At 56.6% G+C, this 59,427-nt stretch overlaps 2 protein-coding genes and 1 pseudogene across 2 annotated transcripts; all 3 read left to right on the top strand.

Annotated features, from left to right (window-relative positions):
- The first annotated feature begins 929 nt into the window (after positions 1–929).
- On the top strand, positions 930–17,152 carry LOC105498343 (ATPase family AAA domain-containing protein 3C-like). Its single transcript, XM_071068014.1, has 12 exons — positions 930–1,019; positions 1,878–1,957; positions 2,192–2,261; positions 4,031–4,189; positions 4,814–4,870; positions 5,138–5,263; positions 5,614–5,738; positions 6,595–6,646; positions 8,737–8,810; positions 10,037–10,204; positions 11,709–11,817; positions 16,891–17,152. Exons 1-12 carry the CDS (start codon positions 945–947, stop codon positions 17,029–17,031), a joined length of 1,236 nt encoding a protein of 411 aa, XP_070924115.1. The 5' UTR covers positions 930–944; the 3' UTR covers positions 17,032–17,152.
- A 6,653-nt stretch (positions 17,153–23,805) lies between these two features.
- LOC139355390 (ATPase family AAA domain-containing protein 3C-like) lies at positions 23,806–40,229 on the top strand. The gene is made up of 12 exons (XM_071068007.1): positions 23,806–23,895; positions 24,873–24,952; positions 25,187–25,256; positions 27,026–27,184; positions 27,810–27,866; positions 28,134–28,259; positions 28,610–28,734; positions 29,570–29,621; positions 31,698–31,771; positions 32,998–33,165; positions 34,670–34,778; positions 39,968–40,229. Exons 1-12 carry the CDS (start codon positions 23,821–23,823, stop codon positions 40,106–40,108), a joined length of 1,236 nt encoding a protein of 411 aa, XP_070924108.1. The 5' UTR covers positions 23,806–23,820; the 3' UTR covers positions 40,109–40,229.
- Positions 40,230–56,377: 16,148 nt separating this feature from the next.
- The window catches only part of LOC105498344 (ATPase family AAA domain-containing protein 3C-like), a 14,172-nt pseudogene continuing 11,122 nt past the window's right edge, over positions 56,378–59,427 (top strand).

Genomic DNA, 59,427 nt, shown 5'->3' with positions numbered 1-59,427 from the left:
GTGCATTCCAGCCTGGGCGACAGAGCGAGACTCCGTCTCAAAAAAAAAAAAAAAAAAAAGTCATCACCATTCTCTTAATCTCAAGTACCCAGGGACACATACACTGCCAAAGGTCGCAGGGACCTCTGCCTAGGAAAGCTAGGTATTGTCCAAGCTTTCTCCCCATGTGATAGTCTGAAATATGGCCTCGTGGGAAGGGAAAGACCTGATCGTCCCCCAGCCTGACACCTATGAAGGGTCTGTGCTGAGGAGGATTAGTATAAGAGGAAAGAAGGCCTCTTGGCAGTTGAGATAGAGAAAAGCATCTGTCTCCTGCCTGTCCCTGGGCAATGGAACATCTCGGTGTAAATCCCGATTGTATGTTCTGTTTACTGAGAAAGGAGAAAACCGCCTTAGGGCGAAAAATGGGACTTGCTAGTGCAATGCTGCTCTTTATGCACTAAAAACATTTATGGAGATGTTTGCATATGCATATCAAGGCACAGCACTTTTCCTTAAACTTATGTCACAGAGATCTTTATTCATATGTCTTACTACTGACCTTCTCCCTACTATGATCCTATTATCCTGCCACTTCCCTTTTTCTAAGATGGTAAAGATAATGATCAATAAATACTGAGGGAACTCAGAGACCCGTGCCAGTGTGGGTCCTCGGTATGCTGAGCGCCGGTACCCTGGGCCCACTTTCTCTTTCTCTATACTTTGCCTCTCTGTCTCATTTCTTTTCTCAAGTCTCTCGTTTGTCTCATTTCTTTTCTCAAGTCTCTCGATCCACCTACCGAGAAACGCCCACAGGTGTGGAGGGGCAGGCCACCCCTTCAGGCAGGGCTGGGGGCTTTGAGGTCCAGGTGTGGCTGTGTGAAAGCCCCCTGGCTGGTGTGCATGCCTGCCCAGTCCTCCGTGTATCCTAACACCTGCCCTCCGTGCCTCTGCGCCCGCAGGCCATGTCGAAGGACACCGTGAATCTGGTGCAGATGCAGGAGCCGACGTTGCAGCCGGAACAACAGTCCAAGCTCAAAGTGAGTGGAGCCGGTGTGTGTGGGGAGGCCGGGGTGCACATGGGGTTCGGGCGTGGAGGTTGGTGGGCTACTGCCGGTGGGTAGGGCCAGGGGCGTGTACATGGGCAGCAGTGGGGCCCAGGGCAGGGCTTGGGCGCCTCATTCCAAGGGGAGGTGAGAGACGCTGCTGCAGTGCCACCCGAGAGGGAGGACCAGTGTTGGTGAGGGTGTCTGGTCGTCTGGAGGTCCTGGGTCTTCTCGACATTCTCACCTCATTTCTTTGAGCTCAGCAGGCTTTTTTCTATTTTATTGATTTTGAAACGGAGTCTCGTTCTGTCACCCAGGCTGGAGTGCTGTGGTGCGATCTCAGCTCACTACAACCTCCGCCTCCCGGGTTCAAGTGATTCTCCTGCCTTAGCGTCCCTAGTAGCTGGAATTACAGGCACCTGCCACCATACTCAGCTACCTTTTGCCCGGCCCGTCGCCCTCAGTCCTGAGCTCACAGGCGGGGTTCACGCGTTGCCTGTTGTGGCCATTGTAGCTTTAACGTTTTCTTGGCAGAAGACAGAGGCTTCCTTCAGCACAGCGTGAATCAGGGCGGTGGTGTTGGGAGGTCGGCCGCGCAGTGGCCCTTCTCAGGGAAGCCGCAGTGGGGGCTGTTTCTGCCGCTGGGGAGTTTGGGCTCCTGAAAGCAGCCCCTCAGCGACTGCCGTCCCGGCCGATGTCACCTGTGTCTGTGTCCGGCTGTGGCATCTGCAGGGCCCCAGGTGCCCGAGACGCTTGGAGCCCCCAGTCCTGGGGCAGACACAATCTCTGGATTGGTGTTGAGTGTTTTTCTGGTTTTAAAAGCTTTTCTCTTTTTCTACGGCTTCTTCTCAGCAACTTGTCAATGAGGAGAACTTACGGAAGCAGGAGGAGTCCGTGCAGAAGCACCATCAGACCTTCTTGGCGTCCATCAGGTGAGCGCTGCCCAGGCCAGCCGCAGATGGGGCCCCGCAGGTGTGAGTCGCTGGTCCTAGGCGCTCTCCAGCTCTCCCAGGCCTGGCTGCTGTAGGCTGGCGCCTTGGTGGGGGCACTGCCCCTCTGTCCTGGCAGGATCGGGCCGCTGCGTCAGGGCCTCACCCTCAACCTGCTCTTGCTGTGTGGCTCGGATCTTCGTGTCCGTCCTGGTCACACCACTGCTTTCCCTGCAGGACGGCTGTCACCGTGTTTGGGGAAAGATTCCGGGCCTTTGTGACAGAGCGGGACTCAGTGACAGCCACGGTAAACACGCGTGTCCCGGGCAGGGCTGGCAGGTGGCTGTGGGGCAGCTTGTGGGGGCCTCCTGGAACCCCGGGTCCTATCCCCGGGGCCTGTCCCTGCTGGCTCTGCACAGGCCCTGGAGCTCTCCCAGCACGGAACAAGACCAAATTGGACCTGCTGGTGGGGGCTGCTCCTCGAGCTGGGAGAAGAAAACACAGTTGCCAGCCTGGGCCACACAGTGAGACCCCATCTCTACATGTGGCACGTGTATGTCGTCCCAGCTTCTCAGGAGGCAGAGGCAGGAGAATCACTTGAACCCACGAGGCGGAGGTTGTAGTGAGCCGAGATCCTGCCACTGCACTCCCACCTTGGGACAGAGCCAGGCTCCTTCTCAAAAAAAAAAAAGAAAACAGAAGGTGACCCTGACTCCATTTTGCAAAAACTTTATTCCTCAGAAAACCCTGAGAGTTTGAAGTTCACAGAAAGCTCTCTCGTTTACAGCTTCACTCTTTTGTGCGCAGGCGCCAGCCTAGTGTGGTGGCACACCACGTCGCACACAACTGCGTCCTCCTTCCCCCGCTGCCCAGCACACAGTAGGTGCCTGGCACGGAGTGGGCACTTGCTCCGCCGTGGTGCCGGCACCCTGAGCTGTGACTGCAGCGCCTGCCTGTGGCGTCGCCAGTGTGACGGTGAATGTCGCAGGTGGTGTTGCCGCCCGTGTTGGTGAGACGGTGTCCCGTGAGGACACGAGGGAGCTTAATGCACCGTTGACTTCTGTTTGTATTTAGAGACAGTGTCTCACTGTGTCCCCAGGCTGGAGTGCAGTGGCACCATCTCAGCTCACTGCAAGCTCCGCCTCCCGGGTTCACGCCATCCTCCTGCCTCAGCCTCTCCTGTTGCCAGGATTAGGTGCAGCTCGCCATGCCCGGGTAATTTTTCTGTTTTGGTGAAGATGGGTTTTCACCCTGTTGGCCAGGCTGGTCACGAACTCCTGACCTCAGGTGATCTGCCCATCTTGGTCTCCCAAAATGCTGGGATTACAGGAATGGGCCACCGGGTCTGGCATAAATGATTTTTCTTTTTTTTTTTTTTTTTTTTTAATTTGGGATGGAGTTTGGCTCTTCTGGCGCAGGCTTGAGTGCGATGACGCGGTCTGAGCTCACTGCAACCTCTGCCTCTCGGGTTCAAGCAATTCTCCTGCCTCAGCCTCCCAAGTAGCTGAGATTACAGTCATGTGGCATCATGCCCAGCTAACTTTTTGTATTTTTAGTAGAAATGGGGTTTCTCCGTGTGGGTTAGGCTGGTCTCCAACTCCCAACCTCAGGTGATCCGGCTGCCTCGACCTCCCAAAGTGCTGGGATTGCAGGCCTGAGCTACCATGCCCAGCCGGCGTAACTGATTTTTAAAACAAGTTAGCGATTTCGGGTCAGCCTTGTTTTCCAGGAATAAAGTACCATTTTAGTGGCCAAGAAAGTAGCAGAGGGTGTGGCCCTGTGACATACCCGCCTGGGTCTGCCCAGGGCCCTGCTCAGCGACTGGGACTTTGCAGGATTTATGCTGCCAGTTGCAGAGAAAATGGCCCTGAGTGAGGGCTCTGTGACGGCCCCGCCTGCCTCCTGTAACCGCGGGGCTGTGGGATTCGGGGCCGGGAATTCGGGTTCCTGTGCTGCCAGCACACAGCCCTGTGCTGCTCTCTTGGGCGGAGAGAGGGTGGGGCAGCCCCGAGCATTTCCTGCTCTAGGAGGGAGGGAGGGTGGGGCAGGCACACCAGTGCGGTGTCTCCGCTGCAGGTGGTTGGGCTGACGCTGCTGGCTGGCGGGGTCTACTCTGCCAAGAATGGGAGAGCCGCCGGGGCCCGCTTCATCGAGGCTGGGCTTTTCAAGCCATCCCTGGTGAGCGAGACGTCCCGCATCACGGTGCTGGAGGCGCTGCAGCACCCCTTCCAGGTAGCGGCGCAGGCCTGGCCCTCCCTGAGTGCGGTTCCTGGCTGAGTCCCCTCTGCTCCATGAGGAGAACCCGCCCGTGCACACCCTCCTGTCCCTTCCCCTTCCCCGCACGAGGGGCACCCGGACGCCGCTTAATGCCTGGGTTTTCGCTGTAGCTTAGGGGTCTGCATCAGTGAGACCCTTCCCCCGTCTGCCTCGGTCTCCCCTGCTCGGGGCTCTTGATGGGGCCTGGGAGCACATCGGGGTCCTTGCAAGTCCCGGGACTTGAGTGTGCTGGTGTGTGTCGGGGAAGCTGCTACGGGCCATGGAGTCTGGCGGCCTCCCTGGGGAACCGCGCCGCTGGCCAGCCCCCGAGGTGCCTGCCACTCTCTCCACACGGGGGTGGTGGGGTCTCCACAGGTCACTCGGTGGGTAATGAAATAAAAGCCAATAAGGAACTGGAAAATGCCCCCAGTCCCTGCAACAGTCACCCAGTCTCCCAGTGGGATGGGGTTCCAGCTGCTACCAGTCCTGGCTGTGCTTTGGGGCAGCTCCGTTTCGGTGTGTTACCGAGCGTGTCTGTGCGTTGGTGGCTGTGCCGTGGCTGTGGCAGGTGACCCAATGGCGCTTCCCCTTCCCCTCCGGCAGGTCAGCCGGCGGCTCCTCCGTCGGCCCCAGGACGTGCTGGAGGGTGTTGTGCTGCATGTAAGTCCGTGTGCCTGGGACCGGGGAGGTGCAGGGAGGGGTCCCGGGAGCTGGGCCGTGCTGTGGCCCTTGCTGGCACTCGAGGAGTCACCCAGGAGCTTTCGGCTTCTGAGATGCGACTGCTTTGCCCCTGTCGGGGATAGGCTGTCCGTGACCTGGGCGGCACCCCGAGGAGTGGAGTCCACAACAGGGCATTGCCGCAGCCCCTGCCCCTGAGACTTCCCTGGGCGCAGAGTGTGTCCCCCAAGCCCCCGTCTTCCCCGGCAGCCCAGTCTGGAAGCGCAGGTGCGCAACATGGCCATAGCAACAAGGAACACGCAGAAGAACCACGGCCTGTATAGGAACGTCCTGATGTACGGGCCGCCAGGCACCGGGAAGACGCTAGTTGCCAAGGTGAGAGCACCTGGCTGCGCAGGTGTTCCAGGGGCCGATGGGGTCTCACCCGCCTGCAGGTGTCTGGGGGGCTCAGTCACCTGGGGAATGGACTCCCCTTAGGCCTTTGCCCGCCCTCATGTAGGGTCAGCGTGCTGGTGTGGGTAAGAGCGCCTCCCATCTTCCAGGCAGGGGACGTCTCCTGTTTGGCAGGCTGTGGCTTCTAGGCTGTGGCTTCTAGGCTGTGGCTTCCAGGCTGTGGCTTCCAGGCAGGGAGGCCCGGCAGGGGCTCCACGCTCCAGGTGGAGTGTGCACACTTTGCCGAGGTGGAGGGAACATCTGTTCTGTCTCCCCTCACTCTTCCCGTCTAGAATCTCGCCCTAAACTTGGGCATGGACTACGCCATCATGACAGGCGAGGACCTGGCCCTCAGGGGGCGGGAAGGCGTGACCGCCATGCACAAGCTGTTTGACCGGGCCAATACCAGCCGGCGCGGGTGAGATGTCCCCACAGCATGCACACAGGCCCTTCTCTGCGGCCCAGCAGGCTGCCTTCGGGGAAGGGGGTCCAGGTGGCTTTCCGGGACCTCGTGGTGTTTCTGCAGCTCTGTCCTTGTGGCCATGCAGGAGGCCCGGCGGAGGGTCCCTCGGAGGGAAGGTCCCCTGAGTGTGGACCCTGGTGGCCACGAGGCCCCCAGCGTGCGGAGGCTGCCAGTGGGATACTTGGCTCAGGACAGAAGGGAGGTGGGTGGGTGTAAGGGCAGAGGGGTCTTCACAGCTGCAGGGGCGCCACCTCCACGGCCGCCCTCCCTCTGACACGCGTGCAGGTGGGCGTGGACACCGGCTCCTTTTGGTAGAACCATTTGGAAGTTAGCTGAAGACAGCATGGCACACAATAGGGTGTGTGCCTATTAAAGTCACACACCGTTTAATAGATTAATAGCTGGGACACGCTTGCGACTTCAGCTCTCCCCATTGGCACCACATTCCTCATGGCTGGCACCCTCCCCCCTGGCCTTTGACCTTTCACTTTAGAAGATCCTGCCCCTGGTGTGGACACTGAGCGGCCGCCAGCACTGCACTGGGCCGGGTGGGGGTGAAGCCTACGGGGCAGAGTCTGGCGCCCCTCTGTGCCGTTGGCTTCCCGAGGCCTTGTGACACTGGGCCGTGGTCAGCTGCCCAGAGGCCAGGCTGATGGGCTTCTGTCAGACCCAGGACTTAGGGCTCTTGGTGGGGCAGAGGCTACACCCCTTGGGCATCTGCCCACTCGGCCTGATCCCGCCACAGCCGGACGCTGCTGTGGGCCGCTCCGGGTGTCACTCTCGCTGTGCTTGGCCTCCCTCTCCTTCACAGCTTCCTGCTCTTCATGGACGACGCGGAGGCCTTCCTTCGGAAGCCAGCCACTGTGAGTGTCACTAAGCCTCTGTCTGACCCCGAGGGTGGTGGGGCGGGTGTGTCCGTCATCCTGGACCAGGCCACAGCCCACGGCTCAATTCCTTTTTCTCTAAGTTTTGAGTTCAAACCAGCATTTTTTTTTTTTTTTTTTTTTTTGGTCAGCTTAAAGTTAAGGTTTGGCTTTTGAGGGTTGTTTTGTTTTGTTTCGAGATGTTGTCTCCAGTCTCTTGTCGGAGTGAAGTTCAGTGGCACGATCTCAGCTCACTGCAACCTCTAGTTGAAGCTATTCTCCTGCTTCATCCTCCCAAGTAGCTGGGATTATAGGCACCTGCCACCATACCCGGCTAATTTTTGTATTTTTACTAGAGATGGGGTTTCACCATGTTGGCCATGATGGTCTAGATCTCTTGACCTCGTGATGCACCTGCCTCAGCCTCCCAAAGTGCTGGTATTACTGCACCGGTCTATTTTTATTTTTATTTGTTTGAGATAAAGTCACACTCTATCCCTTTAGCTGGCCTGCAGTGGCACGGTCTTGGCTCACTACAACCTCCACCTCCTGGGTTCAAGCTAGTCTCCTGCCTCAGCCCTCTGAGTAGCTGGGATTACAGGCATTTTTTGTATTTTTAGTACAGATGGGGTTTCACCATTTTGGTCAGGCTGGTGGAGGACTCCTGACCTCAAATGACCTCCCCACCTGGCCTCCCGAAATGCTGGGATTACATGCGTGATCCACCACGCCCAGCCATACAGTTCCTATGTTAAGGCAGGCTCTCTGTCGCCCAGGCTGGAGTGCAGTGGCGCGATCACAGCTCACTGTTTGCCTCGACCTTTCAAGCTCAAGCCGTCCTCCTACCTCAGCCGCCCGCGCAGCCAGAACTGCAGGGGCACAGTGCCATGCCCGGCTAATTTTTTTTTTTGTGATGGCGTTTTGCTCTTGTTGCCCAGGCTGGAGTGCGGTGGCGCAATCTTGGCTCACCGCAACCTCCTCCCCCTGGGTTCAAGCAATTCTCCTGCCTCAGCCTCCCAAGTAGCTGGGATTACAGTCATGTACCACCACGCCCGGTTCATTTTGTATTTTTTTTTAGTAGACAAGGGATTTCTCCATGTCAGTCAGGCTAGTCCTAAACTCCTGACCTCAGGTGACCTGCCCACCTCAGCCTCCCAAACTGCTGGGATTACAGGCGTGAGCCACTGTGCCTGGTCCTGGCTAATATTTTTTTTTTTTTTTTGAGACGGAGCCTCGCTCTGTCACCCAGACTAAAGTACAGCGGCGCAATCTCAGCTCACTGCAAGCTCCGCCTCCCGGGTTCATGGCATTCTCCTGCCTCAGCCTCCCAAGTAGCTGGGACTACAGGCTCCTGTCACCTCGCCCGGCTAATTTTTTGTATTTTTGTAGAGACGGGGTTTCACAGTGTTAGCCAGGATGGCCTCGATCTCCTGACCTCGTGATCCGCCCACCTCGGCCTCCCAAAGTGCTGGGATTATAGGCGTGAGCCACCGCGCCCAGCTGTTTTTTTGTAATGTTAGTAGACATGGACTTTCCCCTTGTTACCCAGGCTGGGCTCAAACTTCTGAGGTATAAGAGATGCTCCCGCCTTGACCTTGTGAAGTTCTGGGATTACAGACGTGAGCCCCCATGCCCAGTCAGGGGTTTGTTTGTTTTTGTTTTTGTTTTTGAGACAGAGTCTCACTCTGTCGCCCATGCTGGAGTGCAGCCGTGCAATTTTGGCTCGCTGCAACCTCTGCCTCCCGGGTTGAAGTGATTCTCCTGCTTCAGCCTCCCACGTAGCTGAGACCACAGGTGTGCCACCGCGCCTGGCTGATTTTTGTATTTTTAGTGGAGACGGGGTCTCACCATATTGGCCAGGATGGCCTCAAACTCCCTACCTCAGGTGATCTGCCCGCCTCGGCCTCCCAAAATACTACATTACATGCATGAGCCACCGTCCCTGGCTGTGGTCAGGCTTTTGAGTTTAGATCCATGAAAGTGTGGCCGCGTCCCTGCTCCCTGCAGGAGGGAGGCCTGTGGGACCTTCTGCTGTGGCTGTTTACAAGGCTTTGCTCCTGGTGCCTAAGGCTGGAACCTTCTCTCTGCAGGAGGAGATGAGCAATTACTACCTCAGAGTCGCCCAGAACGCCTTCCTAAACCACACGAGGCAACGCAGCAACAAGTGAGGGGGCCCCTCGGGTCCTGGGCCCCCGGGTAGGGCTGTGCAGCCATCGCCCTTGGTTCCCACAGAGGGACCTCAGAGGCCCTGGATCACAGTGCTGGGCAGCACCCGTGGCCTCAACGTGTCCACCTCGGATGTCCCCTAGGAACGTCCCAGCTCGGGACAGCATGGGGCGTCACTGAGGAACATGCGGGGGCCTCCTGGGCAGAGCCGGGGTCAGTCCCGTCCTCACGGCCCTGTGCGATGCCGCCCCAGCTTGCAGGTCCCTCTGCCCCTGGGTTTCCGCGGTCCTGTGCCGGCAAGGGAGGCGGTCTGATTGTCTGAGGCTCTGCTGGGGCCTCCATTGGAGGCTGTGGGTGCCCTGGGGTGGGAGATGGAGACACGTTTGCTCCCACGGGAAGCTGGGCACGAGCAGGTCATGTGTGTTTGGGCGGAGCCTGGGGCCTTGGCCCCCCCGCCCAGATGCTGGACAGGGTTGCTCCCTCCAGGCCTGGGGCCCTCCTCACATTGCGCGTCCTCCGTGAGCTGCTACCCAGAGGTCCCCAGTAGGTGGATAGCCCCATGGCCAGGCTCCCTAGCCCCTTTCAAATCCCCTTCTTTTGAGTTTTCTTGGTCTCCTGGGCCCCTCCAGCCCCAGTCACGTGTCACACGGAGAATCAAGTCCTGCCGGTCGGCCGTGGCCGAGTCTTCAGGCGTGTTGGGCTCGCTGGCTCAGCTGCTGCCGGTAGACGCTCCCTGGAGCCCTGGCTCAGGTCCTTCCCAGAGAGGCAGGGCTGGGGCCCTGGTGAGCCTCCGCTGCACCCGGGCCCCCAAGGTCCTGCTCCTGGCTCGTGTGGCCACTCTTGACATGGACTCTGGGTCCCGCATCCCTGCTCCCAGCACGGCAGGGCTCAGGCAGCAGGAGGAGTGGTGGTCCTGACGCTGCCTATCACGCTGGGTGAGGGTCAGCGGGGAAGCGCCACACGGGATGAGAACAGAGGCCCAGGTAGCCGGGCGGGGGGACAGCTGGGCGTGGTGGGGCCGGCGGTGACCAGGGGGACAGCTGGGCGTGGTGGGGCCGGCGGTGACCAAGGCTGTGCCACGTCCTCCCGATGTTTCCTGTGCTCACAAGTTGCCGCTTTAGATTCTCCGGGAAAGTCCCCCTGAAGGGACTAAGGAGCCCGCGTTCACCTCGGGACAGCTTGGCCGGCAGCCCCAGCATTTCCTTCCCCATCCCTGCTCCGCAGATTCATGCTGGTCCTGGCCAGCCGCGACCCCAAGCAGTTACACCGGGACATCCACGACCGCATCGACGTGATGTTTTACTTCGACCCGCCCGGGCCGGAGGAGCGGGAGCGCCTGCTGAGAATGTATCTTGACAAGTATGTTCTTATGCCGGCAACAGAAGGAAAGCAGTAAGTGTCTCCCCTCACCCACCCCTGTCCAGGGACCCTCGCTCTGGGCCCACCCCTGGCCCTGTTCTCAGGACGCACACAGCAGGCCCAGTCTCCGGGGTGGCACCGCCTCCCTGCTTTGGGGTTTCGCGCAGGAGCCCTGTGGGCCCCAAGGGTCCCAGAGGCTGCACCCAGGGATGTGCCACCACCCTTTCCTCATCCCCACCTGAGAACAGCCTGGTGGTGTCTCCTCGGGTTTGGGGGGCAGAGCCCATCATCACTTACAAACCTTCAACTTTTTGTTTTTGAGACAAAGTCTTGCTCTGTGCCCCAGGCTGGAGTGCAGTGGCACGATCTCAGCTGACTGCAAGCTCCGCCTCCTGGGTTCACGCGATTCTCCTGCCTCAGCCTCCTGAGTAGCTGCGATTATAGGTGCCTGCCACCACGCCCCACTGCTTTTCGCCTTTTTGTAGAGATGCAGTTTCACCATGTTGGCCAGGGTGGTCTCGAAACCCTGACCTCGGGTGATCTGCCCGCCTTGGCCTCCTACAGTGCAGGGATTACAGATGCCAGCCACTGTGCCCGACCACCCTCAGGCCCTGGCAGTGCGGGGAGGTGACGTGGAGTGTTGCTCTGAGACCCCCATGTTGGGATTTGAGGGAGACGCTCCTCATGAGAGCCCCGTGTTGGGACTGGAGAGGATCCTCATGGTCCGCTGCTGGCTGCTGGCCTGGCCTTCCTCCAGCTGCCACGCCTGGCCCTGGAGCCTCATGGTGTGGGGCGCGGCTCCGGCTGCACTTGTGCCCTGAGGCCTTCAGGCTCCCTGTCGCTGGCGGTGGGTGCAGCAGGCACGGCGGGCAGAGCCCTCCAGGTGATGACAGGCCCTGGGGCTGCACGCCGGCTGCCTCAGGAACACTCCAGATGAGCAGTGGCTGCTCCACCTCTTGGCGTCCCCAGGTCCCAGGTTTCTGAGTCCTTCTGTCCACCTGACCTAAATTCCTGCTCTCTCCAGTGACAGCAAAAGCCGCTCTGTTCCAGAGAGAGCCTGGTTCCCCCTGCCAACCGCTCCGTGGCTGCCTGCTTCATGCTAGCCCAGCTGTCCCGGCCTCAGTTTCCCTTTGGCCCTCCCCTGCCCTGGGCTCTCCCACTCCCACGGCTGCTCATAGACCTGGCACAGTGACTTGGCTTCTATGACCTCCAGGGAGATGCTTTTGCTGGAATTCAGGGCTCTGCCACTGCCACTGTAACGGCCATGAGCCCTGTGGGTGCTGAGTGGGCAGGTGAGGGCAAGGCTGGTGTGAAGAGGGGGTGCGGCCATCTCCAGGCCCCACAGCAGCCACCACCTCCCTGCTCAGCCCAGACCTGGTTTGCATCAGGGAGAGGGCGGAGTTTGGCTGTCACAGGAAGAGTCCCTCCCAAGGGGGCATCTGGCATGGGTGCCCGCCTGGCTGCCTGTCTTCCAGCCCCCACCTCGTGGTGTGGGAGCCGCTGCCTTGGCCGGCCCACTTGGGAACTCCTTCCCCAGGCGCCTGAAGCTGGCCCAGTTTGACTATGGGAGGAAGTGCGAGGAGATCGCTGAGCTGACGAACGGCATGTCGGCCCGGGAGATCGCACAGCTGGCTCAGTCCTGGCAGGTGAGTGGGGCTCGGGCGCACCCACCCAGACAGGAGCCCAACTCCTGTGGAGACGCCGGGTTGCGCCTGTCCCAGCACCAGTGTCACACAGCAGCTTCTGTTGAGGGGTTTTCAGTGCACAGACGTGACACGGGGCACTCGCCCCAGTCGGCCACTCCACACACTGGCGTGCCCCTGCTCCTGCCCTGGGAAGTGTGGGGCATGTCCGTGGCTGACGGTCATAGGTCAGGAAGCCCGTCCGGCATCCTAGTATCCGGGCTCTGCCAGGTGGGGCGGGAGGCTTTCGATGCTCACCTTGGCAGACGGGCACCCCCTGGTGTGAATGGTCATCGGGACAGGCCCCGCCTGAGTTTGGTGGTGGGGCTGGAGGGATGTTGTGTTTCCCGGACCACGTCCGTTGGCTTGATCCTGCTTGACGGGCTCAGACACATGGGCAGGAGTGACCTCTGATTGTCCCACAGCCGGCTGCTCCTTGGAGGACCCCCTCCTGCAGCTCCGTGGCTGCTGCAGGGACGGGGAGCCGGGACTCAGAGCAGTGTGGGCGTGGCCATCCAGAAAGCTTTGGTCTTTGGGGGTTGCTGGAAAAGCATAACCAGGTCTGTAGAAGGCACCAAGGCCATGCACAGGCATTGCTGCCTCTGGGGTCTGCAGAGTCTGTGACAACCTGGTCACTCAACCTAGCAGCGCTTTCGCGTGTGACAGGTTCATGAAGTAGCCAGTTACCTCGATTTGAACGTTGGAGCTGGGGACTATATGGGCTGTATTAGTCAGTTATGCCGCTGTGACAAAGAGCCTCAGATCTCAAACCCCATCCTTGTGGGTCAGCTGAGGTCTGTGTTCCAGGCCGTCTCCACTTGAGACCAGGTCTGTTTCCACAACTAAGCAAACAGAGACCGGGCGTGGTGTTGGCTGACATTTGTGTTCCCAGCATTTGGGGAGGTCAAGTCAGCCAGATTATTTGAAGCCAGGAGTTCAGGACCAGCCTGGAAAGCAAGGGGAGACTCCATCTCTACAAAAAATAAAAAAATTAGCCGGACCTAATGGTGCACGCCTGTAATGCCAGCTGCTTTGGGAGGCTGAGGTGGGAGAATCACTTGAGTCCAGGAGGCAGAGAATACAGTGAGCTGTGATTGTGCCACTGCACTCCAGCCCGGGTTACAGAGCGAGACCCTGTCTTTAAAAATAAGAATAATTTGAGCCGGGCATGGTGGCTCACGCCTGTAATCCCAGCACGCTGGGAGGCCAAGGGGAGAGGATCACTTGAGGCCAGGAGTTCGAGACCAGCCTGGCCAACATGTCGAGCCCCACCTCTACTAAAAATACAAGAATTGTCCGGGCGCAGTGGTGGTGCATGCCTGTATTCTCAGCTACTCAGGAGGCTGAGGCAGGAGAATCGCTTGAACCCGGGAGGTGGAGGTTGCAGTAAGCTGAGATGGTGCCATTGAATTCCAGCCTGGACTATTCAGGATCCTTTGAGATTCCATAAGAATTTTAGGAGTGGTTTTCCTATTTTTGTAAAACATAATTTGGGTTTTCACAGGGACCGCGTTTAGTCTCTATGTCGCTTTGATGTCTCTCAGCAATATTCTGTGGTTTTCTCTTGTTTTCGAGACGGAGTCTCGCTCTGCTGCCCAGGCTGGAGTGCAGTGTTGTGATCTCAGCTCACTGCAACGTTCCCCTCCCGGGTTAAAGTGATTCTCCTGACTCAGCCTCCTGAGGAGCTGGAATTCCAGGCAGGCGCCACCATGCCCGGCTAATTTTTGTACTAAGAGACGGGGTTTCACCATGTTGGCCAGGCTGGTCTCGAACCTCTGACCTCAGGCAATCCACCCACCTCAGCCTCCTAAAGTGCTGGGATTAAAGGCACGTGCCACCACGCCCGGCTAATTTTTGTATTTTTAGTAGAGACGATGATTCACCATGCCGGCGAGGTTGGTCTTGAACTCCTGACATGAGGTAATCCATCTGCCTCAGCCTCCCAAAGGGCTGGGATTCAGACATGGGCCACTGCGCCCAGCCAGTTTTCACTGTACAAGTCTTTCACCCTCTTGGTTAAGTGAATTTCCAAGCATTTTATTCTTGCCGCTGCTGTTGTAAATGGAAACGGTTTCATAATTCCCCATTCACATTATTCACTGTTGGGATGGAGAACTGCAGCTTTCTTTGCTGTTGATTTTGTATGCTGTAAGTTTGCTGATGTCACGGCATTTTTTCTTCCAATATGGATTCTAGGATTTTCTACATATAAGATTATGTCATCTGAGAACAGGTGATTTTTACCTTTCCCTTTTCAGTTTGGATGACTTTTCTTTTTCTTGTCTAATTGCACTGTCCAGAGCTTCCAGTGGTGTGTGGAATAGAAGCGGTAAAGCATTCTTGCCTGGTTCCTTACCTCAGAGGAAAAGCTTTGTTTTTCACCACTGAGTATGTCACCTATGGGCTTGTGATGTGTGGCCTTCATTGTGTTTAGGGTGTATCCTTCAATTCTTGGTTTGGTGAGTGTTTTTATCATAAAAGTGTGAGGCGGGTGGATCACCTGAGGTCGGCAGTTCGAGGCCAGCCTGACCAACGTGAAGAAACCCCATCTCTCCTACAAATACAAACTTAGTTGGGCATGGTGGTGCATGCCCGTAATCCCAGCTACTCGGGAAGGTGAGACAGGAGAATCGCATGAAGGCGGCAGGCAGAGGTTCCAGTGAGCCGAGATCGCGCCATTTGCACTCCAGCCTGGGCAAGAAGAGCAAAATTGTCTCCAAAAAAAAGTGGCCAGGCACGGTGACTCACGCCTGTAATCCCAGCACTTTGGGAGGCCAAGGTGGGTGGATCACGAGGTCAGGAGATCGATACCATCCTGGCTAACACAGTGAAACCCTGTTTCTACTATAAATATAAAACATCAGCTGGGCATGGTGGCAGGTGCCTGTAGTCCCAGCTACCTGGGAGGCTGGGGCAAAAGAATGGCGTGAACCCAGGAAGCGGAGCATGCAGTGAGCTGAGATGCCTGGGCTACAGAGTGAGGCCCCAACTCAAAAAAAAAAAAAAGGTGTTGTATTTGGTCGAATACTTTTTCTGCAACACTTGAGACAGTCGTGGGGTTTCCTTCCTCCACCCTGCTAATATCGATTGATTTTTGTATGTTGAACATTTCATATGCGGAACATTGATTTTCATATGTTGAACTATCGTTGCATTCCAGGAATAAATCCTGCTTGGTCGGCTGGGCGCGGTGGCTCAAGCCTGTAATCCCAGCACTTTGGGAGGCCGAGATGGGCGGATCACAAGGTCAGGAGAATGGCGTGAACCCGAAAGGCGGAGCTTGCAGTGAGCTGAGATGCGGCCACTGCACTCCAGCCTGGGTGACAGAGCGAGACTCTGTCTCAAAAAAAAAAAAAAAAAAAAAAAAAAAATCCTGCTTGGTCAGGGTATAGAGTCCTTTTAGTGTACTGCTGAATTCGTTCTGCTGGCATTTTGTTGAGGACTTTCCCAGAGATGCTCATCAGGGATATTGGCCTGTCATTTTTCTTGTGGTGTCTTTGTCTGGGTTTGATATCAGGGTAATGCTGGCCTCCTAGGATGAGTGAGGAAATGTTCTTCAATTTGTCCAAGAGTTTGAGGTGTGCTGCTGATTCTTCTTAATGTTTTGTGAATTGACACGTGAAGACATCAGGTCCAGGTCTTGTGTTTCAACTTTTACAGCTTGAAGACTTTAGGTTCCCAGAAAAATTGCAAAGGTAGCACAGAGAGCTCCCGGGCCCGGGGCCTTGCCACGTAGTGAACGTCATGTATCACTGTTGGCCCCACCTGGGACTGGGTCTTGCCCAGAATCCCACCCAGGACGCCACGTGACATTTAGCTGCCACTTCTGGTGGGCTCTGCCAGGTCCCGTGCTTCCTGGTGGCGTGGCCCCATGAGCATCTGCTCATCCCCTTTCCTCCACTGGGCCCTGGGTGAGGTGCAGCCACTCGGGTGCACCCTGAGGGTTCCTGCACCTGTTTGAACTCTCTTGGGTCGGCTCAAGACCAAAAATGATGCTGAGCAGTCCTGGGCCTCTGATGCACAGTGGTGGTCCGGTTCCGGTCAGCGTCTCCTGCACTCCTGGGCCCCTGAGCCACAGTGGCGGTCCAGCTCCAGTCAGTGTCTCCCCACACAGTGGCTCTTGGCGAGGGGTGGGCGCTGTCAGTGGGGACGGGCACCACGTGGTCATCCCCATGGCAGGTCCCATCGTGGCAGCCGTGTTGTGGGAGGATGGTGCGCTGCTGCCCCTTTACCCTGTGAGATGAATCCTGCCTCTGGGAGGCACAGCCGGGATGGGGTGAGGGACCCCCTCAGCTGTCCGGGAAGCGTCCCCTGCCCTGTGCTTCCTCCAGGCATCCTGGTGCACTCCCAAGCACGGTGCCCAGTGGGGGTGCCCAAACCTTCACCCTGACCCATGGGTGACTTCCCTTGGGGACTCCACGCCTTTCACTGGGACTGGGATGGAGAGCGACCTGTCCATGGCAGAAGGGCTGCACCTGAGGTGCTTGAAGCAACACCAAGGGCCACAGTCCCAGCAGCTCCAGCCTCCGCGTGCTGATTGCCAAGTCCTGTGCCCAGGACAGGGAGGTGGAGGCACGGGTGATCTTGATGCTAGCACCTATGTGCCCCGAGGTTGGGCAGTGGCTGCCTCTGCCCTGGAGGCCTATGAAGGTGAGGGTCTGAGGATCTGTGGTGCACTGTGACCCGGGGGCACTGCCTGGCCACGGCTGAGACACGCAGAGGGTCTGCAATTCCCTCCTGCCTCTTGGGAGCTGCCCTGGGTCTGCAGTCAGTGGGGCTCATCCTCGGACTTTCTGTTATTAGAAAGTCACTGAGAAACTGCAGTGTTGAGGACGCAGGCAGGGCTGTGGCACTGCAGGGGCCGCTCCCGGTGTCCACACGCATGCTGGGCTCTGCCGAGGTGCCGGAAGCCTGTGTTTCACCCTGAGGCCGTCCTGGTGCCCCGGGTTTGGACCCTCCCCACTTTGGGGTCCTGGCCTGCGTTACGGGTGGGGGGCTCCCATGGTGGCCTCCCTCAGCTCCCTCTCTCCTCACTAGGACACGGCGTGTGCCTCTGAGGATGGGGTCCTCACCGAGGCCATGTTGGATGCCCATGTTGAAGACTTTGTCGAGCAGCACCAGAAGAAAATGCGCTGGCTGAAGAGGGAGGGCCTGTCCTCATGGACCAGCACCCCTTAACCTGAGTCCGCGGTGAGACCACACCTCACGGAGCCTGGCTGCGGACCCCTCCCACCCCTGCTTTTCCGGTCCCTGCACGTTTAGGAAATGCTTCCCCTAATAAACTCCCACAGGTGCCACAGCGCTGTGTCTATTGGCTGATGTGGTGCGGGGTTTGGGGTCCCCTAGTGTCCTTCTGGGGTCAAAGGTGATAGAAAAGACAGGCTGGAGCTTTCTGGAGAATTTAGGCACAGAAGGGTGGGCTTCACATGAGGTGCCTGCCACAGCGGGGCCGGCTGCCTGAATGCCACCCGGGACCGGCTGCGGTGGCCCATGCCTGCATTCTCAGCACTTTGTGAGGCCAAGGCGGGTGGATCACCTGAGGTGAGGAGTTCCAGACCAGCCTGGCCAACATGGTGAAACCCCATCTCTCCAAAAAAAAAAAACCATTGTACGGGGTGCCTGAAATCCCAGGTACTCAGGAGGCTGAGGCAGGAGAATCACTTGAACCAGGGAAGTGGAGGTTGCAGTAAGCTGAGACCATGCCATTGCACTGCAGCCTGGACAACAAGAGTCAAACTCTCAAACAAAAAGCCAGGTCAGGTGGCACGTGCCTGTGGTCCCAGCTCAGTCCCAGCTTCTTGGCTTGGAGGCTGAGGTATGAGGATCACTTGAGCATGGGAGGCTGAGGTTGCAGTGAGCCAAGATCACGCCACTGCACTTCAGCCCGGGTGACAGAGTGAGACTCTGTCTCTAAAGAATCAAAATCTTGATTACAGCCATGGGGTGGGGGTTGGGGGGTGTCTGGCTATGGCAGGGGAACTCATCGGGTTTTTCTCGTCCTCTCCTAATTTTTGGTAGAGACAGGATCTCTCTTTGTTGCCCAGGCTGGTCTCCAACTCCTGGGCTCAAGCAATCTTCCTGCCTCGGCCTCCGAAAGTGGTGGGGTTACAGGTGTGAGCCACCGCACCTGACCTGTTTTCCGTTTTTTTTTTTTTTTTTTTTTTTGCGACAGAGTCTTGCTCACCCAGGGTGGTGTGCAGTGTTGCGATCTGGGCTCACTGCAACCTCCACCTCCAGGGTGTCAGGCCTCTGAGCCCACGCTAAGCCATCATATCCCCAGTGACCTGCATGTGTACATCCAGATGGCCTGAAGCCACTGAAGATCCACAGAAGTGAAAACAGTCTTAACTGATGACATTCCAGCATTGTGATTTGTTCCTGCCCCACCCTACCTGATCAATGTACTTTGTAATCTCCCCCACCCTTAAGAAGGTTCTTTGTAATTCTCTCCACCCTTGAGAATGTACTTTGTGAGATCCACACCCCTGCCCCCAAAATATTGCTCCTAACTCCACTGCCTATCCCAAAACCTGTAAGAACTAACGATAATCCCAGCACCCTTTGCTGACTCTTTGGACTCAGCTCTCCTGCACCCGGGTGAAGTAAACAGCCTTGTTGCTCACACAAAGCCTGTTTGGTGGTGTCTTCACACGGACACGCGTGACACAGGGTTCGAGCAATTTTCATGCCTAAACCTCCGGAGTAGCTGAGATTGCAGGCGAACGCCACCGTGCCCAGGTTAATTTTTGTATTTTTGGCAGAGACGGGGGTTTCACTATGTTGGCCAGGCTGGTCTCAAACTCCTGTTTTCAGGTGATCTGTCCGCCTCCGCCTCTCAAAGTGCTGGGATTACCAGTGAGCTACCGTGTGATTTAGGTGTGAGTTACCGTGCCTGGCCGGCGTTTTCTGGCTTTTTTTTTTTTTTTTTTTTTGAGACAGAGTCTCACTCTGTCGTCCAAGCTGGAGTGCAGGGGCGAGATCTCAGCAGCTCACTGTGTTAAACGTAAGTTTTCTGTGCTGCCAAAGAAGTAGCACTCAAATACAAACTTTCCTCAGCAAAGCAATTTACTTCTATAGAAGGGGCCGTCTCATAGCTGGAGCAATGGCAAGCGTCTGGATAAGGGAGGGGAAGCGGTTCTTATTCCTGATGCAGGTAGCGCCTACTGCTGTGTGGTTCCTCTACTGGCTAGGGTTAGAACGCACAGTCTAACCTCATGCCCGTTGGCCTTAAAGAGAGCAGGAGTATGGGCCAGAGTGGCCAGGTAAGTGGTTTGGTGGGAAAAACGGTTATAGGACAAGTAACTAAAGGTGACTCAGGTCAAAGTAGGTGACCCGGATGAGTTAGGATGGAGCAGGTGACCAGGGCAGAGCAGGTGACCCGGGGAACAGATGGGAACTGTCAGTCCTCGGAGCCCATGCCTGCCTGTAGACATCCAGATGGCCTGAAGCAAGTGAAGAATCCCAAAAGAAGTGAAAATGGCCGGTTCCTGCCTTAACGGAGGACATTCCACCATTGTGATTTGTTCTTGCCCCACCTTAACTTCCTGGCTCCGAAGCTCCCCCACTGAGCACCTTGTGACCCCACCCCTGCCTGCAAGAGAAAAACCCCCTTTGTAATTTTCCATCATCCACCCACATCCTAGAAAACCGCCCCACCCCATCTCCCTTCGCTGGCTCTCCTGGGACACAGCCCGCCTGCACCCAGGGGAAACAATCAGCTTTGCTGCTCACACAGAGCCTGTTTGGTGGGGCTTTTACAGGCCTGAGACTCCGTGCCTAGCCGGCTTTCTTTTTTTTGCGAGACGGAGTCTTGCTCTGTCGCCCAGGCTGGAGTGCAGTGGCGAGATCTCGGCGGCTCACTGTGTTATACGTAAATTTTCGGTGTCGCAAAACAAGTAGCACTTGAATGTACATTTTTCTCAGCTAGGAAATTTACTTCTATAGAAGGGGGCGTCTCATAGATGGAGCAATGGCGAGCATTTGGAGAATGGAGGGGAAGGTTCTTTTTCCTGACGCAGGTAGTGCCTACTGCTGTGTGGTTCCCTTATTGGCCAGGGTTAGACCTCACAATCTAAATGCGATTGGCTTTTTTTTTTTTTGAGATGGAGTCTTGCTGTGTCGCCCAGGCTGGAGTACAGTGGTGCGACCTTGGCTCACTGCAAGCTCTGCCTCCTGGGTTCGTGCCATTCTTCTGCCTTAGCCTCCTGAGTAGTTGAGACTACAAGTGTATGCCATCGTGTCCGGCTAATTTTTGTGTTTTTGGTAGAAAGAGATTTCACCACGTTGGCCAGGATGGTCTCGATCTCCTGACCTTGAGATCCACCTGCCTCGGCCTCCCACAGTGCTGGGATTACAGGCATGAGCCACTGCACCTGGCCTCAAGTGGTTCTTTAAAGTCTGATTAGTTGTTTCTACTTTCCCTGATGATGCTGGGTGTCAAGGAGTGTGGTATTCTTATTTAATGTCTGATGTTTGGAATAGCATTTTTTTTTTTTTTTCAGGCAGAGTCTCGCTCTGTCGCCCATGCTGGAGTGTAGTGGCACCATCTTGTCTCACTGTAACCTCTGCCTCCCGGGTTCAAACGATCCTCGTGCCTCAGCCTCCTGAGTAGCTAGGATACAGGTGCAGGCCGAGACGTTCGGCTAATTTTTTGTATTTTAGTAGATGGGGTTTCACCATGTTGCTCAGGCTGGTCTGAAACTCCTAAGCTCAGGTGATCCACCCGCCTCGGCCTCCCAAGGTGCTGGGATTACAGGCATGAGCCACCGAGCACAGCCTACGCTGATAACTTAGAGCAAACTTTACTTTTGTTGAGAACTTTGTAAGTTTGGGATTTTAATTATCCTTTGCTATTAATAAGACTTCATTCAGTCTAATACATATATATTTTTAATGTATAAGCCACGTCAAAGGCATACTTAGAATTGGTATAGATGGTTCCTTCCTGGTTCTCTAAGTATTTTAAGGCTTGGCTGAGTGCAAACAGCTCAATATGCTTAAGCACACCAATTATTAGGAAACTTTCTTAGATCTATTTTTTTTTTTTTTTTTTTTGAGACGGAGTCTCTCTCTGTCGCCCAGGCTGGAGTGCAGTGGCGCGATCTTGGCTCACTGTAAGCTCCACCTCCTGGGTTCTCTCTCTCTCTCTCTCTCTCTCTCTCTCTCTCTCTCTCTCTCTCTCTCTGAGATGGAGTCTTGTTCTGTCGCCCAGGCTGGAGGGCAGTGGCATAATCTCGGCTCACTGCAACCTCCATTCTTCTGCCTCAGCCTCCTTAGTAGCTGGGACTACAGGCACCTGCCACCGTGCCTGGCTAATTTTTTGTATTTTTCTTAGAGACAGGGTTTCAGCGTGTTAGCCAGGATGGTCTCGATTTCCTGACCTCGTGATCCGCCCTCCTCGGCCTCCCAAAGTGCTGGGATTCCAGGCCTGAGCTGCCACGCTGGGCCTACTCTTGGCTTTTAAAAGAATGGGGCAGATTGCTTTTCTTTACTACTTCTATCCTTTCCTCTCTCTCTTTGACACTGTCTCTCTCTCACTTTCTCTGTTCCCTCTATCAGTGTTTCTCTTTCCTAAGATGTTTTTTTCCTGTCTCAGAATCTCTTCTATAGGCTTATTTTTCTAGTTCTGTTTCCTTTGTAATTTGTGGTTAATACCTGGCCAATTGTTAGTGACAAATTCCTTGCCCAAGAGGATCCTTGACACCTAAACCAGCATATTCTCTCATTCTTTTAATCTGTTCTTTTCTTTTTCTTTGAGACGGAGTCTCGCTCTGTCGCCCAGGCTGGAGTGCAGTGGCACGATCTCGGCTCACTGAAAACTCCGCCTCCCAGGTTCACGCCGCCATCCTCCTGCCTCAGCCTCCCGAGTAGCGGGGATTACAAGCGCCCGTCACCAGGCCCGGCTGATTTTTTATATTTTCAGTAGAGATGAGGTTTCATCGTGTTAGCCAGGATGGTCTCTATCTCTTGACCTTGTGATCCGCCCGCCTTGGCCTCCCAAAGTGCTGCGATTATGGGTGTGAGCCACCACGCCTGGCCACACATGCTTATGGTAAAATTTTGTGATGGGAAAACTGTCATCCCAGAAAATTTTGAGACCTGATGCTTAGGCCTCAGCAGCTCGGAGAATACGTACTTCTGTCCCGGAACACCCAAACGTCGGCCTGTGAGTTCCCCACTAGGAACAAAATGTAACTGGGGACGTTGTCGTTCGCTTGCCCTCGTCACCCTGGGCGTGTTGGCTGGTATCCGATTCTTATGGATTCCCGTTCTTGCCTGCACATGCCCGATAGCAGATCAATGACAATAGCCATTGGAAGCTTAGGAAAAGCGTTTGTAACGTGAAAAAATAGAGGACCCTTTAGCCATCGCCTGGCTTTACGTCGAATTGGGAAGTAGTCTCCTCCCGTCCACGTGGGACGGCCTTCCCGATGTGACCCTCCAAGACCGTCCCTGGGGAATAAAACCCCACAAATGCACCAGCCTCTGTGCTGGGGATGGGGCCTCGTCACGCCAGGTCTGACTGGGAAGGAGGATGGTGAGGCAGTGTGGGGAAAAGAAAGATCAGACTGTCACTGTGTCTATATAGAAAAGAGTAGATATAAGAGACTCCACTTTGTTTTGCATTTGAGATGCTGTTAATCTGTGACCCTACCCCCAACCTTGTCCTTGCAAGAGACATGTGCTGTGGTGACTCAAGGTTTAAAGGATTTTGGGCTGTGCAGGGTGTGCTTTGTTAAACAAGTGCCTCAAGGCAGTATGCTTGTGAAAAGTCATCACCAGGCCGGGCGAGGTGGCTCAAGCCTGTAATCCCAGCACTTTGGGAGGCCGAGACGGGCGGATCATGACGTCAGGAGATCGAGACCATCCTGGCTAATGCGGTGAAACCCCGTCTCTACTAAAAAATACAAAAAACTAGCCGGACGAGGTGGCAGGCGCCTGTAGTGCCAGCTACTCGGGAGGCTGAGGTAGGAGAATGGCATGAACCCGGGAGGCGGAGCTTGCAGTGAGTGAGATCCAGCCAGTGCATTCCAGCCTGGGCGACAGAGCGAGACTCCGTCTCAAAAAAAAAAAAAAAAAAAAGTCATCACCATTCTCTTAATCTCAAGTACCCAGGGACACATACACTGCCAAAGGTCGCAGGGACCTCTGCCTAGGAAAGCTAGGTATTGTCCAAGCTTTCTCCCCATGTGATAGTCTGAAATATGGCCTCGTGGGAAGGGAAAGACCTGATCGTCCCCCAGCCTGACACCTATGAAGGGTCTGTGCTGAGGAGGATTAGTATAAGAGGAAAGAAGGCCTCTTGGCAGTTGAGATAGAGAAAAGCATCTGTCTCCTGCCTGTCCCTGGGCAATGGAACATCTCGGTGTAAATCCCGATTGTATGTTCTGTTTACTGAGAAAGGAGAAAACCGCCTTAGGGCGAAAAATGGGACTTGCTAGTGCAATGCTGCTCTTTATGCACTAAAAAGATTTATGGAGATGTTTGCATATGCATATCAAGGCACAGCACTTTTCCTTAAACTTATGTCACAGAGATCTTTATTCATATGTCTTACTACTGACCTTCTCCCTACTATGATCCTATTATCCTGCCACTTTCCTTTTTCTAAGATGGTAAAGATAATGATCAATAAATACTGAGGGAACTCAGAGACCCGTGCCAGTGTGGGTCCTCGGTATGCTGAGCGCCGGTCCCCTGGGCCCACTTTCTCTTTCTCTATACTTTGCCTCTCTGTCTCATTTCTTTTCTCAAGTCTCTCGTTTGTCTCATTTCTTTTCTCAAGTCTCTCGATCCACCTACCGAGAAACGCCCACAGGTGTGGAGGGGCAGGCCACCCCTTCAGGCAGGGCTGGGGGCTTTGAGGTCCAGGTGTGGCTGTGTGAAAGCCCCCTGGCTGGTGTGCATGCCTGCCCAGTCCTCCGTGTATCCTAACACCTGCCCTCCGTGCCTCTGCGCCCGCAGGCCATGTCGAAGGACACCGTGAATCTGGTGCAGATGCAGGAGCCGACATTGCAGCCGGAACAACAGTCCAAGCTCAAAGTGAGTGGAGCCGGTGTGTGTGGGGAGGCCGGGGTGCACATGGGGTTCGGGCGTGGAGGTTGGTGGGCTACTGCCGGTGGGTAGGGCCAGGGGCGTGTACATGGGCAGCAGTGGGGCCCAGGGCAGGGCTTGGGCGCCTCATTCCAAGGGGAGGTGAGAGACGCTGCTGCAGTGCCGCCTGAGAGGGAGGACCAGTGTTGGTGAGGGTGTCTGGTCGTCTGGAGGTCCTGGGTCTTCTCGACATTCTCACCTCATTTCTTTGAGCTCAGCAGGCTTTTTTCTATTTTATTGATTTTGAAACGGAGTCTCGTTCTGTCACCCAGGCTGGAGTGCTGTGGTGTGATCTGAGCTCACTACAACCTCCGCCTCCCGGGTTCAAGCGATTCTCCTGCCTCAGCCTCCCGAGTAGCTGGAATTACAGGCACCTGCCACCATACTCAGCTGCTTTTTTGTATTTTTAGTACAGATGGGGTTTCGCCATGTTGGCCAGGCTAGTCTTGAACTCCTGACTCAAGTGATCCACCTGCCTCGGTCTCCCAAAATGCTGGGATTACAGGTGTGAGCTACCGCGCCCGGCCCGTCGCCCTCAGTCCTGAGCTCACAGGCGGGGTTCACGCGTTGCCTGTTGTGGCCATTGTAGCTTTAACGTTTTCTTGGCAGAAGACAGAGGCTTCCTTCAGCACAGCGTGAATCAGGGCGGTGGTGTTGGGAGGTCGGCCGCGCAGTGGCCCTTCTCAGGGAAGCCGCAGTGGGGGCTGTTTCTGCCGCTGGGGAGTTTGGGTTCTGAAAGCAGCCCCTCAGCGACTGCCGTCCCGGCCGATGTCACCTGTGTCTGTGTGTCAGGCTGTGGCATCTGCAGGGCCCCAGGTGCGCGGGACGCTTGGAGCCCTCCCGTCCTGGGGCAGACACAACCTCTGCACTGGTGCTGAGCATTTTTCTGGTTTTAAAGGCTTTTCTCTTTTTCTGTGACTTCTCAGCAACTTGTCAATGAGGAGAACTCACGGAAGCAGGAGGAGTCGGTGCAGAAACACCATCAGACCTTCTTGGCGTCCATCAGGTGAGCGCTGCCCAGGCCAGCCGCAGACGGGGCCCCACAGGTGTGTGTTGCTGGTCCTAGGCACTCTCCAGCTCTCCCAGGCCTGGCCGCTGTAGGCTGGCGCCTTGGTGGGGGCACTGCCCCTCTGTCCTGGCAGGACCGGGCCGCTGTGTCGGGGCCTCACCCTCAACCTGCTCTTGCTGTGTGGCTCGGATCTTCGTGTCCATACTGGTCACACCGCTGCTTTCCCCGCAGGACGTCTGTCACCGTGTTTGGGGAAAGATTCCGTGCCTTTGTGACAGAGCGGGACACAGTGACAGCCACGGTAAACACGCGTGTCCCGGGCAGGGCTGGCAGGTGGCTGTGGGGCAGCTTGTGGGGGCCTCCTGGAACCCCGGGTCCTATCCCCGGGTCCTGTCCCTGCTGGCTCTGCACAGGCCCTGGAGCTCTCCCAGCACGGAACAAGACCAAATTGGACCTGCTGGTGGGGGCTGCTCCTCGAGCTGGGAGAAGAAAACACAGTTGCCAGCCTGGGCCACACAGTGAGACCCCATCTCTACATGTGGCACGTGTATGTCGTCCCAGCTTCTCAGGAGGCAGAGGCAGGAGAATCACTTGAACCCAGGAGGCGGAGTTGTAGTGAGCCGAGATCCTGCCACTGCACTCCCACCTTGGGACAGAGCCAGGCTCCTTCTCAAAAAAAAAAAAGAAAACAGAAGGTGACCCTGACTCCATTTTGCAAAAACTTTATTCCTCAGAAAACCCTGAGAGTTTGAAGTTCACAGAAAGCTCTCTCGTTTACAGCTTCACTCTTTTGTGCGCAGGCGCCAGCCTAGTGTGGTGGCACACCACGTCGCACACAACTGCGTCCTCCTTCCCCCGCTGCCCAGCACACAGTAGGTGTCTGGCACGGAGTGGGCACTTGCTCCGCCGTGGTGCCGGCGCCCTGAGCTGTGACTGCAGCGCCTGCCTGTGGCGTCGCCAGTGTGACGGTGAATGTCGCAGGTGGTGTTGCCACCCGTGTTGGTGAGACGGTGTCCCGTGAGGACACGAGGGAGCTGCTTAATGCACCGTTGACTTCTGTTTGTATTTAGAGACAGTGTCTCACTGTGTCCCCAGGCTGGAGTGCAGTGGCACCATCTCGGCTCACTGCAAGCTCCACCTCCAGGGTTCACGCCATCCTCCTGCCTCAGCCTCTCCTGTTGCCAGGATTAGGTGCAGCTCGCCATGCCCGGGTAATTTTTCTGTTTTGGTGAAGATGGGTTTTCACCCTGTTGGCCAGGCTGGTCACGAACTCCTGACCTCAGGTGATCTGCCCATCTTGGTCTCCCAAAATGCTGGGATTACAGGAATGGGCCACCGGGTCTGGCATAAACGATTTTTCTTTCTTTTTTTTTTTTTTTTATTTGGGATGGAGTTTGGCTCTTCTGGCGCAGGCTTGAGTGCGATGACGCGGTCTGAGCTCACTGCAACCTCTGCCTCTCGGGTTCAAGCAATTCTCCTGCCTCAGCCTCCCAAGTAGCTGAGATTACAGTCATGTGCCATCATGCCCAGCTAACTTTTTGTATTTTTAGTAGAAATGGGGTTTCTCCGTGTGGGTTAGGCTGGTCTCCAACTCCCAACCTCAGGTGATCCGGCTGCCTCGACCTCCCAAAGTGCTGGGATTGCAGGCCTGAGCTACCATGCCCAGCCGGCGTAACTGATTTTTAAAACAAGTTAGCGATTTCGGGTCAGCCTTGTTTTCCAGGAATAAAGTACCATTTTAGTGGCCAAGAAAGTAACAGAGGGTGTGGCCCTGTGACATAGCCGGCTGGGTCTGCCCAGGGCCCTGCTCAGCGACTGGGACTTTGCAGGATTTATGCTGCCAGTTGCAGAGAAAATGGCCCTGAGTGAGGGCTCTGTGACGGCCCCGCCTGCCTCCTGTAACCGCGGGGCTGTGGGATTCGGGGCCGGGAATTCGGGTTCCTGTGCTGCCAGCACACAGCCCTGTCCTGCTCTCTTGGGCGGAGAGAGGGTGGGGCAGCCCCGAGCATTTCCTGCTCTAGGAGGGAGGGAGGGTGGGGCAGGCACGCCAGTGCGGTGTCTCCGCTGCAGGTGGTTGGGCTGACGCTGCTGGCTGGCGGGGTCTACTCTGCCAAGAACGGGAGAGCCGCGGCGGCCCGCTTCATCGAGGCTGGGCTTTTCAAGCCATCCCTGGTGAGCGAGACGTCCCGCATCACGGTGCTGGAGGCGCTGCAGCACCCCTTCCAGGTAGCGGCGTGGGCCTGGTCCTCCCTGAGTGAGGTTCCTGGCTGAGTCCCCTCTGCTCCATGAGGAGAACCCGCCCGTGCACACCCTCCTGTCCCTTCCCCTTCCCCGCACGAGGGGCACCGGGACGCGGCTTCATGCCTGGGTTTTCGCTGTAGCTTAGGGGTCTGCATCAGTGAGACCCTTCCCCCGTCTGACTCGGTCTCCCCTGCTCGGGGCTCTTGATGGGGCCTGGGAGCACATCGGGGTCCTTGCAAGTCCCGGGACTTGAGTGTGCTGGTGTGTGTCGGGGAAGCTGCTACGGGCCATGGAGTCTGGCGGCCTCCCTGGGGAACCGCGCCGCTGGCCAGCCCCCGAGGTGCCTGCCACCCTCTCCACACGGGGGTGGTGGGGTCTCCACAGGTCACTCGGTGGGTAATGAAATAAAAGCCAATAAGGAACTGGAAAATGCCCCCAGTCCCTGCAACAGTCACCCACTCTCCCAGTGGGATGGGGTTCCAGCTCCTGGCCAGTCCTGGCTGTGCTTTGGGGCAGCTCCGTTTCGGTGTGTTACCGAGCGTGTCTGTGCGTTGGTGGCTGTGCCGTGGCTGTGGCAGGTGACCCAATGGCGCTTCCCCTTCCCCTCCGGCAGGTCAGCCGGCGGCTCCTCAGTCGGCCCCAGGACGTGCTGGAGGGTGTTGTGCTGCATGTAAGTCCGTGTGCCTGGGACCGGGGAGGTGCAGAGAGGGGTCCCCGGAGCTGGGCCGTGCTGCGGCCCTTGCTGGTACTCGAGGAGTCACCCAGGAGCTTTCGGCTTCTGAGATGCGACTGCTTTGCCCCTGTCGGGGATAGGCTGTCCGTGACCTGGGCGGCACCCCGAGGAGTGGAGTCCACAACAGGGCATTGCTGCAGCCCCTGCCCCTGAGACTTCCCTGGGCGCAGAGTGTGTCCCCCAAGCCCCCGTCTTCCCCGGCAGCCCAGTCTGGAAGCGCAGGTGCGCAACATGGCCATAGCAACAAGGAACACGCAGAAGAACCACGGCCTGTATAGGAATGTCCTGATGTACGGGCCGCCAGGCACCGGGAAGACGCTAGTTGCCAAGGTGAGAGCACCTGGCTGTGCAGGTGGGCCAGGGGCCGATGGGGTCTCACCCGCCTGCAGGTGTCTGGGGGGCTCAGTCACCTGGGGAATGGACTCCCCTTAGGCCTTTGCCCGCCCTCATGTAGGGTCAGCGTGCTGGTGTGGGTAAGAGCGCCTCCCATCTTCCAGGCAGGGGACGTCTCCTGTTTGGCAGGCTGTGGCTTCTAGGCTGTGGCTTCTAGGCTGTGGCTTCCAGGCTGTGGCTTCCAGGCAGGGAGGCCCGGCAGGGGCTCCACGCTCCAGGTGGAGTGTGCACACTTTGCCGAGGTGGAGGGAACATCTGTTCTGTCTCCCCTCACTCTTCCCGTCTAGAATCTCGCCCTAAACTTGGGCATGGACTACGCCATCATGACAGGCGAGGACCTGGCCCTCAGGGGGCGGGAAGGCGTGACCGCCATGCACGAGCTGTTTGACCGGGCCAATACCAGCCGGCGCGGGTGAGACGTCCCCACAGCATGCACACAGGCCCTTCTCTGCGGCCCAGCAGGCTGCCTTCGGGGAAGGGGGTCCAGGTGGCTTTCCGGGACCTCGTGGTCTTTCTGCAGCTCTGTCCTTGTGGCCACGCAGGAGGCCCGGCGGAGGGTCCCTCGGAGGGAAGGTCCCCTGAGCGTGGACCCTGGTGGACACGAGGCCCCCAGCGTGCGGAGGCTGCCAGTGGGATACTTGGCTCAGGACAGAAGGGAGGTGGGTGGCTGTAGGGGCAGAGGGGTCTTCACAGCTGCAGGGGCGCCTCCTCCACGGCCGCCCTCCCTCTGACACGCGTGCAGGTGGGCGTGGACACCGGCTCCTTTTGGTAGAACCATTTGGAAGTTAGCTGAAGACAGCATGGCACACAATAGGGTGTGTGCCTATTAAAGTCACACACCGTTTAATAGATTAATAGCTAGGACACGCTTGCGACATCAGCTCTCCCCGTTGGCACCACATTCCTCATGGCTGGCACCCTCCCCTCTGGCCTTTGACCTTTCACTTTAGAAGATCCTGCCCCTGGTGTGGACTCTGAGCAGCCACCAGCGCTGCACTGGGCCGGGTGGGGGTGAAGCCTGCGTGTGCCATTGGCTTCCCGGGGCCTTGTGACACTGGGCCATGGTCAGCTGCCCAGAGGCCAGGCTGATGGGCTTCTGTCAGACCCAGGACTTAGGGCTCTTGGTGGGGCAGAGGCTACACCCCTTGGGGATCTGCCCGCTCGGCCTGATCCCGCCACAGCCGGACGCTGCTGTGGGCCGCTCCGGGTGTCACTCTCGCCGTGCTTGGCCTCCCTCTCGTTCACAGCTTCCTGCTCTTCATGGACGACGCGGACGCCTTCCTTCGGAAGCCAGCCACCGTGAGTGTCACTAAGCCTCTGTCTGACCCCGGGGGTGGGGGGGCGGGTGTGTCCGTCATCCTGGACCAGGCCGCAGCCCACGGCTCAATTCCTTTTTCTCTAAGTTTTGAGTTCAAACCAGCATTTTTTTTTTTTTTTTTTTTTGGTCAGCTTAAAGTTAAGGTTTGGCTTTTGAGGGTTGTTTTGTTTTGTTTCGAGATGTTGTCTCCAGTCTCTTGTCGGAGTGAAGTTCAGTGGCACGATCTCAGCTCACTGCAACCTCTAGTTGAAGCTATTCTCCTGCTTCATCCTCCCAAGTAGCTGGGATTATAGGCACCTGCCACCATACCCGGCTAATTTTTGTATTTTTACTAGAGATGGGGTTTCACTATGTTGGCCATGATGGTCTAGATCTCTTGACCTCGTGATGCACCTGCCTCAGCCTCCCAAAGTGCTGGTATTACTGCACCGGTCTATTTTTATTTTTATTTGTTTGAGATAAAGTCACACTCTATCCCTTTAGCTGGCCTGCAGTGGCGCGGTCTTGGCTCACTACAACCTCCACCTCCTGGGTTCAAGCTAGTCTCCTGCCTCAGCCCTCTGAGTAGCTGGGATTACAGGCATTTTTTGTATTTTTAGTACAGATGGGGTTTCACCATTTTGGTCAGGCTGGTGGAGGACTCCTGGCCTGGCCTCCCGAAATGCTGGGATTACATGCGTGATCCACCACGCCCAGCCATACAGTTCTTATGTTAAGGCAGGCTCTCTGTCGCCCAGGCTGGAGTGCAGTGGCGCGATCACAGCTCACTGTTTGCCTCGACCTTTCAAGCTCAAGCCGTCCTCCTGCCTCAGCCGCCCACATAGCCAGGACTGCAGGGGCACAGTGCCATGCCCGGCTAATTTTTTTTTTTGTGATGGCGTTTTGCTCTTGTTGCCCAGGCTGGAGTGTGGTGGCGCAATCTTGGCTCACTGCAACCTCCTCCCCCTGGGGTCAAGCAATTCTCCTGCCTCAGCCTCCCAAGTAGCTGGGATTACAGTCATGCACTACCACGCCCGGCTCATTTTGTATTTTTTTTTAGTAGACAAGGGATTTCTCCATGTCAGTCAGGCTAGTCCTAAACTCCTGACCTCAGGTGACCCGCCCACCTCAGCCTCCCAAACTGCTGGGATTACAGGCGTGAGCCACTGTGCCTGGTCCCGGCTAATATTTTTTTTTTTTTTTTGAGACGGAGCCTCGCTCTGTCACCCAGACTAAAGTACAGCGGCGCAATCTCAGCTCACTGCAAGCTCCGCCTCCCGGGTTCATGGCATTCTCCTGCCTCAGCCTCCCAAGTAGCTGGGACTACAGGCTCCTGTCACCTCGCCCGGCTAATTTTTTGTATTTTTGTAGAGACGGGGTTTCACAGTGTTAGCCAGGATGGCCTCGATCTCCTGACCTCGTGATCCGCCCACCTCGGCCTCCCAAAGTGCTGGGATTATAGGCGTGAGCCACCGCGCCCAGCTGTTTTTTTGTAATGTTAGTAGACATGGACTTTCCCCTTGTTACCCAGGCTGGGCTCAAACTTCTGAGGTATAAGAGATGCTCCCGCCTTGACCTTGTGAAGTTCTGGGATTACAGACGTGAGCCCCCATGCCCAGTCAGGGGTTTGTTTGTTTTTGTTTTTGTTTTTGTTTTTGAGACAGAGTCTCACTCTGTCGCCCATGCTGGAGTGCAGCCGTGCAATTTTGGCTCGCTGCAACCTCTGCCTCCCGGGTTGAAGTGATTCTCCTGCTTCAGCCTCCCACGTAGCTGAGACCACAGGTGTGCCACCGCGCCTGGCTGATTTTTGTATTTTTAGTGGAGACGGGGTCTCACCATATTGGCCAGGATGGCCTCAAACTCCCTACCTCAGGTGATCTGCCCGCCTCGGCCTCCCAAAATACTACGTTACATGCATGAGCCACCGTCCCTGGCTGTGGTCAGGCTTTTGAGTTTAGATCCATGAAAGTGTGGCCGCGTCCCTGCTCCCTGCAGGAGGGAGGCCTGTGGGACCTTCTGCTGTGGCTGTTTACAAGGCTTTGCTCCTGGTGCCTAAGGCTGGAACCTTCTCTCCGCAGGAGGAGATGAGCAATTACTACCTCAGAGTCGCCCAGAACGCCTTCCTAAACCACACGAAGGAGCGCAGCAACAAGTGAGGGGGCCCCTCGGGTCCTGGGCCCCCGGGTAGGGCTGTGCAGCCGTCGCCCTTGGTTCCCACCGAGGGACCTCAGGGGCCCTGGATCACAGTGCTGGGCAGCACCCGTGGCCTCAACGTGTCCACCTCGGATGTCCCCTAGGAACGTCCCAGCTCGGGACAGCATGGGGCGTCACTGAGGAACATGCGGGGGACTCCTGGGCAGAGCCGGGGTCAGTCCCGTCCTCACGGCCCTGTGCGATGCCGCCCCAGCTTGCAGGTCCCTCTGCCCCTGGGTTTCCGCGGTCCTGTGCCGGCAAGGGAGGCGGTCTGATTGTCTGAGGCTCCACTGGGGCCTCCATTGGAGGCTGTGGGTGCCCTGGGGTGGGAGATGGAGACATGTTTGCTCCCACGGGAAGCTGGGCACGAGCAGGTCATGTGTGTTTGGGCGGAGCCTGGGGCCTTGGCCCCCCCGCCCAGATGCTGGACAGGGTTGCTCCCTCCAGGCCTGGGGCCCTCCTCACATTGCGCGTCCTCCGTGAGCTGCTACCCAGAGGTCCCCAGTAGGTGGATAGCCCCATGGCCAGGCTCCCTAGCCCCTTTCAAATCCCCTTATTTTGAGTTTTCTTGGTCTCCTGGGCCCCTCCAGCCCCAGTCACGTGTCACACGGAGAATCAAGTCCTGCCGGTCGGCCGTGGCCGAGTCTTCAGGCGTGTTGGGCTCGCTGGCTCAGCTGCTGCCGGTAGACGCTCCCTGGAGCCCTGGCTCAGGTCCTTCCCAGAGAGGCAGGGCTGGGGCCCTGGTGAGCCTCCGCTGCACCCGGGCCCCCAAGGTCCTGCTCCTGGCTCATGTGGTCACTCTTGACATGGACTCTGGGTCCCACATCCCTGCTCCCAGCACGGCAGGGCTCAGGCAGCAGGAGGAGTGGTGGTCCCGACGCTGCCTATCACGCTGGGTGAGGGTCAGCGGGGAAGCGCCACACGGGATGAGAACAGAGGCCCAGGTAGCCGGGCGGGGGGACAGCTGGGCGTGGTGGGGCCGGCGGTGACCAGGGGGACAGCTGGGCGTGGTGGGGCCGGCGGTGACCAAGGCTGTGCCACGTCCTCCCGATGTTTCCTGTGCTCACAAGCTGCCGCTTTAGATTCTCCGGGAATGTCCCCCTGAAGGGACTAAGGAGCCCGCGTTCCCCTCGGGACAGCTTGGCCGGCAGCCCCAGCATTTCCTTCCCCATCCCTGCTCCGCAGATTCATGCTGGTCCTGGCCAGCCGCGACCCCAAGCAGTTACACCGGGACATCCACGACCGAATCGACGTGATGTTTTACTTCGACCCGCCCGGGCCGGAGGAGCGGGAGCGCCTGCTGAGAATGTATCTTGACAAGTATGTTCTTATGCCGGCAACAGAAGGAAAGCAGTAAGTGTCTCCCCTCACCCACCCCTGTCCAGGGACCCTCGCTCTGGGCCCACCCCCGGCCCTGCTCTCCGGACGCACACAGCAGGCCCAGTCTCCGGGGTGGCACCGCCTCCCTGCTTTGCGGTTTCGCACAGGAGCCCTGTGGGCCCCAAGGGTCCCAGAGGCTGCACCCAGGGATGTGCCACCACCCTTTCCTCATCCCCACCTGAGAACAGCCTGGTGGTGTCTCCTCGGGTTTGGGGGGCAGAGCCCATCATCACTTACAAACCTTCAACTTTTTGTTTTTGAGACAAAGTCTTGCTCTGTGCCCCAGGCTGGAGTGCAGTGGCACGATCTCAGCTGACTGCAACCTCCGCCTCCTGGGTTCACGCGATTCTCCTGCCTCAGCCTCCTGAGTAGCTGCGATTATAGGTGCCTGCCACCACGCCCCACTGCTTTTCGCCTTTTTGTAGAGATGCAGTTTCACCATGTTGGCCAGGGTGGTCTCGAAACCCTGACCTCGGGTGATCTGCCCGCCTTGGCCTCCCACAGTGCAGGGATTACAGATGCCAGCCACTGTGCCCGACCACCCTCAGGCCCTGGCAGTGCGGGGAGGTGACGTGGAGTGTTGCTCTGAGACCCCCATGTTGGGATTTGAGGGAGACGCTCCTCATGAGAGCCCCGTGTTGGGACTGGAGAGGATCCTCATGGTCCCCTGCTGGCTGCTGGCCTGGCCTTCCTCCAGCTGCCACGCCTGGCCCTGGAGCCTCATGGTGTGGGGCGCGGCTCCGACTGCACTTGTGCCCTGAGGCCTTCAGGCTCCCTGTCACTGGCGGTGGGTGCAGCAGGCACGGCGGGCAGAGCCCTCCAGGTGATGACAGGCCCTGGGGCTGCACGCCGGCTGCCTCAGGAACACTCCAGATGAGCAGTGGCTGCTCCACCTCTTGGCGTCCCCAGGTCCCAGGTTTCTGAGTCCTTCTGTCCACCTGACCTAAATTCCTGCTCTCTCCAGTGACAGCAAAAGCCGCTCTGTTCCAGAGAGAGCCTGGTTCCCCCTGCCAACCGCTCCGTGGCTGCCTGCTTCATGCGAGCCCAGCTGTCCCGGCCTCAGTTTCCCTTTGGCCCTCCCCTGCCCTGGGCTCTCCCACTCCCACGGCTGCTCATAGACCTGGCACAGTGACTTGGCTTCTATGACCTCCAGGGAGATGCTTTTGCTGGAATTCAGGGCTCTGCCACTGCCACTGTAACGGCCATGAGCCCTGTGGGTGCTGAGTGGGCAGGAGAGGGCAGGGCTGGTGTGAAGAGGGGGTGCGGCCATCTCCAGGCCCCACAGCAGCCACCACCTCCCTGCTCAGCCCAGACCTGGTTTGCATCAGGGAGAGGGCGGAGTTTGGCTGTCACAGGAAGAGTCCCTCCCAAGGGGACATCTGGCATGGGTGCCCGCCTGGCCGCCTGTCTTCCGGCCCCGACCTCGTGGTGTGGGAGCCGCTGCCTTGGCCGGCCCACTTGGGAACTCCTTCCCCAGGCGCCTGAAGCTGGCCCAGTTTGACTATGGGAGGAAGTGCGAGGAGATCGCTGAGCTGACGAAGGGCATGTCGGCCCGGGAGATCGCACAGCTGGCTCAGTCCTGGCAGGTGAGTGGGGCTCGGGCGCACCCACCCAGACGGGAGCCCAACTCCTGTGGAGACGCCGGGTTGCGCCTGTCCCAGCACCAGTGTCACACAGCAGCTCCTGTTGAGGGGTTTTCAGTGCACAGACGTGACACGGGGCACTCGCCCCAGTCGGCCACTCCACACACTGGCACGCCCCTGCTCCTGCCCTGGGAAGGGTGGGGCATGTCCGTGGCTGACGGTCATAGGTCAGGAAGCCCGTCCGGCATCCTAGTATCCGGGCTCTGCCAGGTGGGGCGGGAGGCTTTCGATGCTCACCTTGGCAGACGGGCACCCCCTGGTGTGAATGGTCATCGGGACAGGCCCCGCCTGAGTTTGGTGGTGGGGCTGGAGGGATGTTGTGTTTCCCGGACCACGTCCGTTGGCTTGATCCTGCTTGACGGGCTCAGACACATGGGCAGGAGTGACCTCTGATTGTCCCACAGCCGGCTGCTCCTTGGAGGACCCCCTCCTGCAGCTCCGTGGCTGCTGCAGGGACGGGGAGCCGGGACTCAGAGCAGTGTGGGCGTGGCCATCCAGAAAGCTTTGGTCTTTGGGGGTTGCTGGAAAAGCATAACCAGGTCTGTAGAAGGCACCAAGGCCATGCACAGGCATTGCTGCCTCTGGGGTCTGCAGAGTCTGTGACAACCTGGTCACTCAACCTAGCAGCGCTTTCGCGTGTGACAGGTTCATGAAGTAGCCAGTTACCTTGATTTGAACGTTGGAGCTGGGGACTATATGGGCTGTATTAGTCAGTTATGCCGCTGTGACAAAGAGCCTCAGATCTCAAACCCCATCCTTGTGGGTCAGCTGAGGTCTGTGTTCCAGGCCGTCTCCACTTGAGACCAGGTCTGTTTCCACAACTAAGCAAACAGAGACCGGGCGTGGTGTTGGCTGACATTTGTGTTCCCAGCATTTGGGGAGGTCAAGTCAGCCAGATTATTTGAAGCCAGGAGTTCAGGACCAGCCTGGAAAGCAAGGGGAGACTCCATCTCTACAAAAAATAAAAAAATTAGCCGGACCTAATGGTGCACGCCTGTAATGCCAGCTGCTTTGGGAGGCTGAGGTGGGAGAATCACTTGAGTCCAGGAGGCAGAGAATACAGTGAGCTGTGATTGTGCCACTGCACTCCAGCCCGGGTTACAGAGCGAGACCCTGTCTTTAAAAATAAGAATAATTTGAGCCGGGCATGGTGGCTCACGCCTGTAATCCCAGCACGCTGGGAGGCCAAGGGGAGAGGATCACTTGAGGCCAGGAGTTCGAGACCAGCCTGGCCAACATGTCGAGCCCCACCTCTACTAAAAATACAAGAATTGTCCGGGCGCAGTGGTGGTGCATGCCTGTATTCTCAGCTACTCAGGAGGCTGAGGCAGGAGAATCGCTTGAACCCGGGAGGTGGAGGTTGCAGTGAGCTGAGATGGTGCCATTGAATTCCAGCGTGGACTATTCAGGATCCTTTGAGATTCCATAAGAATTTTAGGAGTGGTTTTCCTATTTTTGTAAAACATAATTTGGGTTTTCACAGGGACCGCGTTTAGTCTCTATGTCGCTTTGATGTCTCTCAGCAATATTCTGTGGTTTTCTCTTGTTTTCGAGACGGAGTCTCGCTCTGCTGCCCAGGCTGGAGTGCAGTGTTGTGATCTCAGCTCACTGCAACGTTCCCCTCCCGGGTTAAAGTGATTCTCCTGACTCAGCCTCCTGAGGAGCTGGAATTCCAGGCAGGCGCCACCATGCCCGGCTAATTTTTGTACTAAGAGACGGGGTTTCGCCATGTTGGCCAGGCTGGTCTCGAACCTCTGACCTCAGGCAATCCACCCACCTCAGCCTCCTAAAGTGCTGGGATTAAAGGCACGTGCCACCACGCCCGGCTAATTTTTGTATTTTTAGTAGAGACGATGATTCACCATGCCGGCGAGGTTGGTCTTGAACTCCTGACATGAGGTAATCCATCTGCCTCAGCCTCCCAAAGGGCTGGGATTCAGACATGGGCCACTGCGCCCAGCCAGTTTTCACTGTACAAGTCTTTCACCCTCTTGGTTAAGTGAATTTCCAAGCATTTTATTCTTGCCACTGCTGTTGTAAATGGAAACGGTTTCATAATTCCCCATTCACATTATTCACTGTTGGGATGGAGAACTGCAGCTTTCTTTGCTGTTGATTTTGTATCCTGTAAGTTTGCTGATGTCACGGCATTTTTTCTTCCAATATGGATTCTAGGATTTTCTACATATAAGATTATGTCATCTGAGAACAGGTGATTTTTACCTTTCCCTTTTCAGTTTGGATGACTTTTCTTTTTCTTGTCTAATTGCACTGTCCAGAGCTTCCAGTGGTGTGTGGAATAGAAGCGGTAAAGCATTCTTGCCTGGTTCCTTACCTCAGAGGAAAAGCTTTGTTTTTCACCACTGAGTATGTCACCTATGGGCTTGTGATGTGTGGCCTTCATTGTGTTTAGGGTGTATCCTTCAATTCTTGGTTTGGTGAGTGTTTTTATCATAAAAGTGTGAGGCGGGTGGATCACCTGAGGTCGGCAGTTCGAGGCCAGCCTGACCAACGTGAAGAAACCCCATCTCTCCTACAAATACAAACTTAGTTGGGCATGGTGGTGCATGCCCGTAATCCCAGCTACTCGGGAAGGTGAGACAGGAGAATCGCATGAAGGCGGCAGGCAGAGGTTCCAGTGAGCCGAGATCGCGCCATTTGCACTCCAGCCTGGGCAAGAAGAGCAAAATTGTCTCCAAAAAAAAAAAAGTGGCCAGGCACGGTGACTCACGCCTGTAATCCCAGCACTTTGGGAGGCCAAGGTGGGTGGATCACGAGGTCAGGAGATCGATACCATCCTGGCTAACACAGTGAAACCCTGTTTCTACTATAAATATAAAACATCAGCTGGGCATGGTGGCAGGTGCCTGTAGTCCCAGCTACCTGGGAGGCTGGGGCAAAAGAATGGCGTGAACCCAGGAAGCGGAGCATGCAGTGAGCTGAGATGCCTGGGCTACAGAGTGAGGCCCCAACTCAAAAAAAAAAAAAGGTGTTGTATTTGGTCGAATACTTTTTCTGCAATACTTGAGACAGTCGTGCGGTTTCCTTCCTCCACCCTGCTAATATCGATTGATTTTTGTATGTTGAACATTTCATATGCGGAACATTGATTTTCATATGTTGAACTATCGTTGCATTCCAGGAATAAATCCTGCTTGGTCGGCTGGGCGCGGTGGCTCAAGCCTGTAATCCCAGCACTTTGGGAGGCCGAGATGGGCGGATCACAAGGTCAGGAGATCGAGACCATCCTGTCTAACCTGGTGAAACCCCGTCTCTACTAAAAAATACAAAAAACTAGCCGGGCGAGGTGGCGGCGCCTGTAGTCCCAGCTACTCGGGAGGCTGAGGCAGGAGAATGGCGTGAACCCGAAAGGCGGAGCTTGCAGTGAGCTGAGATGCGGCCACTGCACTCCAGCCTGGGTGACAGAGCGAGACTCCGTCTCAAAAAAAAAAAAAAAAAAAAAAAAATCCTGCTTGGTCAGGGTATAGAGTCCTTTTAGTGTGCTGCTGAATTCACTCTGCTGGCATTTTGTTGAGGACTTTCCCAGTGATGCTCATCAGGGATATTGGCCTGTCATTTTTCTTGTGGTGTCTTTGTCTGGGTTTGATATCAGGGTGATGCTGGCCTCCTAGGATGAGTGAGAAATGTTCTTCAATTAGTCCAAGAGTTTGAGGTGTGCTGCTGATTCTTCTTAATGTTTTGTGAATTGACACGTGAAGACATCAGGTCCAGGTCTTGTGTTTCAACTTTTACAGCTTGAAGACTTTAGGTTCCCAGAAAAATTGCAAAGGTAGCACAGAGAGCTCCCGGGCCCGGGGCCTTGCCACGTAGTGAACGTCATGTGTCACTGTTGGCCCCACCTGGGACTGGGTCTTGCCCAGAATCCCACCCAGGAGGCCACGTGACATTTAGCTGTCACTTCTGGTGGGCTCTGCCAGGTCCCGTGCTTCCTGGCGGGGCGGCCCCGTTAGCATCTGCTCAGCCCCTTTCCTCGGCTGGGCCCTGGGTGAGGTGCAGCCACTCGGGTGCACCCTGAGGGTTCCTGCACCTGTTTGAACTCTCTTGGGTCGGCTCAAGACCAAAAATGATGCTGAGCAGTCCTGGGCCTCTGATGCACAGTGGTGGTCCGGTTCCGGTCAGCGTCTCCTGCACTCCTGGGCCCCTGAGCCACAGTGGCGGTCCAGCTCCAGTCAGTGTCTCCCCACACAGTGGCTCTTGGCGAGGGGTGGGCGCTGTCAGTGGGGACGGGCACCACGTGGTCATCCCCATGGCAGGTCCCATCGTGGCAGCCGTGTTGTGGGAGGATGGTGCGCTGCTGCCCCTTTACCCTGTGAGATGAATCCTGCCTCTGGGAGGCACAGCCGGGATGGGGTGAGGGACCCCCTCAGCTGTCCGGGAAGCATCCCCTGCCCTGTGCTTCCTCCAGGCGTCCTGGTGCACTCCCAAGCACGGTGCCCAGTGGGGGTGCCCAAACCTTCACCCTGACCCATGGGTGACTTCCCTTGGGGACTCCACGCCTTTCACTGGGACTGGGATGGAGAGCGACCTGTCCATGGCAGAAGGGCTGCACCTGAGGTGCTTGAAGCAACACCGAGGGCCACAGTCCCAGCAGCTCCAGCCTCCGCGTGCTGGATGCCAAGTCCTGTGCCCAGGACAGGGAGGTGGAGGCACGGGTGATCTTGATGCTAGCACCTATGTGCCCCGAGGTTGGGCAGTGGCTGCCTCTGCCCTGGAGGCCTATGAAGGTGAGGGTCTGAGGATCTGTGGTGCACTGTGACCCGGGGGCACTGCCTGGCCATGGCTGAGACACGCAGAGGGTCTGCAATTCCCTCCTGCCTCTTGGGAGCTGCCCTGGGTCTGCAGTCAGTGGGGCTCGTCCTCGGGCTTTCTGTTATTAGAAAGTCACTGAGAAACTGCAGTGCTGAGGACGCAGGCAGGGCTGTGGCACTGCAGGGGCCGCTCCCGGTGTCCACACGCATGCTGGGCTCTGCCGAGGTGCCGGAAGCCTGTGTTTCACCCTGAGGCCGTCCTGGTGCCCCGGGTTTGGACCCTCCCCACCTCGGGGTCCTGGAGTGCGTTACGGGTGGGGGGTTCCCATGGTGGCCTCCCTCAGCTCCCTCTCTCCTCACTAGGACACGGCGTATGCCTCCGAGGATGGGGTCCTCACCGAGGCCATGTTGGATGCCCATGTTGAAGACTTTGTCGAGCAGCACCAGAAGAAAATGCGCTGGCTGAAGAGGGAGGGCCTGTCCTCATGGACCAGCACCCCTTAACCTGAGTCCGCGGTGAGACCACACCTCACGGAGCCTGGCTGCGGACCCCTCCCACCCCTGCTTTTCCGGTCCCTGCACGTTTAGGAAATGCTTCCCCTAATAAACTCCCACAGGTGCCACAGCGCTGTGTCTATTGGCTGATGTGGTGCGGGGTTTGGGGTCCCCTAGTGTCCTTCTGGGGTCAAAGGTGATAGAAAAGACAGGCTGGAGCTTTCTGGAGAATTTAGGCACAGAAGGGTGGGCTTCACATGAGGTGCCTGCCACAGCGGGGTTGGCTGCCTGAATGCCACCCGGGACCGGCTGCTCGCGCTCCATCCTGCAGCTGTGGAGACGGGGGTGCCCCTTTGCCTCTCTCCACGAAGTGCAGGGCAAACAAGACACAGCGGTTTCAAACAGGCGATGGCCCGGACTGCGTGCCTCGCCGCCCCTGCGCCTTCCCCTGCCCCTGCTTTCCAGCTAGTCCCTGAAAACCTTGATGGGGCCGGGCGCGGTGGCCCATGATGGATTCTCAGCACTTTGTGAGGCCAAGGCGGGTGGATCACCTGAGGTTAAGTGTTCCAGCCCAGCCTGGCCAACATGGTGAAACCCCATCTCTCCTAAAAAAAAAAAAGAAAAGAAAAAGAAAAATTAGCCGAGCGTCGTGGCAGGTGTCTGAAATCTCAGGCACTCAGGAGGCTGAGGCAGGAGAATCACTTGACCCCGGGAAGTGGAGGTTGCAGTAAGCTGAGACCATGCCATTGCAGTGCAGCCTGGACAACAAGAGTCAAACTCTCTCAAAAAAAAAAAAAAAAAAGCCAGGTCAGGTGGCACGTGCCTGTGGTCCCAGCTTGGTCCCAGATTCTTGGTTTGGAGGCTGAGGTAGGAGGATCACTTGAGCATGGGAGGATGAGGTTGCAGTGAGCCAAGATCGCGCCATTGCACTCCAGCCTGGGTGACAGAGTGAGACCCTGTCTCTAAATAATCAAAACCTTGATTACAGCCATGGGGTGGGGGTTGGGGGGCGTCTGGCTACGGCAGGGGAACTCATTGGGTTTTTCTCGTTCTCTCCTAATTTTTGGTAGAGACAGGGTTTCTCTTTGTTGCCCAGGCTGGTCTCCAACTCCTGGGCTCAAGCGATCGATCCTTCTGCCTCGGCCTCCCAAAGTGGTGGGGTTACAGGCGTGAGCCACCGCACCTGACCTGTTTTCCTTTTTTTTTTTTTGAGACGGAGTCAAGCTCTGTCACCCAGGCTGGAGTGCAGTGGCCGGATCTCAGCTCACTGCAAGCTCCGCCTCCCGGGTTCACGCCATTCTCCTGCCTCAGCCTCCCGAGTAGCTGGGACTACAGGCGCCTGCCACCTCGCCCGGCTAAGTTTTTGTATTTTTAGTAGAGACGGGGTTTCACTGTGTTAGCCAGGGTGGTCTCAATCTCCTGACCTTGGGATCCGCCCGTCTCGGCCTCCCAAAGTGCTGGGATTACAGGCTTGAGCCACCACGCCCGGCCCCTTTTTTTTTTTTTTTTTTTTGGCAAGGGAGTCTTGCTCGCCCAGGGTGGAGTGCAGTGTTGCGATCTGGGCTCACTGCAACCTCCACGTCCAGGGTGTCAGGCCTCTGAGCCCACGCTAAGCCATCATATCCCCAGTGACCTGCATGTGTACATCTGATGGCCTGAAGCCACTGAAGATCCACAGAAGTGAAAACAGTCTTAACTGATGACATTCCAGCATTGTGATTTGTTCCTGCCCCATCCTACCTGATCAATGTACTTTGTAATGTCCCCCACCCTTAAGAAGGTTCTTTGTAATTCTCCCCACCCTGGAGAATGTACTTTGTGAGATCCACCCCCAGCCCCCAAAATATTGCTCCTAACTCCACTGCCTATCCCAAAACCTGTCAGAACTAACGGTAATCCCAGCACCCTTTGCTGACTCTTTTTGGACTCAGCTGGCCTGCACCCGGGTGAAGTAAACAGCCTTGTGGTTCACACAAAACCTGTTTCGTGGTGTCTTCACAGGGACATGCGTGACACAGGGTTCGAGGAAATTTCATGCCTGAACCTCCGGAGTAGCTGGGATTACAGGCGAACGGCACCATGCCCAGGTTAATTTTTGTATTTTCGGCAGAGACAGAGGCCCAGGTAGCCGGGCTGGGGGACAGCTGGGTGTGGTGGGGCCGGCGGTGACCAGGGCTGTGCCGCGTCCTCCCGGTGTTTTCTGTGCCCACCAGCTGCCGCTTTAGATTCTCCGGGAAAGTCTCCCTGAGGGGGCTGAGGAGCCTGTGTTCCCCTAGGGGCAGCTTGGCCGGCAGCCCCAACATTTCCTTCCTCATCCCTCCTCCGCAGATTCATGCTGGTCCTGGCCAGCCGCCACCCCGAGCAGTTGGACTGGGGCATCCATGACTGCATCGATGTGACGGTCCACTGCGACCTGCCACGGCAGGAGGGGCGACAGCGCCAGGTGAGAATGTATTTTGACAAGTATGTTCTTAAGCCGGCCACAGAAGGGAAACAGTAAGTGTCCCGCCTCACCCGCCCCTGTCCAGGGACCCTCGCTCAGGGCCCACCCCGCCCCTGCTCTCCAGACGCACCCAGCAGGCCCAGTCTCCAGGGTGGGCACCACCTCCGTGCCCTGAGGTTTTGTGCGGGAGCCCTGTGGGCCCCGAGGGTCCCAGAGGCCGCATCCAGGAGGTCACGCCCCCTTTTCCTCATCCCCATCTGAGAACAGCCTGGTGGCGTCTCCTCAGGTTTGGGGGCAAAGTCCACCATCACTTAGAAACTTTCAGCATTCCTTTTTTTTTTTTTTCTTAAGACGGACTCTTGCTCTGTCATCCAGGCTGGAGTGCAGTAGCTTGACCTCGGCTCACTGCAAGCTCTGTCTCCCAGGTTCACGCCATTCTCCTGCCTCAGCCTCCCAAGTAGCTGGGACAACAGGCACCCGACACCACGCCCGGCTAATTTTTTTGTGTTTTTTTAGTAGAGATGGGTTTGACCGTATTAGCCAGGATGGTCTCGATCTCCTGACCTCGTGATCCACCTGCCTCGGCCTCCCAAAGTGGTGGGATTACAGGTGTGAGCCACCGCATCTGACCTTTTTTTGAGGAAGTCTCACTCTTGTCCCCCTGGCTGGAGTGCAGTGCCGGGATCTCAGTTCACTGCAACCTGTGCCTCAGCCTCCTGAGTAGTTGGGATTATAGGTGCCCGCCACTGCACCTGGCTGGTTTTTGTGTTTTTGTAGAGATGGAATCTAACTCCGTCTCCCAGGCTGGAGTACAGTGGTGTGATCTCAGCTTACTGCAACCTCCACCCTCCGGGTTCAAACCATCCTCTTGCCTGAGCCTCCTGAACAGCTGCGATTACAGGCACCCAGCACAATGCTCGCCTCATTTTTTTGTCTTTTTAGTAGAAACAGCTTTTCACCAAATTGACCAGACTGGTCTTGGACTTCTGATCTCAAGTGATTCACCCTCCTCGGCCTCCAAAGTGCAGGGATTGCAGATGTGAGCCACCGGACCCGGCCTCTTTTATGTTCCTCTTCAGTACTCAGAGGGCTGTGAGGAAATCCGGTGCCCGGCCACCCCCAGGCCCTGGCAGTGAGGGGAGGTGATGTGGAGTGTTACTCTGAGATTCCCATGTTTGGATTCGAGGGAGACGCTCATCATGAGACCCCCCGTGTCGGGATTGGAGGGAGAGGCTCCTCATGGTCCCCTGCTGGCTGCTGTCCTGGACTTCCTCCAGCTGCCACGCCCGGCCCTGGAGCCTCCTGGTGTGGGGCGCGGATCCGGCTGCACTTGTGCCTTGAGGCTCTCAGGCTCCCTGTTGCTGGCGGTGGGTGCAGCAGGCACGGCGGGCAGAGCCCTCCAGGTGATGAGAGCCCCCAGGAACACTCCAGATGAGCAGAGGCTGTTCCACCTCTTGGCGTCCCCAGGTCCCCGGTCTGAGTCCTTCTGTGCACCTGACCGAAATTCCTGCTCTCTCCAGTGACAACAAAAGCCACTCTGTTCCAGAGAGAGCCTGGTTCTCCCGTTGACCCCTCCGCTGCCGCCTGCTCCATGCTAGCCCAGCCGTCCGGGCCTCAGTTTCCCTTTGGCTCTCCCCTGCCCCGGTTCCCAGCTGCTTGGGAGGCTGAGGTAGGAGGATCATTTGAGTCCAGGAGCTTGAGGTTGCACTGAGCTGTGACTGTGCCACTGTACTCCAGCCTTGGCAACAGAGTGAGACACTGTCTTAAAAAAGAAGAATTTGGGCCAGGCGCTTTGTTTCATGCCTGTAATCCCAGCATGCTGGGAGGCTGAGGAGAGAAGATCACTCGAGGCCAGGGGTTCCAGACCAGCCTGCCAACATGTTGAACCCCACCTCTACGAAAAATACAAAAATTAGCCGGGCGTGGTGGGTGGGTGCCAGTAATCCCAGCTACTCAGGAGGCTGAGGCAGCAAAATCTCTTGAACCTGGGAGGTGGAGATTGTGGTGAGCTGAGATAGTGCCGCTGTACTTCAACCTGAGCAACAGAGTGAGACTCCTTATCAAAATAAAGAAATCAATCAATCAATAAAAATAATCACAATAATTTGGGCTGGGCGTGGTGGCTCACTCCTGTAATCCCAGCACTTTGGGAGGCGTGGATCGGTTGAGTTCGAGGCAAGCCTGGCCAATGTGGCGAAACCCCATCTCCACTACAAATACAAAAATTAGCCAGGTGTGGTGACAGGCACCTGTAATCCCAGCTGCTCGGGAGGCTGAGACAGGAGAATCTCTGGAACCTAGGAGGCGGAGGTTGCAGTGAGCCAAGATCACGTCAGTGCGCTCCAGCCTGGGTGACAGAGACTGTCTCAAAAAAGAATAATAATAATTTGACTGGGTGTGGCGGCTCACTCTTGTCATCCCACACTTTGGGAGGCCGAGGCAGGAGGATTGCTTCAGCTCAGGATTTCGAGACTGGCCTGGACAACTGGCCTGGACAACATGGTGAAACTCCATCTCTACAAAAAATACAAAAATTAGCCAGGCATGGTATCATGTGCCTGTGATCTCAGCTACTCAGGAAGCAGAGATGGGAGCATTGCTGGAGCCTGGGAGTTGGAGGCTGCAATGAACCATGTTCGTGCCACTGCACTCCAGTGTGGGTGACAGAGTGAGACCCTGTCTCCAAAAGGCATGGTGGCTCACGCCTGTAATCCCTGCACTTTGGGAGGCCAAGCTGGGTGGATCACCTGAGGTCAAGAGTTGGAGACCAGCCTGGCTAACGTGGTGAAACCCCATCTCTAGGAAAAATAGAAAAAATTGGCCAGGTGCAGTGGCTCACACCTGTAATCCCGGCACTTTGGGAGGCCGAGGCGGGCGAATGACCTGAGATCAGGAATTCCAGACCAACCACACCAATATGGAGAATCCCCGTCTCTACTCAAAATACAAAATCAGCCGGGCATGGTAGCAATCCCAGTTACTCAGGAGGCCGAGGCAGGAGAATCACTGGAGGTGTGCCGAGACCACGCCATTGCACTGAAGCCTGAGCAACGAGAGGGAAACTGTCTCAAAAAATAATGCTAATAACAAGGGGGAGATAACAGGAGCTGGGCCTGCCATAACCCCTGGGTCGTGTGTCCCCACAGCTCTGAAGGCCAGAGGCCCGAGGTCAGGGTGCCAGCTCGGTCCCCCCCGTGGAGTGTTCTCTGTTAGCTTCTCACATGGCAGGGAGAGTGACTGAGCTCTCGCTCTGGTGTCCCTTACGAGGACGTTCATCCCCCACTGCTCAGAGTGGCGGTGAGCCACCACGCCCAGCGCCAACTTTGTCCTTCAAGAGTTGTTTTTTTGTGCCGGGCTCAGTGGCTCATGCCTGGAATCCCAGCACTTTGAAATGCCAAGGTGGGTGGAGCACCTGAGGTCAGGAGTTTGACTCCAGCCTGGTCTAAATGGTGAAAACCTGCCTCTACTAAACATAAAAAAATCAGCTGGGCATGTTGGTGTGTGCCTGTAATCCCAGCCACTCGGGAGGCTGAGGCAGGAGAATCACTTGAACCCAAGAGGTGGAGGTTGCAGTGAACTGAGATCATGTCACTGCACTGCAGCCTGGATGACAAGAGTGAGACTCCCTTGCAAGAAAAAACAAAAATTAAAAAAGAAGTTGTTGTCTTTTTTTTTTTTTTTCCCTTGGACAATTCAAGATGCCTAGAGATTCCATATCAATTTTAGTAATGCTTCTTCTATATTTTAAAAAGTAATTTGGGTTTTTACAGGGATTGCATTCAGTCTCTGTATTGCCTTAATGACTCTTAGCAATGTTTTTTTTTTTATTTATTATTTTTTTCTAGAGATGGAGTCTCACTCTGTCAGCCAGGCTGGAGTTTAGTTGTTGGCCAGGATGGGCCCAATCTAATGACGTCAGGTGATCCGCCTGCCCCTGGCTCCCAAATTGCTGGGATTCAGACGTGGGCCACCATGCCCAGCCAGTTTACATTGTACATTTCTTTCACCTTCTTGGTTCAGTGAAGCTCCAAGTATTTTATTCTTTCGGATGCTCTTGTAAATGGAAATGGTTTCGTCATTCCCCGTTCAGATTATACACTTACTATGAAGAACTGCAGCTTTCTTTGCTGTTGATTTTGTATCCTGTAACTTTGCTGATGTCGTGGGGTTGTTTTTTCCAATATGGATTCTAGATATTCCTTTTCTTTTTCTTTTTTTTTGTTTTTTGTTTTTTTTTTTTTTTTTGATATGGGGTCTCCCTCTGTGGCCCAAGCTGGAGTGGAGTGCAGCGGCACGATCTTGAATCTGCGAGCTCCTCTGCCCGGGTTCACGCCATTCTCCTGCCTCAGCCTCCTGAGTAGCTGAGACTACAGGTGCCTGCCATCACGGCCGGCTAATTTTGTGTATTTTTTGTGCAGATGAGGTTTCACCGTGTTAGCCAGGATGGTCTCGTTCTCCTAACTTTGTGATCGGCCCGCCTCGGCCTCCCAATGCTGAATGCTGTTGGGACTGGGTCTTGCCCCAGAATCCCACCCAGGAGGCCACCTGACGTTTAGCTGTTACTTCTGGTGGGCTCTGCCAGGTCCCATGCTTCCTGGTGGGGTGGCCCCGTGAACGTCTTCTCAGGCCCTTTCCTCCATTGGGCCCTGGGTGAGGTGCAGCCACTCGGGGGCACCCTGAGGGTTCCTGCACCTGTTTGAAGTCTCTTCGGTCGGCTCGAGACCAAAAATGATGTTTAGCAGCCCTGGCCCCCTGACGCACAGTGGCGGTCCTTCTCCGGTCAGTGTCCCCTGCACCCTTGGGCTCCTGACGCACAGTGGCGGTCCAGCTCCAGTCAGTGCTCCCCACACAGTGGCTCTTGGCGAGGTGTGGGCGCTGCCAGAGGGGACGGGCACCACGTGGTCATCCCCATGGCAGGTCCGGTCGTGGCGGCCGTGTTGTGGGAGGATGGTGTGCTGCTGCCTCTGCACCCTGTGAGATGAATCCTGCCTCTGGGAGGCACAGCTGGGATGGGGTGAGGGACCCCCTCAGCTGTCCGGGAAGCGTCCCCTACCCTGTGCTTCCTCCAGGCGTCCTGGTGCACTCCCGAGCTCGGTGCCCTGTGGGCGTCCCCATGCCCAGACCCTGACCCACAGGTGCCTCCCCTTGGGGTCTCCACGCCTTTCCCTGGCCCTGGGATGCAGAGTGACCTGTCCATGGTAGAAGGGCTGGACCTGAGGTGCCTGAGACAGCACCAAGGGCACTGGTCCCAGCAGCTCCAGCCTCTGTGTGCTGGATGCCACACAGACACAAGACTCTTGGGAGACGCATTTTCCATCTGGTTCAGAGGGGGAGGGGGAGGCTTTGCAACCCAGCCCCTGCCCAGGCCCCTGGGAGGGTGGGTGCCGGCTGAGCCCCTGGGGCAGCAGGAGCAGGGCAGGCGGGGTCTTTGTTCTCACTCCCACAGCAGAGGCAGATGTGGGGGCGCCTGCTGGGGCCAGACCAAGGTGGGGTGGCCTGGAGACTGCTTCCAACCGTGGCCGGGAAGCAGGGAACCTGCCCGGCGTGTCTGAGGCCACACTCTCAGCTGGCCGGTCCAAGCCTGCGGCTGGAGCTGGTGTCTGTTTAGCTAATAAAGTCCCACAGTTGCCTCACTGCCGTGTCTATTTGCTGATGCTGCGCGGGGTTTCAGGGGCCGCCTAGCCTCCTCCTGGGGTCAAAGGTGACAGAAGAGGCAGAGGCGGGAGCTTTCTGGAGAATTTACTGACCACAGCGTGGTGCACTTGACATCAGGTGCCCGCCATGGCCGGGCCGGGGTCTGAAGGCTGCCCGGGACCAGCTGCCTGCGCTCCAGCAGCCCCTCCCTCCTGAAGGCCGGGCCCCCGAGAAGAACGAGGCTGCAGAGTGATGTGGGGGCGAGCGGTGACTTCCTACCACACTGTTCTCAGGTGTAAGAGGCCGCTTCTGCCCAGGCATTGTCCATGGAAGACACACAGCCGGCCACTGCAGCCTCGGTCCTGGGATGCCCTGCGGCTGGGTCACAGGGGGCCACGGGCCACGCTGGGAGGCCACAGTCCTGTCGTGCCACGCAGCTCCCTGTCCCCAGAGGTCTGCTCAGATGCAGAGATCAGAAACCACACTCGCTGCCTGAATTCTGGGAGCAGAGCCCGGTACCCACTGCCTGGCCGGGGCCTACCCTGGGACTCCAGCCCCTGTTCCCGCTGGCCCGGGCTTCCGGAGGCAGCTGTGTCCCTATCCTGGCTCAAGGTCCAGGCTGCACCTGGAACCTGCACGGTCGCTCCTCCAGGTCCTCAATGCTGGAGGACTCTCTCAGACAGGAAACCTTTGCGTTGGGCGCAGGGCGGGGTGCAGGGGTGGTCGCGGGGAATCGCAGGGCAAAACAGCACAGTGCGATCGCGCAGAGCCTCATATTAGCCGATGAAACATAAACTGCTTTCTGCACTTTGTGTCCTTAGGAAGGGTGTGGGGTGTTGGCGGAAGTAGGAAACAGAAGAGGAGCCTGGGCATGCAGCGGGTCTGTCAGAGAGCAGACAGAACCCTGGGAGCTGCAGTGCTTGGAGGGAGGCGGTTCACCTCTGCCCACTCTCTCCATTTCTCTCTCTCTCATTTTCCTTTCAGAGATGGGTTCTTACTCTGAGCCTAGGCTGGAGTGCAGTGGTGTGATTATAGCTCATTGCAGCCTCGCCCTCTGAGGCTCCAGTGATCCTCCTGCCTCAGCCTGTCCAGTAGCCATACCCTACTAGGTCCTAATTAGCCCCAGGGGCGTGCACCACCACGCCCGCTAATTGTAAATATTTGTTGGCTGGGCACCGTGACTCGCACCTGTAATCCCAGCACTTTGGGAGGCCAAGGCAGGCGGATCACAAAGTCAAGAGATGGAGACCATCCTGGCTAACACGGTGAAACCCAGTCTCTACTAAAAATACAAAAAAGTAGCCAGGTGTCGTGGCGGGTGCCTGTAGTCCCAGCTACTTGGGAGGCTGAGGCAGGAGAATGGCATGAACCTGGGAAATGGAGCTTGCAGTGAGCCGAGATCACACCACTGCGCTCCAGCCTGGGTAACAGAGCGAGACTCCGTCTAAAAATAAATAAATAAAAAATAAATAAAAATAAAAATAAAACCAAGCCCTTCCTGATGGCCACTGGGGGGTTCGGGGGCCGGCGGGGGCGTCTGGCTATGGCTGGGGAACTCATTTGGTTTTCCTCTTCCTCCTCTTTTTATTTTTTGGTAGAGACGGGGTCTCTCTTGATTTCCCAGGCTGGTCTCCAACTCCTGGGCTCAAGCAATCCTCCTGCCTCAGCCTCCCAAAGTGTTGGATTACAGGCCTGAGACACCGTGCTTAGCCGGCTTTCTTTTTTTTGTGAGACGGAGTCTTGCTCTGTCGCCCAGGCTGGAGTGCAGTGGCGAGATCTCGGCGGCTCACTGTGTTATACGTAAATTTTCGGTGTTGCAAAAGAAGTAGCACTCGAATGTACATTTTTCTCAGCTAGGAAATTTACTTCTATAGAAAGGGGCGTCTCGGCCGGGCGCGGTGGCTCAAGCCTGTAATCCCAGCACTTTGGGAGGCCGAGATGGGTGGATCACGAGGTCAGGAGATCGAGACCATCCTGGCTAACACGGTGAAACCCCGTCTCTACTAAGAAATACAAAAAACTAGCCGGGCGAGGTGATGGACGCCTGTAGTCCCAGCTACTCGGGAGGCTGAGGCAGGCGAATGGCGTGAACTCGGGAGGCGGAGCTTGCAGTGAGCTGAGATCCGGCCACTGCACTCCAGCCTGGGCTACAGAGTGAGACTCCGTCTCAAAAAAAAAAAAAAAAAAAAAAAAGAAAGGGGCGTCTCATAGATGGAGCAATGGCGAGCGCTTGGACAAGGGACGGGAAAGTTCTTTTTCCTGACACAGGTAGCGCCTACTGCTGTGTGGTTCCCTTGTTGGCCAGGGTTAGACCTCACAATCTAAATCCGATTGGCTATTTGTTTTTTGAGATGGAGTCTTGCTGTGTCGCCCAGGCTGGAGTACAGTGGTGCGACCTTGGCTCACTGCAAGCTCTGCCTCCTGGGTTTGTGCCATTCTTCTGCCTTAGCCTCCTGAGTAGTTGAGACTACAAGTGTATGCCATCATGTCCGGCTAATTTTTGTGTTTTTGGTAGAAAGAGATTTCACCACGTTGGCCAGGATGGTCTCGATCTCCTGACCTTGAGATCCACCTGCCTCGGCCTCCCACAGGGCTGGGATTACAGGCATGAGCCACCGCGCCTGGCCTCAAGTGGTTCTTTAAAGTCTCATTCATTGTTTCTACTTTCCCTGATGAGGGTGGGTGTCAAGGAGTGTGGTATTCTTACGTAATGTCTGATGTTTGGAATGGCACTTTTTTTTTTTTTTTTGAGGCAGAGTCTCGCTCTGTCGCCCTTGCTGGAGTGTAGTGGCACCATCTTGTCTCACTGTAACCTCTGCCTCCCGGGTTCAAACGATCCTCCTGCCTCAGCCTCCTGAGTAGCTAGGATACAGGTTCAGGCCGAGACGTTCGGCTAATTTTTTGTATTTTAGTAGAGATGGGGTTTCACCATGTTGCTCAGGCTGCTCTGAAACTCCTGAGCTCAGGTGATCCACCCGCCTCGGCCTCCCAAGGTGCTGGGATTACAGGGATGAGCCACAGCGCCCGGCCTACACTGATAACTTAGAGCAAACTTTACTTTTGTTGAGAACTTTGTAAGTTTGGGATTTTAATTATCCTTTGCTATTAATAGTACTTCATTCCGTCTAATACATATATATTTTTAATGTATAAGCCACGTCAAAGGCATACTTAGAATTGGTATAGATGGTTCCTTCCTGGTTCTCTAAGTATTTTAAGGCTTGGCTGAGTGCAAACAGCTCAATATGCTTAAGCACACCAATTATTAGGAAACTTTCTTAGCTCTATTTTTTTTTCTTTTTTGAGACGGAGTCTCTCTCTGTCGCCCAGGCTGGAGTGCAGTGGCGCGATCTTGGCTCACTGTAAGCTCCACCTCCTGGGTTCTCTCTCTCTCTCTCTCTCTCTCTCTCTCTCTCTCTGAGATGGAGTCTTGTTCTGTCGCCCAGGCTGGAGGGCAGTGGCATAATCTCGGCTCACTGCAATCTCCATTCTTCTGCCTCAGCCTCCTTAGTAGCTGGGACTACAGGCACCTGCCACCGTGCCTGGCTAATTTTTTGTATTTTTCTTAGAGACAGGGTTTCACCGTGTTAGCCAGGATGGTCTCGATTTCCTGACCTCGTGATCCGCCCTCCTCGGCCTCCCAAAGTGCTGGGATTCCAGGCGTGAGCTGCCACGCCGGGCCTACTCTTGGCTTTTAAAAGAATGGGGCAGATTGCTTTTCTTTACTACTTCTATCCTTTCCTCTCTCTCTTTGACACTGTCTCTCTCTCACTTTCTCTGTTCCCTCTAACAGTGTTTCTCTTTCCTAAGATGTTTTTTTCCTGTCTCAGAATCTCTTCTATAGGCTTATTTTTCTAGTTCTCTTTCCTTTGTAATTTGTGGTTAATACCTGGCCAATTGTTAGTGACAAATTCCTTGCCCAAGAGGATTCTTGACACCGAAACCAGCATATTCTCTCATTCTTTTAATCTGTTCTTTTCTTTTTCTTTGAGACAGAGTCTCACTCTGTCGCCCGGGCTGGAGTGCAGTGGCATGATCTCGGCTCACTGAAAACTCCGCCTCCCAGGTTCACGCCGCCATCCTAATGCCTTAGCCTCTCGAGTAGCGGGGATTACAAGCGCCCGTCACCTCGCCCGGCTGATTTTTTGTATTTTCAGTAGAGATGGGGTTTCACCGTGTTAGCCAGGATGGTCTCCATCTCCTGACCTCATCATCCGCCCACCTGGGCCTCCCAAAGTGCTGCGATTACGGGTGTGAGCCACTGCGCCTGGCCAAACATGTTTATGGTAAATTTTTGTGATGGGAAAACTGTCATCCCAGAAAATTTTGAGACCTGATGCTTAGGCCTCAGCAGCTCGGAGAATACGTACTTCTGTCCCGGAACACCCAAACGTCAACCTGTCATTCTCCACCAGGAACAAAATGTAACTGGGGACGTTGTCGTACGCTTGCCCTCGTCACCCTGGGCGTGTTGGCTGGTATCCGATTCTTATGGATTCCCGTTCTTGCCTGCACGTGCCTGATAGCAGATCAATGACAATAGCCATTGGAAACTTAGGAAAAGCGTTTGTAACGTGAAAAAATAGAGGACCCTTTAGCCATCACCTGACTTTCTGTTGAATTGGGAAATAGCCTCCTCCCGTCCACGTGGGACGGCCTTCCCGATGTGACCCTCCGAGACCGTCCCTGGGGGATAAAACCCCACAAATGCATCAGCCCGTGTGCTGGGGACGGGGCATCGTCACGCCAGGTGTGACTGAGAAGGAGGATGGTGAGGCAGTGTGGGGAAAAGAAAGATCAGACTGTCACTGTGTCTATATAGAAAGAAGTAGACATAAGAGACTCCATTTTGTTCTGCATTTGAGATGCTGTTAATCTGTGACCCTACCCCCAACCTTGTCCTTGCAAGAGACATGTGCTGTGGTGACTCAAGGTTTAAAGGATTTTGGGCTGTGCAGGGTGTGCTTTGTTAAACAAGTGCCTCAAGGCAGTATGCTTGTGAAAAGTCATCACCATTTTCTTAATCTCAAGTGTATATGTCCCTGGGTACTTGAGATTAAGAAAAACATGTACACTGCCAAAGGTCGCAGGACCTCTGCCTAGGAAAGCTAGGTATTGTCCAAGCTTTCTCCCCATGTGGTTGTCTGAAATATGGCCTCGTGGGAAGGGGAAGACCTGATCCTCCCCCAGCCTGACACCTATGAAGGGTCTCTGCTGAGGAGGACTAATATAAGAGGAAAGAAGGCCTCTTGGCAGTTGAGATAGAGAAAAGCATCTGTCTCCTGCCTGTCCCTGGGCAATGGAACATCTCAGTGTAAAACAGAGATGTTCTGTTTACTGAGAAAGGAGAAAACCACCTTAGGGCGAAAGGTGGGACGTGCTAGCGCAATGCTGCTCTTTGTACACTAAAAAGATTTATAGAGATGTTTGCATATGCATATCAAGGCATTTTCCTTTAAACTTATGTCACAGAGATCTTTATTTATATGTCTTACTACTGACCTTCTCCCGATGATGATCCTATTATCCTGCCACTTCCCTTTTTGTAAGATGGTAAAGATAATGATCAATAAATACTGAGGGAACTCAGAGACCCTTGCCAGCGTGGGTCCTCTGTATGCTGAGCGCCGGTCCCCTGGGCCCACTTTTTCTTTCTTTATACTTTGTCTCTGTGTCTCATTTCTTTCCTCAAGTCTCTCGTTCCACCTACCGAGAAACACCCACAGGTGTGGAGGGGCAGGCCACCCCTTCAGGCAGGGCTGGGGGCTTTGAGGTCCAGGTGTGGCTGTGTGAAAGCCCCCAGGCTGGTGTGCATGCCTGCCCAGTCCTGCGCGTATCCTAACACCTGCCCTCCGTGCCTCTGCGCCCGCAGGCCATGTCGAAGGACGCCGTGAATCTGGTGCAGATGCAGGAGCCGATGTTGCAGCCGGAGCAACGGTCCAAGCTCAAAGTGAGTGGAGCCGGTGTGTGTGGGGAGGCCGGGGTGCACATGGGGTTCGGGCGTGGAGATTGGTGGGCTACTGCCGGTGGGTAGGGCCAGGGGCGTGTACATGGGCAGCAGTGGGACCCAGGGCCGAGCTTGGGTGCCTCATTCCAAGGGGAGGTGAGAGACGCTGCTGCGGTGCCACCCGAGAGGGAGGACCAGTGTTGGTGAGGGTGTCTGGTCGTCTGGAGAGCCTGGGTCTTCTTGACGTTCTCACCTCATTTCTTTGAGCTCAGCAGGACTTTTTCTATTTTATTGATTTTGAAACGGAGTCTCGTTCTGTCACCCAGGCTGGAGTGATGTAGTGTGATCTCAGCTCACTGCAACCTCCGCCTCCCGGGTTCAAGCGATTCTCCTGCCTCAGCCTCCCGAGTAGCTGGAATTACAGGCACCTGCCACCATACTCAGCTGCTTTTTTGTATTTTTAGTACAGATGGGGTTTCGCCATGTTGGCCAGGCTAGTCTTGAACTCCTGACTCAAGTGATCCACCTGCCTCGGTCTCCCAAAATGCTGGGATTACAGGTGTGAGCTACCGCGCCCGGCCCGTCGCCCTCAGTCCTGAGCTCACAGGCGGGGTTCACGCGTTGCCTGTTGTGGCCATTGTAGCTCTAACGTTTTCTTGGCAGAAGACAGAGGCTTCCTTCAGCACAGCGTGAATCAGGGCGGTGGTGTTGGGAGGTCGGCCGCGCAGTGGCCCTTCTCAGGGAAGCCGCAGTGGGGGCTGTTTTCTGCCGCTGGGGAGTTTGGGTTCTGAAAGCAGCCCCTCAGCGACTGCCGTCCCGGCCGATGTCACCCGTGTCTGTGTCAGGCTGTGGCATCTGCAGGGCCCCAGGTGCCCGAGACGCTTGGAGCCCCCGGTCCTGGGGCAGACACAACCTCTGCACTGGTGTTGAGCATTTTTTGGTTTTAAAGGCTTTTCTCTTTTTCTGTGACTTCTCAGCAACTTGTCAATGAGGAGAACTCACGGAAGCAGGAGGAGTCGGTGCAGAAACACCATCAGACCTTCTTGGCGTCCATCAGGTGAGCGCTGCCCAGGCCAGCCGCAGACGGGGCCCCGCAGGTGTGAGTCGCTGGTCCTAGGCGCTCTCCAGGTGTCCCAGGCCTGGCCGCTGTAGGCTGGCGCCTTGGTGGGGGCACTGCCCCTCTGTCCTGGCAGGACCGGGCCGCTGTGTCGGGGCCTCACCCTCAACCTGCTCTTGCTGTGTGGCTCGGATCTTCGTGTCCGTCGTGGTCACACCACTGCTTTCCCCGCAGGACGTCTGTCACCATGTTTGGGGAAAGATTCCGTGCCTTTGTGACAGAGCGGGACACAGTGACAGCCACGGTAAACACGCGTGTCCCGGGCAGAGCTGGCAGGTGGCTGTGGGGCAGCTTGTGGGGGCCTCCTGGAACCCCGGGTCCTGTCCCCGGGTCATGTCCCTGCTGGCTCTGCACAGGCCCTGGAGCTCTCCCAGCACGGAACAAGACCAAATTGAACCTGCTGGTGGGGGCTGCTGGGAGAAGAAAACACAGTTGCCAGCCTCGGCCACACAGTGAGACCCCATCTCTACATGTGGCACGTGTATGTCATCCCCGCTTCTCAGGAGGCAGAGGCAGGAGAATCACTTGAACGCAGGAGGCGGAGTTGTAGTGAGCCGAGATCCTGCCACTGCACTCCCACCTTGGGACAGAGCCAGGCTCCTTCTCAAAAAAAAAAAAGAAAACAGAAGGTGACCCTGACTCCATTTTGCAAAACCTTTATTCCTCAGAAAACCCTGAGAGTTTGAAGTTCACAGAAAGCTCTCTCGTTTACAGCTTCACTCTTTTGTGCGCAGGCGCCAGCCTAGTGTGGTGGCACACCACGTCGCACACAACTGCGTCCTCCTTCCCCCGCTGCCCAGCACACAGTAGGTGCCTGGCACGGAGTGGGCACTTGCTCCGCCGTGGTGCCGGCGCCCTGAGCTGTGACTGCAGCGCCTGCCTGTGGCGTCGCCAGTGTGACGGTGAATGTCGCAGGTGGTGTTGCCACCCGTGTTGGTGAGACGGTGTCACGTGAGGACACGAGGGAGCTACTTAATGCACCGTTGACTTCTGTTTGTATTTAGAGACAGTGTCTCACTGTGTCCCCAGGCTGGAGTGCAGTGGCACCATCTCAGCTCACTGCAAGCTCCGCCTCCAGGGTTCACGCCATCCTCCTGCCTCAGCCTCTCCTGTTGCCAGGATTAGGTGCAGCTCGCCATGCCCGGGTAATTTTTCTGTTTTGGTGAAGATGGGTTTTCACCCTGTTGGCCAGGCTGGTCACGAACTCCTGACCTCAGGTGATCTGCCCATCTTGGTCTCCCAAAATGCTGGGATTACAGGGATGGGCCACCGGGTCTGGCATAAATGATTTTTCTTTTTTTTTTTTATTTTTTTATTTTTTGGGATGGAGTTTCGCTCTTGTGGCCCAGGCTTGAGTGCGATGACGCGGTCTGAGCTCACTGCAACCTCTGCCTCCTGGGTTCAAGCAATTCTCCTGCCTCAGCCTCCCAAGTAGCTGAGATTACAGTCATATGCCATCATGCCCAGCTAACTTTTTGTAGTTTTAGTAGAAATGGGGTTTCTCCATGTGGGTTAGGCTGGTCTCCAACTACTAACCTCAGGTGATCCGGCTGCCTCGACATCCCAAAGTGCTGGGATTGCAGGCCTGAGCTACCACGCCCAGCCGGCGTAACTGATTTTTAAAACAAGTTAGCGATTTCGGGTTAGCCTTGTTTTCCAGGAATAAAGTACCATTTTAGTGGCCAAGAAAGTAGCAGAGGGTGTGGCCCTGTGACATAGCCTGCTGAGTCTGCCAGGGCCCTGCTCAGCGACCGGGGCTTTGCAGGATTTATGCTGCCAGTTGCAGAGAAAATGGCCCTGAGTGAGGGCGCTGTGACGGCCCCGCCTGCCTCCTGTAACCGCGGGGCTGTGGGATTCGGGGCCGGGAATTCTGGTTCCTGTGCTGCCAGCACACAGCCCTGTGCTGCTCCCTTGGGCGGAGAGAGGGTGGGGGCAGCCCCGTGCATTTCCTGCTCTAGGAGGGAGGGAGGGTGGGGCAGGCACGCCAGTGCGGTGTCTCCGCTGCAGGTGGTTGGGCTGAGGCTGCTGGCTGGCCGGGTCTACTCTGCCAAGAATGGGACAGCCGCGGCGGCCCGCTTCATCGAGGCTGGGCTTTTCAAGCCATCCCTGGTGAGGGAGACGTCCCGCATCACGGTGCTGGAGGCGCTGCAGCACCCCTTCCAGGTAGCGGCGTGGGCCTGGCCCTCCCTGAGTGCGGTTCCTGGCTGAGTCCCCTCTGCTCCATGAGGAAAACCCGCCCGTGCACACCCTCCTGTTCCTTCCCCTTCCCCGCACGAGGGGCACCCGGACGCCGCTTAATGCCTGGGTTTTCGCTGTAGCTTAGGGGTCTGCATCAGTGAGACCCTTCCCCCGTCTGACTCGGTCTCCCTGCTTGGGGCTCTTGATGGGACCTGGGAGCACATTGGGGACCTTGCAAGTCCCGAGACTTGGGTGTGCTGGTGTGTGTCAGGGAAGCTGCTACAGGCCATGGTGTCTGGTGGCCTCCCTGGGGAACCGCGCCGCTGGCCAGCCCCCGAGGTGCCTGCTCTCCACACGGGGGTGGTGGGGTCTCCACAGGTCACTCGGTGGGTGGGTAATGAAATAAAAGCCAATAAGGAACTGGAAAGTGACCCCAGTCCCAGCAATAGTCACCCAGTCTCCTAGTGGGATAGGGTTCCAGCTCCTGGCCAGTCCTGGCTGTGCTTTGGGGCAGCTCCGTTTTGGTGTGTTACCGAGCGTGTCTGTGCGTTGGTGGCTGTGCCGTGGCTGTGGCAGGTGACCCAATGGCGCTTCCCCTTCCCCTCCGGCAGGTCAGCCGGCGGCTCCTCCGTCGGCCCCAGGACGTGCTGGAGGGTGTTGTGCTGCATGTAAGTCCGTGTGCCTGGGACCGGGGAGGTGCAGAGAGGGGTCCCCGGAGCTGGGCCGTGCTGCGGCCCTTGCTGGCACTCGAGGAGTCACCCAGGAGCTTTCGGCTTCTGAGATGCGACTGCTTTGCCCCTGTCGGGGATAGGCTGTCCGTGACCTGGGCGGCACCCCGAGGAGTGGAGTCCACAACAGGGCATTGCTGCAGCCCCTGCCCCTGAGGCTTCCCTGAGCGCAGAGTGTGTCCCCCAAGCCCCCGTCTTCCCCGGCAGCCCAGCCTGGAAGTGCAGGTGCGCAACGTGGCCATAGCAACAAGGAACACGAAGAAGAACCACGGCCTGTATAGGAACGTCCTGATGTACGGGCCGCCAGGCACCGGGAAGACGCTCGTTGCCAAGGTGAGAGCACCTGGCTGTGCAGGTGGGCCAGGAGCCGCTGGGGTCTCACCCGCCTGCAGGTGTCTGGGGGGCTCAGTTGCCTGGGGAAAGGACTCTCCTAAGTCCTTTGGCCACCCTCAGGTAGGGTCAGCGTGCCGGTGTGGGTAAGAGCGCCTCCCATCTTCCAGGCAGGGGACGTCGCCTGTTTGGCAGGCTGTGGCTTCCAGGCTGTGGCTTCCAGCAGGGACGCCCGGCAGGGGCTCCACACTCCGGGTGGAGTGTGCAGGCTTTGCAGAGGCGGAGGGAACATCTGTTCTGTCTCCCCTCACTCTTCCGTGTAGAATCTCGCCCTGAACTTGGGCATGGACTACGCCATCACGACAGGCAGGGACGTGGCCCCCATGGGGCGGGAAGGCGTGACCGCCATGCACAAGCTGTTTGACTGGGCCAATACCAGCCGGCGCGGGTGAGACGTCCCCACAGCATGCACACAGGCCCTTCACTGCGGCCCAGCAGGCTGCCTTCGGGGAAGGGGGTCCAGGTGGCTTTCCGGGACCTCGTGGTCTTTCTGCAGCTCTGTCCTTGTGGCCACGCAGGAGGCCCGGCGGAGGGTCCCTCGGAGGGAAGGTCCCCTGAGCGTGGACCCTGGTGGACACGAGGCCCCCAGCGTGCGGAGGCTGCCAGTGGGATACTTGGCTCAGGACAGAAGGGAGGTGGGTGGCTGTAGGGGCAGAGGGGTCTTCACAGCTGCAGGGGCGCCACCTCCACGGCCGCCCTCTCTCATACACGCGTGCAGGTGGGCGTGGACACCGGCTCCTTTTGGTAGAACCATTTGGAAGTTAGCTGAAGACAGCATGGCACACAATAGGGTGTGTGCCTATTAAAGTCACACACCGTTTAATAGATTAATAGCTGGGACACGCTTGCGACATCAGCTCTCCCCGTTGGCACCACATTCCTCATGGCTGA

Source organism: Macaca nemestrina, chromosome 1 (assembly GCF_043159975.1).
Source record: "Macaca nemestrina isolate mMacNem1 chromosome 1, mMacNem.hap1, whole genome shotgun sequence".
Classification (NCBI taxonomy): Eukaryota; Metazoa; Chordata; class Mammalia; order Primates; family Cercopithecidae; genus Macaca; species Macaca nemestrina.
The sequence above is the reverse complement of the archived record's forward strand: the minus strand, read 5'-3'. Positions and strand labels throughout refer to the sequence as shown.

What these genes read in the sequence shown, in the direction of transcription:
- LOC139355390 (XM_071068007.1), top strand. Translation starts at nt 23,821, where the DNA reads ATGTCGAAGGACACCGTGAATCTGGTGCAGATGCAGGAGCCGACATTG. An exon ending in ACCTTCTTGGCGTCCATCAG is followed by an intron (nt 24,953 to 25,186) that starts GTGAGCGCTGCC and finishes CTTTCCCCGCAG; the next exon opens with GACGTCTGTCACCGTGTTTG. An exon ending in GGAAGACGCTAGTTGCCAAG is followed by an intron (nt 28,260 to 28,609) that starts GTGAGAGCACCT and finishes CTTCCCGTCTAG; the next exon opens with AATCTCGCCCTAAACTTGGG.
- LOC105498343 (XM_071068014.1), top strand. Translation starts at nt 945, where the DNA reads ATGTCGAAGGACACCGTGAATCTGGTGCAGATGCAGGAGCCGACGTTG. An exon ending in TGGAGGGTGTTGTGCTGCAT is followed by an intron (nt 4,871 to 5,137) that starts GTAAGTCCGTGT and finishes CTTCCCCGGCAG; the next exon opens with CCCAGTCTGGAAGCGCAGGT. An exon ending in AGCTGGCTCAGTCCTGGCAG is followed by an intron (nt 11,818 to 16,890) that starts GTGAGTGGGGCT and finishes TCTCCTCACTAG; the next exon opens with GACACGGCGTGTGCCTCTGA.